The sequence below is a fragment of the Coregonus clupeaformis genome, chromosome 40 (assembly GCF_020615455.1).
Source record: "Coregonus clupeaformis isolate EN_2021a chromosome 40, ASM2061545v1, whole genome shotgun sequence".
In the NCBI taxonomy this organism is placed as follows: Eukaryota; Metazoa; Chordata; class Actinopteri; order Salmoniformes; family Salmonidae; genus Coregonus; species Coregonus clupeaformis.
The window spans coordinates 26,751,594-26,823,682 of NC_059231.1; positions in this window are offsets into that span (position 1 = coordinate 26,751,594).

Below are 72,089 nucleotides of genomic sequence, written 5' to 3' on the forward strand. Positions count from 1 at the left end.
TGTCCTGGCACCACACTGTCAGGTCTCTTACCTCCTCCCTGTAGGCTGTCTCATCGCCATTGGTGATCAGGCTGACCACCGTCTTGTCGTCAGAAAACTTGATGATGGAGTTGGAGTCATGCATGGCCACAGTCGTGGGTGAACAGGGAGTACAGGAGGGAGCTAAGCACACACCCTTGGGGGGCCCCGTGTTGAGGGTCAGCGTGGCGGAGGTGTTGTTGCCTACTCTTACCACGTGGGGTCGGCCCGTTGGGAAGAGACCCATGGGGCGGCGCGCAATTGGCCCAGCGTCGTCCAGGGTAGGGGAGGGAATGGCCGGCAGGGATGTAGCTCAGTTGATAGAGCATGGCGTTTGCAACGCCAGGGTTATGAAAAACAAATAATGTATGCACTAACTGTAAGTCGCTCTGGATAAGAGCGTCTGCTAAATGACTAAAATGTAAAATGTAAAATGTAAGTCCAGGATCCAGTTGCAGAGCGGTTGTTCAGTCCTAGGATTCCGAGTTTGGTGACGAGCTTGGAGGGCACTATGGCGTTAAACGCTGAGCTGTAGTCAATAAATAGCATCCTAACATAGGTATTGCTCTTTTCTATGTGGAAAAGGGCAAAATGGAGTGCAATTGAGATTGCGTTGTCTTTGGATCTGTTGGGGTGGTATGCAAATTGTAGTGGGTCCAGGGTGTCTGGAATGATGGAGTTGATGTGGGCCATGACCAGGCTTTCAAAGCACTTAATTATTACAGATGTGAGTGCTACAGGGCGGTAGTCATTGTGGCTGGATTAATTAGAGAGAGAGATCACCCAATCATCCGGATTAGCGGGGGCCCTTAAGCAGGGATCTGTGTTGTTTTTGTCAAAGCGTGCATAAAAAGAATTGAGTTAGTCTGGTAGAGAGGCATTGTTGGGCAGATCACGGCTAGAGCTTCCTTTGTAGTCTGTAATGTACTGTAGCCCCTGCTACGTGTTGAGCGTCGGAGCGAGTATAATAGGATTCCACCTTGTTCCGATATTGTCCTTTTGCCTGTTTGATGGCTCGGCGGAGGTCGTAGCGGGACATCTTATACGCGTTCATGTCTTCAGCCGTAGCCTCAGGGTTGGCTACGATAGCCCTGCGAGTGGTAACTCTGTCCTTTAGTTTAGCGCGCACCTCTGAGTTAATCCAAGCCTTTTGATTGGGGAAGCAGTGAACCTTCACTGCCGGAATGACGTCAGTGATGCATTTGCTGATGAAGCCGGTGACTGAGGTGGTTAGCTCGTCGATGCTATCCATCCCATATTCCAGTCTGCGCTAGCAAAGCAGTCCTGCAGCATAGCCTCTGCTTCGGCAGACCATTTTTCAATGGCGCTCGTCACGGGTAAATAAAACTGTGTGTTTGTGTGTGTGTCACTGCGTTGCACTCTAATTATCCTACTGTCAGACCATCCAAAAGGCCCTGGCAAGGCCCTGGCAAGGCCCTGGCAAGGCCCTGGCAAGGCCCTGGCCTCTCCACATGGGGAGACAGAGTGATAAATAAAATGATAACAACTGCAGGGGAAAGTTTAAAATAATGAAAATACGTATTTTTGAAGGACACACTAGGAATACAAACATGCACACACACACAAGCACGCACACACAAGCACACACAAAAACACAGTGTTCTTTCATTACTGACTGGACTGCGCATGCATATGCTTAATCTGTGCATCTTTTTCAGGAAACGGTGGCTGGGGAAAAAAGTGAAAAGAAAATAACAATGAAGAAGAGAGAATGATTACTGAGAGGTAGAGAGCAAAAAGCGAAAGGGAGAGAGAGAGAGAGAGAAGGGACAGAGAGATGACTTTGGCTCTCTTCTGAGGATAAGTCTGCATACCCTGCATGGAACCCCATTAGAAGTCAGTGATGAATCGAGTGATTATGACACACTGTGACTGCTCTGAACTCCCTGTGTTCTGTTCAGACTGTGGAGTTTTGCTCGAGTAGTTACAGAAGTAGGGCAAAATATGTCATAACTAGAGACTCATTTATTGGTATGGAACGTATTGGGTCTTTCTTACATCAAAGCCCAGACTGGAACAATGTGCAATTGCTCATATCTGGTCTCTGTATTTCAACATTATACTTATACACTGAACAAAAATAGAAACACAACATGTAAAGTGTTGGTCACATGTTTCATGAGCTGAAATAAAATAACCCAGAACATTTCCATACGCACTAAAAGCTTATTTCTCTCAAATTGTGTGTGCACATTTGTTTACATCCCTGTTAGTGAGCATTTGTCCTTTGCCAAGTTAATCCATCCTCCTGACAGGTGTGGCATATCAAGAAGCTGATTAAACAGCATGATCATTACACAGGTGCACCTTGTGCTGGGGGCAATAAAAGGCCACTAACATTTGCAGTTTAGTCACACAACACAATGCCACAGATGTCTCAAATTTTGAGAGCACGTGCAGTTGGCCTCCTGACTGCAGGAATTTCCACCAGAGCTTTTGCCAGAAAATGTAATGTTAATTTCTCTACCATAAGCCGCCTCCAACTTCATTTTAGAGAATTTGGCAGTACGTTGCTGATGTCAACGTTGTGAACAGAGTGCCCCATGGTGGTGGGGTTATGGTTAATGTTCAGCGCAAAAATATCAGCGCGCACATAGAAGCACGAGATTGAACTTCACTCAACTTTCTAGACTTTTCTCCGTTAGTTAACACTATCAATGTGTATCAACGTGTTTACTGTGGGAAATGTGATCGAATCAATGCAATATTAGCCACTTTCAATGCAACATACCGAAACAAAACGAACTATGCAAAACTTAGTATGCAAAACTAACTATACAAGAGTTTTGTTGTAGGCATAATGCATCGGAGTAAAATTATATTGCATTGATGGGCACGACTCAGGCAAGTACTCTACTAAGACCGGTGCGCCATAACCAATCAGAGATGCAGTAGGCCTATATGCAAATAGACCATTGTCATATACGGATCTGTGCCATTCACTTTGAACTGGACTGTTTTTACAGTATCAGCGGTCATGGGTAGATGTGTTTGTTTTGAGATCAAAGCGAGAGCTACATGTAGAGACGTGTGCACATTTGTACATTTATTAATATCCTTTGCTAGTTAGTGAGTTATTAGCCCAGTTATAGATCATTTGTAGTCAGCAATGGGGGAGTGATTGCTTCCTACAAGAGCACAAAACATGTGCATTTGAAAAGCGAGTCAGGTAAAGAGCTTTTTTTTGTCTTAAAGGGGCAGTGTTGTATTTTGAGACAGGGTTGAATAAGCTAAGTAGCCAATAGGCAGAGGGTAGCATAATTTGTCTGATTCTCTGTAATAACGGTATGGGAATGATGGATTATATCTTGCATCAAACAACAAAACAACATGTTCAGTCACCTCCTTGTCTGAAGGACAAGTGTATAAACAGGTTAATGTCAAGCCCTGCATGCTTTCTTTCAAAAGTCTCTATATTGAACACCACACATTGGTTACTACTGTAGCCTGAACAATAGAACAGCTATTTCCATGTTAAAATGTTATGGGTTGCATTTTCCCCATTGTTTTTTATGGTAGGCCACTTTGGTAGGCCTAAATTATGATCAAATAACCACAGTAGCCTACTTGACCACTGTTAAAATGAACTTAAAGCAGGTACAGCCTCAGTGTTCACAGTAAACGTGCGCCGGATGTTGTACAGAATTTTCACAACATTCAAGTTTGCGCTCAGCAGACCAGAAATTTGCTCAGTGATTATTTTTGTTGTTGAGGGAACATTGGTTATGGTATGGGCAGGCATAAGCTACGGACAACGAACACAATTGCATTTTATCGATGGCAATTTGAATGCACAGAGATACCATGACGAGATCCTGAGGCCCATTGTCGTGCCATTCATCCGCCGCCACCACCTCATGTTTCAGCATGATAATGCACAGCCCCTTGTCGCAAGGATATGTACACAATTCCTGGAAGCTGAAAATGTCCCAGTTCTTCCATGGCCTGCATATTCACCAGACATGTCACCCATTGAGCATGTTTGGGATGCTCTGGATCGGAGTGTACGACAACGCGTTCCAGTTCCCGCCAAAATCCAGCAACTTCGCACAGCCATTAAAGAGGAGTGGAACAACATTCCACAGGCCACAATCAACAACCTGATCAACTCTATGCAAAGGAGATGTATCGCGCTGCTTGAGGCAAATGCTGGTCACACCAGATACTGACTGGTTTTCTGATCCACGCCCGTACCTTTTTTTTTAAGGTATCTGTTACCAACATATGCATATCTGTATTCCCAGTCATGTGAAATCCATAGATTGTGGCCTAATTTATTTATTTAAATTGACTGATTTCCTTATATGAACTGTAACTCAGTAAAATCTTTGAAATTGTTGCATGTTGCATTTATATTGTCCCTTGTAGCCATGGGATGAATACACAAACAGTTGAGGATCAAACAAAGGCACGTTGTTATGCACACACAGTATATGCAAGGAGTAATCTACAGCACATACAGATCTGGGAGCAGGCTAAGATTGCTCTTTACTCACTCAAATCCATTGATGGCAGGCCAGAACCCTGGGACGTTGAGTGCATCCAGGGAGGATGTCAGCGTTCATCCACGCCGGCATGTTGATCCCTTTAGTTTGGTTCTCCATCCTCAGGATATCCAATCAGGCAGTCAGCTTTATGCCTGGATGCTTTTCAAGTCCATTTTTATGCCAAAATGAGTCAGAATACTGTTGTAAACAGACACAGGATGTACCCGTGCTAAGGACTATTCAACGCTGGTTTGACCAATCGGAATCCACGCTTCAAGATTGTTTTCATTTACATTTACATTTTAGTCATTTAGCAGACGCTCTTATCCAGAGCGACTTACAGTTAGTGAATACATCTTTTTTTATACTGCCCCCCCGTGGGAATCGAACCCACAACCCTGGCGTTGCAAACGCCATGCTCTATCAACTGAGCTACATCCCTGCCGGCCATTCCCTCCCCTACCCTGGACGACGCTAGGCCAATTGTGCGCCGCCCATGTTTTCATCACGCAGACTGGGATATAATTTAGACGAATACACTGAAACGGTGACTGAGTTTATGAGGAAGTGTACAGGTGATGTTGTGCCCACTGTGACTATTAAAACCTACCCTAACCAGAAACCGTGGATAGATGGCAGCATTCGCGCAAATCTGAAAGCGCGAACCACCGCATTCAACCATGGCAAGGCGACTGGGAATATGGCAGAATACAAACAGTGTAGCTACAAGCAAAAACTCAAACTGGAAGTACCAGTGACACGCTCCATATGGAAGTGGTCCGATGAAGTGGATGCTAAGATACAGGATTGTTTTGCTAGCACAGACTGGAATATATTCTGGGATTCATCCTTTGGCATTGAGGAGTTTTCCACATTAATCACGGATACATTAATGAGTGCATCGATGACGTCGTCCCCACAGTGACCGTACGTACATATCCCAACCAGAAGCTATGGATTACAGGCAACATCCGCACTGATCTAAAGGATAGAGCTGTGGCTTTCAAGGAGCGGGACACTAGCCCGGACGCTTATAAGAAATCCCACTACGCCCTCTGATGAACCATCAAACAGGCAAAGTGTCAATATCGGACTAAGATCAAATCCTACTACACCGGCTCTGTGGCTCGTCGGATGTGGCAGGGCTAGCAAACTATCATGGATTACAAAGGAAAACCCAGCCGCAAGCTGCCCAATGACGCAAGCCTATCAGACGAGCTAAATGTCTTCTATGCTTACCACCAGCTGTTCCGGATGACTGTGTGATCACGCTCTCTGTAGCCAATGTGATTAAGACCTTTAAACAGGTTAACATTCACAAGGCCACAGGGCCAGACGGATTACCAGGATGCGTACTCAGAGCATGCGCTGACCAGCTGGCAAGTGTCTTCACTGACATTTTAAACCTCTCCCTAACACAGTCAGTAATACCTACATATTTCAAGCAGACCACCATAGTCCCTGTGCCGAAGAACGCCAAGGTAACCTGTCTAAATGACTGTCGCCCTGTAGCACATCTGTAGTCATGATATGCTTTGAAATGCTGGTCATGGCTCACATCAACACCATCATCTCAGGTACCCAGGACCCACTCCAATTCGAATACCTCCCCAACAGATCCATAAATGACACAATCTCTCTTGCACGCCACACTGCCCTTTCCCACTTGGATAAAAGGAACACCTACGTGAGAATGACTATAGCTCGGCGTTCAACACCATAGTGCCCTCCACACTCATTACTAAGCTAAGGACCCTGGGACTGAACACCTCCCTCTGCAACTGGATCTTGGACTTCCTGATGGGACACCCCCAGGTGGTGAGGGTAGGCAACAACACATCCTCCACATTGGCCCTCAACACGGGGGCCCCTCAGGGGTGCGTGCTTAGTCCCCTCCTGTACCCCCTGTTCACCCACGACTGAGTGGCTGTGTACAACTCCAACACCATTATTAAGTTTGTTGATGACACGATAGTGGTAGGCCTGATCACCAATGATGATGAGACAGCTTATAGGGAGGAAGTCCGAGATCTGGCAGTGTGGTGCCAGTACAACAACCTCTCCCTCAACATCAGCAAGATAAAGGAGCTGATCGTGGACAACAAGAAACGGAGGGCCAAGCACACCCCGATTCACATCAACGGGGCTGTAGTCGAACATCTCATTCCAAAATCATGGGCATTAATATAGAGTTTGTCCCCCCTTTGCGCTATAACAGCCTCCTATTTTGTGAGTGGACAAACGTGCACAGGTAGCCAACAGGTTTGCCTTTTGAAGTGATTGTTTGACAATCAGATGAAAACATAATTACTGGTTGTGTTTATGCCACATTAAAAGGTGATAAAATTTAAAAGTTATATTACAAATCTTTACTAGGCCTAATAGACCCACGGAGATAATACTAAATTAATAGTGATTCTATATGTAATGCTATTAGACCCATAACATTTTTTTGTCTTGCGCGCACACACATAGTAGGTCTCGTACCACTAAGAAATTACATCTACTTTCACCCCTGTGGAGACCCAAATGTTTTAAAAAACACACACACACACACACACACACAAAGAAGGGTCTCTTTTCCTCTTCAACCCTTTGTTTGTCTCTAATCTATCTCTCTCTCTCTCCCTCATTCTCAATGAATAAACGTTAACATGTTAGCTAGCTAGCTAGCTGACTTGTTTTGTGGGATACAGGGATGAAAAACATTTAGGCTAACATTAGCTATAGCAGCTTGTCTTCAATAGTACTGTCACTCCAACAACACTGGCTATAGCCTACCTTGAACGAATACAAAGTAGATGCCAGTAGTGAAGGCCTGATAGTTTATAAAGTCTTGCTAATGTATTGTGTACTTAACTAGCTAACTTAACATACCTTACTTGCTCCTCGTTGAAAACACTATCTCATCTCTCCATCCATGATGAGGTGACAGACGATCGTTGGGACCACTCGTAAAATAATCCTTGATTAACCGGTAATTCAGAGCATACTGGCAGCTTTGCTCAAAGTAATGACAACTAACTAGCTAAATCAAACAACAAGCAACATAACTATTTATCTGAGAAGTCAGCTGTCAGCTTCAACGATGATTGATGACTGAATAGAAAAAGCCAAGACTGCGTGCCTGTGCTACTACTAGGATGACAGGATCCCAATTCGCACCCCTTCTCGCCAGTGCACTTGTTCACCCCCCCACCCTCAAAGATTAAAAGCAGTGGATTGGTGTAACTGTATTGGTAAACAATTAATCTACACCTATCTGATGCTTTTATATCTCTGTAGGGAGTGAAGGCGAGAGCCCAGGGCTAGGAAGAAACGGAATGAGGCTCAAAATGACATACAGTGCCTTCAGAAAGTACACACCCCTTGACTTTTTCCACATTTTATTGTCTTACAGCCTGAATTCCAAATGGATTAAATTGAGATTGTGTGTTACTGGCATAAACACAATACCCCATAATATGGAATTATGTTTTTAGAAATGTTTACAAATTAATTTAAAATTAAAAGCTGAAATGTCTTGAGTCAATAAGTATTCAACCCCTTTATGGCGTGTTATGCCCCTTTATTATGGCGTTTATACAGAACTCTGCAGCGCGCCAGATTTGTAACTTTCCCAAGTTCTCCTATGTCACCCCGCTCCTCTGCACACTCCACTTGCTTTCAGTCGAAGCTCGCATCCACTACAAGACAATGGTGCTTCCTACGGAGCAGCAAGAGGAACTGCCCCCCCAACCTTCAGGCTATGCTCAAACCCTACACCCCAACCCGAGCACTCCGTTCTGCGACCTCTGGTCTCTTGGCCCTCCCACCCCTTCGGTAGGGCAGCTCCCACTCATCCCAGTCCAAGCTATTTATTCTGTACATAATGTTTCTGCTACCGTCTCTTATGACCAAAAAGAGCTTCTGGATATCAGGACAGCGATTACTCACCTCGTATTGGACAAAGATTTTTCTTCAACGAGTCGGACGCGAAGGATATCCTACAGACACCCGACAAGGTCGAAATCCCCGTCATTCGCATGAGAAAGAGACAGAGATATGGTGGATGTAGGTCGGGGTGCCTTGTAAGGATCCAACGGCGAGCGAGTAAACTGCCTCTTCCATCAATCCTATTAGCCAATGTTCAATCATTTGAAAATAAATTGGACGACCTAATATTAAGGTTATCCTACCAACGGGACATTAAAAACTGTAATATCTTATGTTTCACCGAGTCGTGGCTGAACGTCGACATAGATAACATACAGCTGGCGGGATATACGCTACATCGGCAGAATAGAACGGCTGACTCCGGTAAGACAAGGGGTGGCGGTCTGTGTATATTTGTAAACAACAGCTGATGCATAAAATCTAATACTAAGGAGGTCTCTAGGTTTTGCTCGCCTGAGGTAGAGTTTCTCATGATAAGCTGTAGACCACACTATTTACCAAGAGAGTTTTCATCTATATTTTTCGTTGCTGTCTATTTACCACCACAAACCGATGCTGGCACTAAAATTGCACTCAATAAGCTGTAAAAGGCCATAAGTAAACAGTAAAACGCTCATCCAGAGGCAGCACTCCTAGTGTCCGGGGACTTTAATGCAGGGAAACTTAAATCCGTTCTACCTAATTCCTACCAGCATGTTAAATGTGCAACCAGAAAAAAAACTCTAGACCACCTTTACTCCACACACAGACATGCGTACAAAGCTCTCCCTCGCCCTCTATTTGGCAAATCTGACCATAACTCTATCCTACTGATTCCTGCTTATAAGCTAAAACTAAATCAGGAAGCACCAGTGACTCGGTTAATAAGGAAATGGTCAGATGATGCAGATGCTAAGCTACAGGGCTGTTTTGCTAGCACAGACTGGAATATGTTCCAGGATTCTTCCGATAGCATTGAGGAGTACACCACATCAGTCACTTGCTTCATCAATAAGTGCATCGATGATGTCGTCCCCACAGTGACCGTACATACATACCCCAACCAGAAGCCATGGATTACAGGCAACATCCGCACTGAGCTAAAGGGTAGAGCTGCAGATTTCAAGGATCGGGACTCTAATCCAGACGCTTATAACAAATCCCGCTATGCCTTCCGACGAATCATCAAACAGGCAAAGAGTCAATACAGATTGAATCGATTGAATCGTACTACACAGGCTCTGACGCTCGTCGGATGTGGCAGGGCTTGAAAACTATTACAGACTACAAAGGGAAACACAGCCGCGAGCTGCCCATTGACACAAGCCTACCAGACGAGCTAAATCACTTCTATGCTTGCTTCGAGGCAGGCAACACTGAACCATGCATGAGAGCATCAGCTGTTCCGGATGACTATGTGATCATGCTCTACGTAGCCAATGTGAGTAAGACTTTAAAGCAGGTCAACATTCACAAGGCCGCAGGGCCAGACGGATTACCAGGACATGTACTCCGAGCATGCGCTGACCAACTGGCAAGTGTCTTCACTGACATTTTCAACATGTCCCTGACTGAGTCTGTAATACCAACATGTTTCAAGCAGACCACCACAATCCCTGTGCCCAAGAACACTAAGATAACCTGCCTAAATGACTACTGACCCGTAGCACTCACGTCTGTAACCATGAAGTGCTTTGAAAGGCTGGTCATGGCTCACATAAATACCATTATCCCAGATACCCTAGACCCACTCCAATTTGCATACCGTCCCAACAGATCCACAGATGATGCAATCTCTATTGCACTCCACACTGCCCTTTCCCACCCGGACAAGAGGAACACCTACGTGAGAATGCTATTCATTGACTACAGCTCAGCGTTCAACACCATAGTGCCCTCAAAGCTCATCACTAAGCTAAGGACCCTGGGACTAAACACCTCCCTCTGCAACTGGATCCTGGACTTCCTGACGGGCCGTAAGGGTAAGGGTTACCAGGAGGTAAGGGTAAGGGTAGGTAACAACAGATCTGCCATGCTGATCCTCAACACGGGGGCCCCTCAGGAGTGCGTGCTCAGTCCCCTCCTGTACTCCCTGTTCACCCATGACTGCATGGCCAGGCATGACTCCAACACCATCATTAAGTTTGCCGACGACACAACAGTGGTAGGCCTGATCACAGACAACGATGAGACAGCCTATAGGGAGGAGGTCAGAGACCTGGCCGTGTGGTGCCAGGATAACAACCTCTCCCTCAACGTGATCACGACAAAGGAGATGATTGTGGACTACAGGAAAAAAAAGAGGACTGAGCACGCCCCCATTCTCATTGACGGGCTGTAGTGGAACAGGTTGAGAGCTTCAAGTTCCTTGGTGTCCACATCATCAACAAACTATCATGGTCCAAACACACCAAGACAGTCATGAAGAGGGCACGACAAAGCCTATTCCCCCTCAGCAGACTGAAAAGATTTGGCATGGGTCCTCAGATCCTCAAAAAGTTCTACAGCTGCACCATCGAGAGCATCCTGACTGGTTGCATCACCGCCTGGTCTGGTAACAGCTTCCTGCCATCCAGTACCTCTATACCAGGTGGTGTCAGAGGAAGGCCCTAAAAATTATGAACGTCTCCAGCCACCCTAGTCATAGACTGTTCTCTCTGCTACCGCACGGCAAGCGGTACCGGAGCGCCAAGTCTAGGTCCAAAAGGCTTCTTAACAGCTTCTACCCCCAAGCCATAAGACTCCTGAACAGCTAATCATGGCTACCCTGACTTTTTGCATTGTCCCCCCCCACAGTATATGGAAAAATACCCGTTTTAAAATTTCAACCAATCGAAAGAACAAACGACTCTCGGTCAACCAATATTTTTTTCTTTTATGCTGCTGCTACTCTGTTTATTATTTATGCATAGTCACTTTAACTCTACCCACATGTACATATTACCTCAATTACCTCGACTAACCGGTGCCCCCGCACATTGACTCTGTACCGGTACCCCCTGTATGTAGCCTCCCTACTGTTATCTTATTTTACTGCTGCTCTTTCATTATTTTTTATTTTTTACTTATCAATTTTTTACTTAACACTTTTTATTTTCTTAAAAACTGCATTGTTGGTTAAGGGCTTGTAAGTAAGACATTCACTGTAATGTCTACACCTGTTGTATTTGGCGTATTTTGCAAAGAATTTGATTTGAAGCTCTTCTCTGTTCTGGCACCCCAAAGGTGGAACCAGCTTCCCCCTGAAGCTAGGACAGCAGAGTCCCTGCCCACCTAAAACCCTACCTCTTCAAAGTGTATCTTAAATAATCCCCCACCTCACCTAGACCCCCTCATGACAAACAGAATGTGGTTTTTATTTCAAATCTATGAATTATTTGAGATTACTGGCTATAAACCTATCTCTGAATGCGCTAGAGTGGCGTAACCACTTTCTCCTGTTGTGCTACGATGTAGGCTAAGGATTGCATGCATGTACCTTGTCAGTGGCTGTGACATAGGGTTCAGCCAGGAGTTGATGGACAGTTGGAAGAGTGAATGAAATGGTAGAAGGGACATCCCAGCTTCAAGTGGTGTCAGATTTCACATCCTACATCACACAGTCGGAGAATATATACTAGTGTGTCCGTGACAACCAGGGCTACCACTCAATGCAAGCCATTTCTATCTACGGTGTCCACAGATTGATTTATAAGCAAAAATGTCGGTCGGAACCGGTACCAGAACCACACAGGTCCCCTAAATAGGGGACTTTACATCTAAGATGTTAAAGTCTGTAGTAAACAACAGACCATTACAGCCTATTACATCAGCTAGCATCAGCATGCACACACATACACACACACACGCGCGCACACACACACACGCATGCACGCACGCACGCTCGCACGCACACACACACACACACATACGTGGTCCTCTGTAGCTCAATTGGTAGAGCACGGCGCTTGTAACGCCAAGGTAGTGGGTTCGATCCCCGGGACCACCCATACACAAAAATGTATGCACGCATGACTGTAAGTCGCTTTGGATAAAAGCGTCTGCTAAATGGCATATTATATTATTATTTATACACATACGGGTACACACACAAAGATACACAAACGTACGCAGACACAACCCACATACACGCATCATACAGGGGAGAGCTAGATCAGAGTTGCGGTATGGAACATAAATTATATAAAGTAGATAATGTACTGTAGATTGAATAATCTTTCCTATAGCTACAGAAACACTGGGTCATGCTTTAGAAATGATATGGCCACTCAAGCTATGTTTTTGTATTTTAGCTGTTTGTAATTTAAACACATTCATAACATATTGTGAACATTACACTAAAGGTAACTCCCTCCATCCATCTATTCCTAATAATCAAGCTTATCCTATCTTCTCCCCCTGCCTCTACCTCGTGCAGTGAAACAAGTCAAACAACATCCATTTCTATTCTCCCATGGCGTTCCTCCGTTTATCTGCTTTCACACACCTCCTGCTCTCACCTTCATTGGGATTGATTGTACATGTACACACACACACAAAATGTGCCATCCCCAGGGGGGATATTCTACGCCCCACTGTAAGATATTCTAATTTACGGTGGGGGGTGAGGAGGGGGGAGGTAGGGGGAAGGAAAGGTTTCATTCAGCTGTTAAAAACATGCCGTTGGCACTGGCTGCTTGTAGGTCACCAGGATATCAGGGTAGAGACTGGAGATACATACTAAACAAACTCTCCCTGTCGGATGAATAAGGACGTGACTCCATCTTATTTTAAATGGGTGGTGTGTCTGTGTGTGTGTGAATTTTGCAACCGTCACATTAAGCGGGCTTGTAAAGTAACAGCCAGAGTTTGGATATCCAACAGTTGACATGTTTAATCACCCGCAACCTGCATTCATAATGACTGCCATGGTTACGAACAGTGTAAAGAGACTACCTAAACCATTTAAACAGGAACAACCATTTCAGTAACGGGCATTTCTGTTTTTAAATAGAAATCTATTAATTTCACTGGTACCTGTTTCTGATGACTGTCAGGCAGTGAGGCAGGTTGTTGCTGAGTGAGTGAGTGGTGGGAAGGGAGGGGGAAGGCCGGAGGGCTGTGTGTGTGTTGAAGGACCTCTGCAGGCAGCTGAGTGAGCGAGAGGAGGGCAGGGCCAGCATGCGCGCACTTCATGAAAAGTGATGTGAAAACAACAAACTAACAGCACTAGTTAGCTATATACTTCTCCCTCATGTGGCAACTCTTCTCTTGCTGCGCTTCTTTTTTTCAGGCCTTGTGGGTGGGTTTTGAGTGGTCATTTTGCTATACGTGGCAACCCTGGTTCTTCTGTAAACTCTGAAGGGAAAGGGGGATACCTAGTCAGTTGCACAACTGAATGCATTCAACCGAAATGTGTCTTCCGCATTTAACCCAACCCTTATGAATCAGAGAGGTGCCTTGATCGATGCCCAGTTGTTAACTGCCTTGCTCAAGGGTAGAACAGCAGATTTTTTGCACCTTGCTGACTCGGGATTCAAATACAGCAACCTTTTGGTTACTGGCTCAACAGTCTTAACCACTAAGCTACCTGCCGAAGGGGAAAGTAGCTGTATGTGGGACTATTGTTTCCTTAGGATTGAGTTCATTTGTATTTCTATTTCTCTGGAGAAATTCATTTTTGTTCAACATTTGTTTGTTGTTGTGAGTCCATTTTTGCTTATTTTGCCAATGTTATTATTTATCCTCCTAACCCCTGCTACCATCTCTACCATTATCTTTGTGAATAAAGTCACTATTTTTGTAACATTGATCTTGGTCGCGTTCCCCTGCTCAGACGTTGCATACATCAACCAATGGTTGCGTGCCACGTCATCGACTGTGTCATCGACTGACAGATTGCTATAACATATGAAGTGGTTAGCTCATACTTCAAATACCTATCCAGGCGTTGTAAGATCTGTCAGGCTTCCTGCCTGCAACGTTGCAATCCTGGCCTGAGCTCTTGGGGAAGATGTAAATTGCATAGGCTACTCCTTGCGTCTTCTCTCCTCTCTCATCATCTCCTTCTCAAAACCCTTTGGAGGAGGTCAGAGGGGAGGGTCCTCTGGCTTTCTCATGCAATGGGTTTTGAGAAGGAATCAAGAAGAGAGTACACGAGGAGAATACAATTGAGATTTTCCTATTGACGTTATACAGTGCCTACAGAAAGTATTCATACCCCTTGACTTATTCCACATGTTGTTGTGTTACAGCCTGAATTCTAAAAATATTTTTTTCTCACCCATCTACACACAATAGCCCATAATGAAAAAGTGATTTTTTTTAAAATTGAAAATGAAATACAGAAATATCTAATTTACAGAAGTATTCACACCCCTGAGTCAATAATTTGTAGAAGTAGTCCTCTGTAGCTCAATTGGTACAGCACGGCGCTTGTAACGCCAAGGTAGTGGGTTCGATCCCCGGGACCACTCATACGTTTAAAAAAATAATGCACGCATGACTGTAAGTCGCTTTGGATAAAAGCGTCTGCTAAATGACATATTATTAGAAGCACCTTTGGTAGCGATTACAGCTGTAAGTCTCTAGGAGCTTTCCACACCTGGATTGTGCAACATTTCCCCATTATTTTTTTCAAAATACTTCAAGCAATGTCAAATTGGTTGTTGATCATTGCTAGACAACCATTTTCAGGTCTTGCCATAGATTTTCAAGTAGATCCATTTCCCTTGTATTTTTTTTTAGCTACTATCTTTAAGCCTTTGTCTGGGGAAAAATTTATCCATAACTGTTATAGGGGTCTACCGTCCTCCCTTGGCTAACCTTTGTGCACTTGAGGAATTAACTAGTTTGTTGTCTTCTTTTACTAAATCAGAAGTTATTATCCCGAGTGACCTAAATTATGATTGGGAAATGCAGGCTTCAGACAATCTAAAAGACATGTGTAATTATCTAAACCTAACCCAGCTGGTGACTAAGCCTACATGGCCCAACTCTAAAGATCCTTCAAAGTCAACTCTGATTGATCTTATTCTAACGAATACACCAGAGAAATATGTTTCTACGGGTGTTTTCACCCAAGATTTTAGACCATTGCCCTTAGATGTGAGAATACAAAAATCTAAGCCTCATGTCATCACAAAGAGGATCTTTAAAAACCAGTGAACAGGCTTTTTTACATAATCTTTATTTTAGTGACCTCGATTGTATTTCAGCTATCCCTGAACATGATTTAGCTTTCAGCCTTTTTGCAGATGTCTTCAATACTATTGTGGATAATCATGCTCCCTTCAAAAACTAAGGGTTAAAGATAGGTCAAATGCCTGGTACACCTCAAAATTATCAGAAGTTATTCATAAAAGAGATGATGCTTGGGTCAAGGCCAGGAACACAGGCTTAGGCCCGGACTGCAAGCTTTTAAGCAACTGAGGAATCATTGTGTAAGACAAATCAGAAAAGCAAAATCTGATTATTTTGTAACCGCTCATTCAGATTGTAATGGGAGCCCGGACAAATTCTGGAAAACGATCAAATCCCTGAAGGGTTCTACTTCCTCTCTGCCACAACAAATTAATTCAGACACTTGCCTCATCACTGGAAAAAATGCCATCATTGATGCATTTAATTTCAGTGAAAGAACTTCTAAGCCTATTCACAATGATACTGGGCTGGATTCTGATAGGGGGAACATGCTGAATGATCAGATAAATGATAGTCAAAGCTTTTCTTTTAGGCGATTTACAAAAAAAGAAGTCCTGGATGCTTTGCTAGCAATAGACAACAATAAATCCACAGGGGCTGACCAATTGGATCCCGGTCTGATTAAGTGTGCAGCCCCCATCATTGTTGGCTCAATAACCCACATTTGTAAAATAACATTGTTATCAGGAAATATTCCAAAAGTATGGAAATAAGCTCTTGTGCTGCCTCCATAAGGGTGTGGATAGTAGTGATTTTAATAATTATTCCTCATTTCAAGGCTTCCTTGTCTAGCTAAGATTCTTGAATCCTTGGTGAACGTACAACTTTGCTCTTTTTTATCTGAGAAATGAATTTAGAATATAAACCAATCAGGGTTTAGGCCTGGGCATAGCACTATTACAGCAACCACTTTAGTTGTTAATGATCTTGTCAATGCTTTAGACACTAAAATGAAATGTGCTGCTTTGTTTGTGGACCCTGTAAAAGCTTTTGATACTGTTTATCATGCTATTTTATTGAATAAGTTGTCTTCAATAGGCCTGAGCTCTGACGCCTGTTCATGGTTTCATGATTATCTTAGTGACAGAACTCAGGCCATCGTGATTGATGGGGTTAAGTCTGAATTTCTTGAAGTGCATAAAGGTGAACCACGGATCGATTTTGGGACCTATTCTCTTCACTATTTATATAAACACCATTGTTCAATTTGTAAAAAAATAATAAAAAAAGGTAAACTTTATCTATATGCGGATGATACTATTATGTATGCTAATGTCCCGACTGTTGATCTGGTTGTGTCAAAACTACAGTCAGATTTTATAGCTATGCAGGAATCCTTTGCTGATTTAAAACCTGTGCTTAATACGGGAAAAACGAAATACATCTTGTAAGAATGTTTCAAATGAACTACATCTTCACTCATTAGATTGTTCTGCAATTGAACGTGTTCCTGTATGTAAATACTTAGGCATTTGGATTTATATGGATTTAACATTTAAAACACATATAGATGAGCTGGTTAAGAATCTAAGATTTAAAGTTGGCTTTTTCTACAGAAACAGATCGTGCTTTTCTCTAAGCAATAAGAAGCAGATTATTCAGTCAACTTTTTGATCTGTTCTTGATTATGGTGATATTATTTATCAAAGTGCAACTCTTAAACCTTTGGATGCCATCTACCATAGTGCCCTTTGTTTTGTTACAGGTGACAGTTTTGATACTCATCACTACATCCTGTATCAAAAGGTTGGCTGGACTATGCTAAAGTCCCATAGATCCCTACATTACTCCATTTTGTTTACATGGCCCTACTTCATAAACGTCCGTCTTATGTAACATTTCTGTTGAAATATAGGCACCTGAGTTGGCTAACCCATTTACAGGAATGGTTAACTCTTGAGGTTCCTAGGGTCTCCACTGAGCTAGGTAAATCTGCTTTTAGTTTTAAAGCGCCGTATTAATGGAACAGAATTCAAAATACATTTCATCTTAATGTTCTGGTGCTTTTCGGGCAGTTTAGAGTATTGATTGGATAATTATTTGTTGAGGAATGTAACTGTTTTTCTGGGTGATTTGTGATGTTTTACTTGTGCTTCACATGACTGTGATGTGGTATTTTAATGTATGCCTTCGGAAAGTATTCAGGACCCTTGAACTTTTCCACATTTTGTTACGTTACAGCCTTATTCTAAAATGGATTAAATAAAAAAAAATCCCCAGCAATCTACACACAATACCCCATAATGATAAAGCGAAAACAGGGTTTTAGAATTGTTTCACGGACAATTCCTGTCATCTGTCGACTGTGGGACCTTATATAGACAGGTGTGTGCCTTTCCAAATCATGTCCAATCAATTGAATTTACCACAGGTGGACTCCAATCAAGCTGTAGAAACATTTCAAGGATGATCAATGGAAACAGGATATCCTCAGCTCAATTTTCAAGTGTCATAGCAAAGGGTCTGAATACTTATGTAAATAAGGTATTTCTGTTTTTTATTTGTAATAAAGGTATTTCTGTAATAAGGTATTTCTGTTTTCGCTTTATCATTATGGGGTATTGTGTGTAGATTGATTAGGATTTTTTTGTATTTAATCAATTTTAGAATAAGGCTGTAACGTAACAAAATGTGGAAAAAGTCAAGGGGTCTGAATACTTTCCAAATGCACTGTATACAGTGACCCCGTGACTTTTTCCACATTTTGTTACATTACAGCCCTATTCTAAAATTGATTAAATTAAACATCACACAGTTGTTCTTGGAAATTGAAGAATCAAAGTAGTGAAAAATATAATTGTTAAAATAAAAAAAGGCTTATTAAGGTAAAATTCACTTAAGTCCCTGGATTCTTATATTATTCCTTTCTTTGTTTTTCAGATAATATTTTTCTGTTCTATGTGAGTGGGTTAAGAAGAGTAGGTTGAACTAAGAGATTAAACAAATAGTTGAAGTGCCATTAATCTGCCCACTAAACTACGAAAGCATCCATCTCTTAAAAAGAAGACTCATCTTTTAAATCCTGTGAATTGCAGTCATGCAGTTGATACAGTCAAATAACCACTACAGAAATGTTACTCTCAGCTCATATGAAGTGTTTGATTGTTTTATTAAGAGCCTAATTGAATTGTAAACTGCTCTACACAGTTAAATTGTAATGAAATTAAACCACATTCTGTTTAATGAGAGCAATTTGTTTTCATATTCTACAGCCAGGGTATCACACTGTGCTTGTTTATGAGGTGAGGTAATAATCAATAGAGCTCATGTTGCTGGTGAATAAATGCACTTGAAAGGCTTTGGATGGCATGGCTTACTGCTCCTGGGGCTCTTCACTCTAGTGTATTTTGTCAAGTGATGAATAGATGACTACAATTAATAACTTTACTATTGATAATGTCTTGGAATTGATAATTTGAAATGTTTTATTCTGGGATTGACGGAGAAAAGGAAAGATAAAAAGAAAGGCTAAATGAGAGGGGAGATATATATATATATATATATAGAGAGAGAGAGAGAGAGAGAGAGAGAGAGAGAGAGAGAGAGAGAGATATGAAGGGACACTAAGATAGAGAGTGCTGGCATGAGAGAGCAGTTTCTGTAGTGTGTAAATCCATAACAACACTCAGAGGGGATCCTGGCACACACACACATACACACAAACACAAACACACACAAAGACACACACACACACGCACACGCACGCACACACACACACACACACACACACACACACACACACACACACACACACACACACACACACACACACATACATACTCCATGTTTGATATTATTCCGTTAACTCAAATGGAAAATTGAATGCATAACTCTCCACACAAACGGATGGTGCATTTCAATAACCTGTGCCATCGGGTATGGCTCTCAAACCACACATCCTGACCACCCCACGCTTTTTCGAAGCCTGGATAATGACAGTCATTTTTTACACTAGCATTACCAAAGGAAAAGCCACGTGAACAACCGTTCTCTCCCTGTTGGGTGCTGCATTACATCTGCAGTTATTGCCACACAAACACACAGCTGTGACTTATTTAAGAATGAAGCTTGCGTGTGTATATGTGTGTGTGTGTGTGTGTGTGTGTGTGTGTGAGTGTGTGTGTGTGTGTGTGTGTGTGTGTGTGTGAGAGAGAGAGAGAGAGAGAGAGAGAGAGAGAGTATGAGTCCAGGGAGAGAAGTTCTGTGCAAAGCGGGGGGTTCTTTATGTAACAGTGCAGAGTAGAATAGATCACACAACAGAGCATGGCCTATTTTTAGGGATCCTGAGATACTGTATTCCTACTCCATATGCAGGTTAGCGTTTTTTGCCATGAATCTTGTTCTGGAGGCAGCTCTGCAGAGTGGTCACTTGCTGCCACAGCCACAAAGTCATAAAATCTGATTTTAACCCTAACCTTAAACCTAACCTTAACTACACTGCTAACCCTAATGCCTAACCCTAACCTTAAATTGATACCAAACAGCAAATGTTTGTTTTAATACATTTTTATAATTTGAACCATTTTAACTTTGCAGCTGGCCTATCAATGGGGGATTCGCTCAGTTCAGTCTCCAGGACCAGACTCATGACAATAAACGTCAACCTGCACTCTATACACTCCTAACCCTAACCATGATGGGTGCTTTTCAGTTCTCTGTTGGAGAGCTTTTGGGAAGAAGACATTGTGATATGGTATATTGTGTTGTAATCAGCAGGGTTCCTATATCATAGAAGTCATACTTGCCTCTTTAGGGGTAATGTTAGAAAAATCTTCACCTTGGTGTTTGTAAAAAAAAAAAGAAATGCCATGTACAATCCTATTCCCTCAGCCCCCCGCCCCCCATCCCTCCCACTTGTTCCCTTCCTTTCTCTCTCCCACTCGCTCTCCATTCTCTCTCTCTTTCTCTCTCTCTGTCTCTCTCCCATCTCTCTCCGCTCTCTCTCTCTCTCTCTCTCAATTCAATTCAATTCAGTAGACTTTATTGACATGGCAAGTTAAATTACTTACATTGTCAAAGTACACATACTGTATAACAACAATGGTGGGATCAACAGCAATAAGGCATCAATAATAATAATAGTAGTAGTAGTAGTAGTAGTAGTAGTAGTAGTAGTAGTAGTAGTAGTAGTAGTAGTAGTTGAAATGGTATTACCATTAACAGCAACTACAACAACAATATTAATGACAATAATAATAATAATTAAAGCAATAGTAGTACGCCAGTCTCAACATGACTGAAAATCCACGTGGAAAGAAAAAACAAAACAGAAAATATTATAGACGTTACATTGCACTTTTCACTGGCTGTCTCTCAGGTTGTGCCAGGAGGCTGCATATTTGGCTGTCTAAACTCATGCTCATTTTGGCTTTTCACCCAATAAATATTACATTTACAATTCTTTGTACTGAATGATAATTTTGGGAAATGAATATTCTCTTAGGTCCAAGTATTTGTCATTGTGTAATAGGAAATGCAGCTCTGTCTCTACCTCTCCCCGGGGGCAGAGTGAGCACAGCCTGTCCTCTCTGGGCAGCCAGGTTTGCCTGTGACGACCGGTCTCTATGGCCAGGCTGTGCTCACTGAGTCAGTGTTTTCCTCAGTTTTCTATCAGTCACAGTGGTCAGATAGTCTGCCACCGTGTACTGTCTGTTTACAGCCAAATAGCATTTAAGTTTACTTTGATTTTTTGTGGTGTCTTTCCAATAGGTGATATACAGTATTTTCATTTTGCTTTGTGATAATTTGGTTGGGCCAGATTTTCTGAGTGCTGTCCTGAGGCTCTATGTTTGGGGTTAGTGAACTGAGCCTCAAAACCAGCTGGCTGAGGGGACTCTTTTCTTGTTTTATCTCTCGACATTGTAGGGCTGTGATGAAATGTTTCACTGTTGCTTGTTTTTAGATGGTTGTAAAATTTGATGGCTATTTTTTCAATTTGAATAAGGAGGGGGTATTTGCCCAATTCTGCTCTGCATGCATTATTTTGAGTTTTTCTTTGCACTTGCAATACACTGTTGCAGAACTCTGCATGCAGTATTTCGATTGAATGTTTGTCCCATTTGGTAAATTAATTATTAGTGAGTGGATCCCATACTTCCTTGCCATATAGAGCAATTGGTCCTATAACTGATTGGAACATTTTGAGCCAAAATCTAATCGGAATTTTGATTTTAATGTTCCTTTTAATGGCATAGAATGCTCTTCTTGCTTTGTCTTTTAACTCGTTTACAGCCATGCGAAAGCTACCTGTGTTGCTTATATTTAGTCCTAAATACGTGTAGTTTTTGGTGTGTTCTGATAGAACTGTGTCCAAATAGAATTAGTATTTGTTATCCTGATTTCCAGACCTCTTTTGGAAGATCATTATATGTGTTGTTTTTTAGGTTAACTGTCAGAGCCCAGGTCTGACAGAAGCTGTGCAGATTATCTAGTTGCTTTTGTAACCCCTCCTTAGCGGGAGACAGCAGCACCAGGTCATCTGCGTACAGCAGACACTTGATTTCAGTGTTGTGTAGGGTGAGACCAGGTGCTGCAGATTCTTCTAATGTTTTTGCCAATTCATTAATGTAGATGTTAAATAGTGTTGGACTAATTGAGTAGCCCTACTGCACTCCCTGGGAGAAGAAGTCTGTTTGCTTGTTGCCAATTTTAATTGTTGCACATTTGTTTTTAGTGTACCTTGATGTAACATCATATATTCTCCCTCCAATACCACTTTCTATTAGTTTCAAAAAAATAACTCTGTGCCAAATTGAATCAAATGCTTTCTTAAAGTCTACAAAACATGAGTAGATTTTGTCTTTGTTTTGGTTTACTTGTTTATTAGAGTTTGAAGGGTATAAATGTGGTCTGTTGTGCGGTAATTAGGTAAAAAATCAAATTTGGCTTCTGCTCAGAACGTTGTGTTCATCAAGGAAATTAAGTAGTCTGCTATTTACGATATTGCAGAGAATTTTCCCCAAGTTGCTGGATAATGTTGAAGAGTTTGAGAATAGCCTATTTGAATTTGTGGTCTGTATATTTGATAATTTCATTTAAAATACTATCAGCACCACAGGCCTTTTTGGGTTGTAGAGTGCACAGTTTTTCCAATAAAATGTTTTTGTAATTGGGGTATCCACAGGATTCTGATAGTCTTTGACCGCTAAATCAAGGATTTGTTATTGGTATTGTAATTTTGGATAGCCAATTCATCATGATGTGGTTTGGTTATTTGTTCATTCAAATTCTCCCAGAAGTGGTTTGATTCTATGGATTCCTCAATTACATGCAGCTGATTTCTAATGTGCTGTTCCTTTCTTGTTTTTAGGGTGTGTTTGTATTGCTTCAGTGTTTCCCCATAATGTAGGCAAATATTGTTGTGGTCTGGAGCTCTGTGTTTTTGACTTAGATTTTTGCAATCATTATCAAACAGTTGTTCATTATCTATTCCTTTTGGTTTGCTCTTATGTTTTTTTAGATTAGCCAAGGAGGCTAAATTATTAAAAAAATAAAGTTAATGTTCCAAATGGCCAAATTTAAACCTTTATTACTGTAGGAGAATGTTAAGGCTAAAATGTTGTCCAGGAGTGATTATATTTTTTGGCTACTAATGGCTTTTTGGTAGATTTCTGGGTAACACTTTACTTGACACCCAGCATCATAACATGTTATGGCACGGTCATAACCATGTCATAATATGTCATAACAGCTGACATAACTTGTCATAACCTGTTATAATATGGTCATAACACTGTCATGACACATATTTAGACCTGTTTTGACATATATTATGTTATGTTATGGCTGGTTATGACACCTACGTAAGAGTGTCAAAACCCACAAAACCTACCACACAAGGCAAAACATTCCATTACACCATAGCCTACGTGTCAGCAGTATGTTACCATATTAAATTATCATTGTAATTGCGCACACATTGATGTCAGACATGCACCTACCCCAATGCTCTGTTGCTGATGACTGGGATGAATGCAGGAGCAGATTTCAGGAGCAGGACAAAGCCAGTGGCATGTCGTTAGTAAAGATTGAAAAAAGTAAGGGGCCTAGTGTTTCAATTTTGGAGAGTCTCTTATAAAATGGGTTAAAATCATGTATAGTAACCTTAAGTGTAAAATAGTAAATAATGGCTATTTCTCAGAAAGTTTTCAACTGTCAAGAGGAGTAAAACAAGGTTGTCCACTATCGGCATATCTATTTATTATGGCCATCGAAATTTTAGCTATTAAAATCAGATCCAACAATAATATCAAGGGATTAGAAACAAAGGTGACATTGTACGCTGATTATTCATGTTTTCTTTTAAATCCATAACTTGAATCCCTCCTCAGCCTCATAGAGGATCTAGATACATTTTCTAACCTCTCTGGATTACAACCAAATTATGATAAATGTACTATATTACGTATTGGATCACTAAAAAATTTTAAAATGTACATTACCGTGTAGTTTACCAATAAAATGGTCTGATGGTGATGTGGATATACTCGGTATACATATCCCAAAATAAATAAATGATCTCACTCCAATACTTTTTAATAGAAAGTTTGCGAAAATCCCATATTACCTATTTGCTTATGGTCTTGCCTACGCCTAGCAAACAGTTTTTTAAATTACATGAGAAAAAAATATTCAATTTTATTTGGAACGGCAAGCCAGACAAAATTAAACAGGTCTATTTATATAATTAATATGAATTCGGAGGACAGAAGTGATTAAATATTAAAACATTAGACCTATCACTAAAATCTTCAGTCATACAAAAGTTATACTTAAATCCAAACTGGTTCTCTAGCAAATTAGTAAGATTGTCTCACCCTATGTTCAAGAATGGCCTTTTTCCCTTTATTCAGATTACAACCTCTCACTTTCAGTTATTTAGAAAGGAAATCATCTCCCAAATATCACTATTTCTAAAACAAGCCATAGAAAGGTGGTTGGAATTTCAATTTAATCCCCCAGAAACTACAGAACAAATAATGCAACAAATATTGTGGTTAAACTCAAATATTCTAATTGATAAAAAAACATAATTTTTTGAAAAAATGTTTAAAAAAGGTATAATCTTCGTAAATGATATCATAGGTAGGACTGGTAGAGTTATGTCGCACATGCAGCTAACAAAAACATATGGAAATGTCTGCTCTAAACATATGGAAATTACAACCAAATAATAGCAGCATTACCGCAAAAATGGATGAGGAAAGTGGAAGGGGGAAAAAGTAAGGAACTTGTCTGTCGGCCCTGTATTAAAGACCATAATTGGTTAAAGACAATTGTGATAAATAAAAAAGTATACCAGTTTCATTTAAGGACCAAAGGATTGACAGCCGTCCCATATAGATTGAAAAATAGTTGGGAAGAGATTTTTGAGGTACCAATTCCATGGCACATGGTTAATGAACTGATACGCAGAGGTAGAGGAAGTTCAGGAGTAAAAACAAACAAAATAGAACTATTGTAAAAATGACTGTGTCCATAAAATGTATATAAATGAGTATGTATAAGCTGGAAGTAGAGACCTAAGCGTTATTGTTCACTAGTTTACTCCAATTAGGGGAGGGGTGATGAGGTTGGAAAGTAATAAAGGAAGATATCTTTTTTAAAAGGATATGTATACAGTGGGGGGAAGTATTTAGTCAGCCACCAATTGTGCAAGTTCTCCCACTTAAAAAGATGAGAGAGGCCTGTAATTTTCATCATAGGTACACGTCAACTATGACAGACAAATTTAGAAAAAAAAATCTAGAAAATCACATTGTAGGATTTTTAATGAATTTATTTGCAAATTATGGTGGAAAATAAGTATTTGGTCACCTACAAATAAGCAAGATTTCTGGCTCTCACAGACCTGTAACTTCTTCTTTAAGAGGCTCCTCTGTCCTCCACTCGTTACCTGTATTAATGGCACCTGTTTGAACTTGTTATCAGTATAAAAGACACCTGTCCACAACCTCAAACAGTCACACTCCAAATTTCATTATGGCCAAGACCAAAGAGCTGTCAAAGGACACCAGAAACAAAATTGAACACCTGCACCAGGCTGGGAAGACTGCATCTGCAATAGGTAAGCAGCTTGGTTTGAAGAAATCAACTGTGGGAGCAATTATTAGGAAATGGAAGACATACAAGACCACTGATAATCTCCCTCGATCTGGGGCTCCACGCAAGATCTCACCCCGTGGGGTCAAAATGATCACAAGAACGGTGAGCAAAAATCCCAGAACCACACGGGGGGACCTAGTGAATAACCTGCAGAGAGCTGGGACCAAAGTAACAAAGCCTACCATCAGTAACACACTACGCCGCCAGGGACTCAAATCCTGCAGTGCAAGACGTGTCCCCCTGCTTAAGCCAGTACATGTCCAGGCCCGTCTGAAGTTTGCTAGAGTGCATTTGGATGATCCAGAAGAGGATTGGGAGAATGTCATATGGTCAGATGAAACCAATATAGACATTTTTGATTAAAACTTAACTCGTCGTGTTTGGAAGACAAAGAATGCTGAGTTGCATCCAAAGAACACCATACCTACTGTGAAGCATGGGGGTGGAAACATCATGCTTTGGGGCTGTTTTTCTGCAAAGGGACCAGGACGACTGATCCGTGTAAAGGAAAGAATGAATGGGGCCATGTATCGTGAGATTTTGAGTGAAAACCTCCTTCCATCAGCAAGGGCATTGAAGATGAAACGTGGCTTGGTCTTTCAGCATGACAATGATCCCAAACACAGCGCCCGGGCAACGAAGGAGTGGCTTCGTAAGAAGCATTTCAAGGTCCTGGAGTGGCCTAGCCAGTCTCCAGATCTCAACCCCATAGGAAATCTTTGGAGGGAGTTGAAAGTCTGTGTTGCCCAGCGACAGCCCCAAAACATCACTGCTCTAGAGGATATCTGCATGGAGGAATGGGCCAAAATACCAGCAATAGTGTGTGAAAACCTTGTGAAGACTTACAGAAAACGTTTGACCTGTGTCATTGCCAACAAAGGGTATATAACAAAGTATTGAGAAACTTTTGTTATTGACCAAATACTTATTTTCCACCATAATTTGCAAATAAATTCATAAAAAATCAGGCCTCTCTCATCTTTTTAAGTGGGAGAACTTTCACAATTGGTGGCTGACTAAATACTTTTTTCCCCCACTGTATGTATGTACAGTGAGGGTGTCACGAGTTACAAAATCAGAACCCAGAAGCAGACCAGGACAAGGTAAGTTGAAACGAAGGTGAGTGTTTATTTACAAATTCAAGAGTGATGCTGAATAATCCAGGGAACAGAGCGGGCGGCGTTGATTAGTTGTTGGGGGTGCAGTGGTTGATCCCGTCATGGCTCGGCAGCCGCCGACCACCAGGCAGAGGTTGGATGAAGGCTCCGGACGAGTGACTGCAGATGGAACAAAACGGAGGTAAGTAAACAACAAACCAACAAGGTGCAAAAACAACAAAACTACCGCTAGAGGCTCTAAGACTGATACTCTGGTAAACCTACTGTTCATGGCTAACGATCCGGCAGGGAATGGATGTTAGGCCAGAGCCTAAGAAGGGTGATGATCAGGACCAGGTGTGCAGATTGCTGATGGGATGCAGGTGCGGAAATCAAGAGAGCTCCCCGGAGCGTTCCAGAACCCTCGGGAAACTGGAGATCACGAACAGAAAAACTAGTCCACAGACAGGACCCGACTCAGACTGCCGGGATCGTTACAGTACCCCCCCTCCGACGACGCCACCGGGCGGACTCCCGGAGCGCCAGGATGGAGGCGGTAGAAGTCACGGATGAGGTCAGCATCTAGGATCTGTCGCCGCGGAATCCAACTCCTCTCTTCCCGACCATACCCCTCCCAGTCCACGAGATACTGGAAACCCCGGCCCCGCCGTCTGGAATCCATAATGCGTCGCACCGTGTAGGCAGGACCACCTCCGATCATCCGAGGAGGAGGAGGAGGAGGCGGAGGAGGCAACAGAGGACTGAGGAAAACAGGCTTGAGGCAGGAGACATGAAAGGTGGGATGGACTCTGAGCGTCCTCGGGAGTTTGAGTCGAACTGCCACCGGATTGATCACCTTCTCCACCACAAACGGACCAATGAACTTCGGTAACAACTTCCTAGACTCAGTCCGTAAAGGAAGATCCCGTGTGGCCAACCAGACCCTATCTCCGATGGTATAGGTGGGAGCGGGGATCCGGCGACGATTCGCCTGGAGCTGATACCGGTCCGAAACTCTAAGGAGTGCCTTTCTGGCCCGATGCCAGGTCCGGTGGCAACGACGAATATGGGCCTGAACAGAAGGCACTGAGAGCTCCTTCTCCTGAGAAGGGAACAAGGGAGGTTGGTAGCCATACAGGCACTGGAAGGGAGACATCCCAGTGGCAGATGTAGGGGAGAGTATTGTGGGCATACTCAACCCAAGGCAACTGAGAGACCCAGGAGGTGGGGTTGGAAGAGGCCAGGCAGCGTAGCGTGGATTCCATCTTCTGGTTGGCTCTCTCCGCCTGACCATTAGATTGGGGGTGAAAACCAGATGTGAGACTGACTGTAGCTCCAATGGCCAAACAGAAGGACTTCCAGACAGCAGAGGTAAACTGAGGGCCACGGTCGGAAACGATATCACTGGGCAACCCGTGGACCCTGAAAACCTCCCCTAACCAGGATCTCGGACGTCTCCGAGGCAGAGGAAAGCTTGGCAATTGGCACAAAGTGGGCGAACTTGCTGAATCTGTCCACGATAGTCAGAACGACCGTGTTCCCCTCAGAAGCGGGCAACCCAGTGACAAAGTCCAGGGCCAGATGCGACCATGGTCGCCGGGGAATAGGAAGGGGGTGAAGTAGTCCAGAGCTGGGCCGATTGGTACCCTTATTCTGCGCACACACTGGACAGGCAGCAACATAACCCCGAGTATCCTCGGCCATGGCAGGCCACCAAAAGCGTCTGCGAAGAAACGCCATCGTCCGAGCCACGCCAGGGTGACAAGCCATCTTGCTGGCGTGGGACCATTTGAGGACCGCAGGACGAACCGACTCAGGCACAAACAACCGACCGGGTGGACCGTTACCGGGACCGGGCTGCGTCCGAAGAGCCGCCATCACCTCCTCCTCAATCTTCCACCTAACAGCTCCCACGACGCAGTTCCGGGGGAGAATTGTCTCGGTCTTGGACCCACTCTCCTCCGTCTTGGAGAACATCCGAGACAAGGCGTCCGCCTTGCCGTTCTTAGATCCAGGTCGGAACGTCAGGGAAAAATTGAATCGTCCGAAAAACAACGACCACCTGGCCTGACGGGAGTTGAGACGTCTAGCCGATTGCACGTAAGCAAGATTCTTGTGGTCAGTCCAGACAATAAACGGTTGCTCCGCCCCTCCAACCAGTGGCGCCACTCCTCCAAGGCAAGTTTCACCGCGAGAAGCTCCCGGTTACCCACATCGTAATTCCTCTCCGCAGGCGAAAGGCGACGAGAGTAGTAGGCGCAGGGATGGAGTTTACTGTCCGTGGAGCATCGCTGCGACAGGATGGCGCCAACTCCCACATCAGACGCGTCCACTTCAACGACGAACTGACGGGCCGTGTCCGGTTGAGAGAGAATCGGTGCGTTGGTGAATCGCCTCTTCAAATCCAGAAACGCTCGATCCGCCTCCGGATTCCACTTGAAGCTCCTGATACTGGAAGTCAAGGCAGTTAACGGAGCGGCCACACGGCTGTAATCCCGGATGAATCTGCGGTAGAAATTCGCAAACCCCAAAAATCTCTGGAGCTGCAATCTCGTACCGGGCTGGGCCCATTCCAGAACCGCTCTAACCTTCTCCTGGTCCATCCTAATCTCTCCCCTGGAGATGATGTACCCGAGAAAGGATGTCGTGTGGGCGTGAAACTCGCACTTCTCGGCCTTCACGAACAGGCGATTCTCCAACAATCGCTGCAGAACCTGCCGGACATGCTGGACGTGGTCGGAAGGTTCCTTCGAGAAGATCAGAATGTCATCCAGGTAAACAAACACAAAGAGACCGATCATATCTCTCAGGACGTCGTTCACCATACTCTGGAATACCGCTGGAGCATTGGTCAGTCCAAACGGCATCACCTGATACTCGAAGTGACCCATCGGTGTATTGAAACCCGTCAACCACTCGTCTCCCTCTCTGATCCGGACCATGTGATACGCATTGCGTAGGGTCTAGCTTGGTGAACACCGTAGCACCCTGTAAGGAGTCGAAGGCAGAACTCATCAAGGGCAGGGGATACTTGTTCTTGACCGTGATGTCATTCAACCCCCGATAATCAATACACGGTCGAAGAGAGCCATCCTTCTTACCCACAAAGAAGAATCCTGCCCCCAGGGGTGATGACGAGGGACGAACGAGACCAGCAGCTAGGGACTCCTTGATGTAGGTCTCCAAAGCCTCACGTTCAGGGCGGGAGATACTGTATAACCTTCCCTTGGGGTAGACAGCTCCAGGGAACAGGTTGATGGCACAATCATATGGTCGGTGGGGAGGGAGTGACAGAGCCTTCTGCTTACTGAACACTTCCCCCAAATCGTGATATGTCTCGGGAACCAGGGACAAATCTGGGGGTTTAGCCTCAATCACCTGACTGGGAACCGAATGGGGACAGGCAGTCTTGAGACAGTTAGCATGACAATCAAGGCTCCAACTCGTTACCTTGCCCGTCACCCAATCGAACGTGGGATTGTGTTCCTTCAGCCAGGGGTATCCAAGGACCAGAGGAACATGGGAAGACGGCAGAATGAAGAATGAAATCATCTCCGAATGATTCCCCGACAACAGCATCTTAACCGGTTCAGTCCTCATCGTGATACGTGCCAGACTACTGCCGTTCAGAGTGGTCGCTTCAATGGCTTCCGGCAATTGCTCCTTGGAAAGCCCCAGCTGTTCCACCAACTCGGCATCAAGAAAGCTTCCATCGGCACCTGAATCGATAAAAGCGTTAATCGCTAAGCTCTGATTCCTGTTCACAAGGGTAGCCGGGAAACGGGGTCTGACAGAGGTACTGAGAGGTTGAAACTGGCTCGCTAAAAGTCCTCCCAACTTTAGCGAGCCGGGCAGTTTGACGACCGCCGGGAACAAGTGGAGATGTAATGTCCCGAGCTACCACAGTAGAGGCAGCAGTTGGTCTTACGTCTATGTTGACGCTCCTCCTTGGTTAACCCGTGCCGCCCCACTTGCATGGGTTCAGAATCGGGGAGAGAGGACCTCTCCACTAATCCTTTGTGGTGGAGAATGATCGACGTGTTCTGGTCCACCACCCGACCCGACTGGGAACTGAGAAGCTGATCGACTGGACGGACCCCATTGCTTCTCCCTCCTTCGCTCTCGGACTCGATTATCCACCCGAATAGACAAGGCTACCAAGCTGTCCAGGTCACTAGGCTCCGGATAGGAGATCAGCTCATCCTTGAGCTGCTCCGACAGACCCTGGTAAAAGGCCGCTTGCAGAGACTCCTCATTCCACCCACTCTCCACAGCCAACGTCTTGAACTCGATCACGAAGTCGGCCACGCTGCGAGTTCCTTGGTGGAGCGAAAACAGGCGCCTAGCTGCGTCCCTCCCTCGGACGGAATGGTCGAAGAGCTTCCTCATCTCGGCCGTGAACCCCTGGTATGAAGCCATGCAGGGGTCTTGTCGTTCCCAAACGGCTGAAGCCCACTCCAGCGCTCGACCACGCAGCAACTCAATCACAAAGGCTATCCTAGCCTTGTCTGTGGCATAAGAGTAGGGCTGTAGATCGAACACTAACCCACACTGCATAAGGAAAGAACGGCATCTTCCCAGCTCCCCCTCATATTTATCCGGCGTCGGAACCTTGGGCTCACGGAAGGACACCGCTTCAGACGCGGCAGGCGAGATGGGTGAAACCGGTAGTGGAGCCTCCACCGGAAACTTGCGCTGGTTCTGGACCTCCGTCAGACCGGTAGAAAGGTTCCGAACTGCCAACGCGATCTCCTGTAGCTCCGTGCTATGATGGCCCAACATCTTCTCCTGATGGGTAATGGCATGGCGAACAGAGTCCAGGTCCGCTGGGTTCATTACTGGCCGGATCGTTCTGTCACGAGTTACAAAGCCAGAACCCAGAAGCAGACCAGGACAAGGTAAGTTGAAACGAAGGTGAGTGTTTATTTACAAATTCAAGAGTGATGCTGAATAATCCAGGGAACAGAGCGGGCGGCGTTGATTAGTTGTTGGGGGTGCAGTGGTTGATCCCGTCATGGCTCGGCAGCCGCCGACCACCAGGCAGAGGTTGGATGAAGGCTCCGGACGAGTGACTGCAGATGGAACAAAACGGAGGTAAGTAAACAACAAACCAACAAGGTGCAAAAACAACAAAACTACCGCTAGAGGCTCTAAGACTGATACTCTGGTAAACCTACTGTTCATGGCTAACGATCCGGCAGGGAATGGATGTTAGGCCAGAGCCTAAGAAGGGTGATGATCAGGACCAGGTGTGCAGATTGCTGATGGGATGCAGGTGCGGAAATCAAGAGAGCTCCCCGGAGCGTTCCAGAACCCTCGGGAAACTGGAGATCACGAACAGAAAAACTAGTCCACAGACAGGACCCGACTCAGACTGCCGGGATCGTTACAGAGGGGAAAAAAGTATTTGATCCCCTGCTGATTTTGTACGTTTGCCCACTGACAAAGAAATGATCAGTCTATAATTTTAATGGTAGGTTTATTTGAACAGTGAGAGACAGAATAACAACAAAAAAATCCAGAAAGACGCATGTCAAAAATGTTATAAATTGATTTGCATTTTAATGAGGGAAATAAGTATTTGACCCCTCTGCAAAACATGACTTAGTACTTGGTGGAAAAACCCTTGTTGGCAATCACAGAGGTCAGTCGTTTCTTGTAGTTGGCCACCAGGTTTGCACACATCTAAGGAGGGATTTTGTCCCACTCCTCTTTGCAGATCTTCTCCAAGTCATTAAGGTTTCGAGGCTGACGTTTGGCAACTCGAACCTTCATCTCCCTCCACAGATTTACTATGGGATTAAGGTCTGGAGACTGGCTAGGCCACTCCAGGACCTTAATGTGCTTCTTCTTGAGCCACTCCTTTGTTGCCTTGGCCGTGTGTTTTGGGTCATTGTCATGTTGGTATACCCATCCAAGACCCATTTTCAATGCCCTGGCTGAGGGAAGGAGGTTCTCACCCAAGATTTAACGGTACATGGCCCCGTCCATCGTCCCTTTGATGCGGTGAAGTTGTCCTGTCCCCTTAGCAGAAAAACATCCCCAAAGCATAATGTTTCCACCTCCATGTTTGACGGTGGGGATAGTGTTCTTGGGGTCATAGGCAGCATTCCTCCTCCTCCAAACACGGCGAGTTGAGTTGATGCCAAAGAGCTCGATTTTGGTCTCATCTGACCACAACACTTTCACCCAGTTCTCCTCTGAATCATTCAGATGTTCATTGGCAAACTTCAGATGGGCCTGTATATGTGCTTTCTTGAGCAGGGGATTTCAGTCCTTCACGGCATAGTGTGTTACCAATTGATTTCTTGGTGACTATGGTCCCAGTTGCCTTGAGATCATTAACAAGATCCTCCCGTGTAGTTCTGGGCTGATTCCTCACCGTTCTCATGATCATTGCAACTCTACGAGGTGAGATCTTGCATGGAGCCCTAGGCCGAGGGAGATTGACAGTTATTTTGTGTTTCTTCCATTTGCGAAAAATCGCACCAACTGTTGTCACCTTCTCACCAAGCTGCTTGGCGATGGTCTTGTAGCCCATTCCAGCCTTGTGTAGGTCTACAATCTTGTCCCTGACATCCTTGGAGAGCTCTTTGGTCTTGGCCATGGTGGAGAGTTTGGAATCTGATTGATTGCTTCTGTGGACAGGTGTCTTTTATACAGGTAACAAACTGAGATTAGGAGCACTCCCTTTAAGAGAATCGCAACAAATAATCTGCTCAGACCCCAACCAAGGAGCATCAAAAGTCGTGCTATAAATTCTCAGACAACACAAAAATTCCTTGATGCCCTTCCAGACTCCTTCTGCCTACCCAAGGACGTCAGAGGACAAAAATCAGTTAACCACTTAACTGAGGAACTCAATTTAACCTTGCGCAATACCCTAGATGCAGTTGCACCCCTAAAAACGAAAAACATTTGTCATAAGAAACTAGCTCCCTGGTATACAGAAAATACCCGAGCTTTGAAGCAAGCTTCCAGGAAATTGGAACGGAAATGGCGCCACACCAAACTGGAAGTCTTCCGACTAGCTTGGAAAGACAGTACCGTGCAGTACCGAAGAGCCCTCACTGCTGCTCGATCATCCTACTTTTCCAACTTAATCGAGGAAAATAAGAACAATCCAAAATTTCTTTTTGATACTGTTGCAAAGCTAACTAAAAAGCAGCATTCCCCAAGAGAGGATGGCTTTCACTTCAGCAGTAATAAATTCATGAACTTCTTTGAGGAAAAGATCATGACCATTAGAAAGCAAATTACGGACTCCTCTTTGAATCCAGGGCTTAGCTGTCCTGGATCTGCACAGCTCTGCGAGGGCCTGGGATCAGGAGAGACACTTAAGTGTTTTAATACTATATCTCTTGACACAATGATGAAAATAATCATGGCCTCTAAACCTTCAAGCTGCATACTGGATCCTATTCCTACTAAACTGCTGAAGGAGCTGCTTCCTGTGCTTGGCCCTCCTATGTTGAACATAATAAACAGCTCTCTATCCACCGGATGTGTACCAAACTCACTAAAAGTGGCAGTGATAAAGCCTCTCTTGAAAAAGCCAAACCTTGACCCGGAAAATATAAAAAACTATCGGCCTATATCGAATCTTCCATTCCTCTCAAAAATTTTAGAAAAAGCTGTTGCGCAGCAACTCACTGCCTTTCTGAAGACAAACAATGTATACGAAATGCTTCAGTCTGGTTTTAGACCCCATCATAGCACTGAGACTGCACTTGTGAAGGTGGTAAATGACCTTTTAATGGCGTCAGACCGAGGCTCTGCATCTGTCCTCGTGCTACTAGACCTTAGTGCTGCCTTTGACACCATCGATCACCACATTCTTTTGGAGAGACTGGAAACCCAAATTGGTCTACACGGACAAGTTCTGGCCTGGTTTAGATCTTACCTGTCGGAAAGATATCAGTTTGTCTCTGTGAATGGTCTGTCCTCCGACAAATCAACTGTACATTTCGGTGTTCCTCAAGGTTCCGTTTTAGGACCACTATTGTTTTCACTATATATTTTACCTCTTGGGGATGTTATTCGAAAACATAATGTTAACTTTCACTGCTATGCGGATGACACACAGCTGTACATTTCAATGAAACATGGTGAAGCCCCAAAATTGCCCTCGCTAGAAGCCTGTGTTTCAGACATAAGGAAGTGGATGGCTGAAAACTTTCTACTTTTAAACTCGGACAAAACAGAGATGCTTGTTCTAGGTCCCAAGAAACAAAGAGATCTTCTGTTAAATCTGACAATTCATCTTGATGGTTGTAAAGTCGTCTCAAATAAAACTGTGAAGGACCTCGGACGTTACTCTTGACCCTGATCTCTCTTTTGACGAACATATCAAGACTGTTTCAAGGACAGCTTTTTTCCATCTACGTAACATTGCAAAAATCAGAAATTTTCTGTCCAAAAATGATGCAGAAAAATTAATCCATGCATTTGTTACTTCTAGGTTAGACTACTGCAATGCTCTACTTTCCGGCTACCCGGATAAAGCACTAAATAAACTTCAGTTAGTGCTAAATACGGCTGCTAGAATCCTGACTAGAACCAAGAAATTTGATCATATTACTCCAGTGCTAGCTTCCCTACACTGGCTTCCTGTTAAGGCAAGGGCTGATTTCAAGGTTTTACTGTTAACCTATAAAGCGTTACATGGGCTTGCTCCTACCTATCTTTCCGAGTTGGTCCTGCCGTACATACCAATACGTACGCTACGGTCACAAGACGCAGGCCTCCTAATTGTCCCTAGAATTTCTAAGCAAACAGCGGGAGGCAGGGCTTTCTCCTATAGATCTCCATTTTTATGGAACAGTTTGCCTACCCATGTGAGAGACGCAGACTCGGTCTCAACCTTTAAGTCTTTACTGAAGACTTATCTCTTCAGTAGGTCATATGATTGAGTGTAGTCTGGCCCAGGAGTCTTCGGATGGGCCACAGTGTCTCCGGACCGCTCCTGTCTCAGCCTCCAGTATTTATGCTGCAGTAGTTTATGTGTCGGGGGGCTGGGGTTAGTTGGTTATACCTGGAGTACTTCTCCTGTCTTATCCAGTGTCCTGTGTGAATTTAAGTATGCTCTCTCTAATTCTCTCGTTCTCTCTTTCTCTCTGAGAACCTGAGCCCTAGGACCATACGTCAGGACTACCGGGCATGCTGACACCTTGCTGTCCCCAGTCCGCCTGGCCTTGCTGCTATTCCAGTTTCAACTGTTCTGCCTGCGGTTACGAAACCCCTACCTGTCCCAGACCTGCTGTTTTCAACTCTTAATGATCGGCTATGAAAAGCCAACTGAGAGACCTGAGCCCTAGGACCATACGTCGGGACTACCGGCCGTGGTGACTCCTTGCTGTCCCCAGTCCGCCTGGCCTTGCTGCTATTCCAGTTTTAACTGTTCTGCCTGCGGTTATGGAACCCCTACCTGTCCCAGACCTGCTGTTTTCAACTCTTAATGATCGGCTATGAAAAGCCAACTGAGATTTATTCCTGATTATTATTTGACCATGCTTGTCACTTATGAACATTTTTGAACATCTTGGCATGGTTCTGTTATAATCTCCACCCGGCACAGCCAGAAGAGGACTGGCCACCCCTCATAGCCTGGTTCCTCTCTAGGTTTCTTCCTAGGTTTTGGCCTTTCTAGGGAGTTTTTCCTAGCCACCGTGCTTCTACACCTGCATTGCTGGCTGTTTGGGGTTTTAGGCTGGGTGTCTGTACAGCACTTCGAGATATTAGCTAATGTATGAAGGGCTATATAAAATAAAATTGATTGAAATTGATTGATATAAAAGACACCTGGGAGCCAGAAATATTTCTGATTGAGAGGGGGTCAAATACTTATTTCCCTAATTAAAATGCGTTTTTCTGGATGTTTTTGTTGTTATTCTGTCTCTCACTATTCAAATAAACCTACCATTAAAATTATAGACTGATCATTTCTTTGTCAGTGGGCAAACATACAAAATCAGCAGGGGATCAAATACTTTTTTCCCTCACTGTATGTATGTATATGTATTTACATGTATTTATGTATGTATCTGTATATGTATGTGTATATGTATGTGTATGTGTATATGTATGTATTTATATGTGTATGTATGTACAGTTGAAGTCGAAAGTTTACATACACCTCAGCCAAATACATTTAAACTCAGTTTTTCACAATGTTTTGGATAGCCTTCCACAAGCTTCCCACAACAACTTGGGTGAATTTGCCCCCCCCGCCTTCCGCCTCTCCCTCCCTCTCTCTCTTTCTGGTCCGCAGTGGGATCATTATTGCTGTATGATGTGTAAGTGGAGGGACCAGCAGCAGAAAGGTTTATCTCTCCAGGCAGAAGGCTGGCTGGCACTCAGCCCAACTCTAACACCCCTACTGACACACACACACATATGCACTTACACACAAAGGAGGCTCACAAACACACACACACACTAGGGTTGAATATTTTCCCGGTATTTTACAAATGTTCCATCCCGAGAATAAATCACTTTTCTCCCAGGTAACCTGGTATTTCCCGAGAAAACTGGAAGTGTCATTCTAAAGCATATAAAGCATATAGAAATGTCTAGATTTTCAAGCCTGATGCTACCTGATCCTGATGAGCCATACATTAAATACTTTTTATGAGCCCTACATTAAAGACATTTTATGAGCCCAAGCCCCAAAAAATCCAAAATGATTGTGCCATTATCCAATATGCCTACAAAGCCAATAATATACAGTATAGGCTATTGCACATTACACACATATTACATCAGAAAAACATAAAAGCCCATAGATGTAGCTATGTGCGCTTGGGTAAATAAATGATACAAGCTCCAGTAGGCTAATCTTTTTGAGGGTGGAGTGTATTACTGTACTGTATTCAAATCAAATCAAATGTATTGGTCACATACACATATTTAGCAGATGTTGTTGCGGGTGTAGCGAAATGCTTGTGTTCCTAGCTCCAACAGTACAGTAGTATCTAACAATTCACAACAACACACAAATCTAAAAGTAAAACAATGGAATTAAGAAATATATAAATATTAGGACGAGCAATGTCGGAGTGGCATTGACTAAATACAGTAGAATAAAATACAGTATGAGATGAGTAAAGCAGTATGCAAACATTATTAAAGTGACTAGTGTACCATTATTAAAGTGGCCAGTGATTCCATGTCTGTGTATATAGGGCATCAGCCTCTAAGGTGCAGGGTTGAGTAACCGGGTGGTAGCCGGCTAGTGATGGCTATTTAAGAGTCTGATGGCCTTGAGATAGAAGCTGTTTTTCAGTCTCTCGGTCCCAGCTTTGATGCACCTGTACTGGATGATAATCGGGTGAACAGGCATTGGCTCGTGTGGTTGATGTCCTTGATTATCTTTTTGGCCTTCCTGTGACATCGGGTGCTGTAGGTGTCCTGGAGGGCAGGCAGTGTGCCCCCAGTGAAGCGTTGGGCAGACCGTACCACCCTCTGGAGAGCCCTCCAGGCGGGGATACAGCCCGACAGGATGCTCTCAATTGTGTATCTGTAAAAGTTTCTGAGGGTCTTAGGGGCCAAGCCGAATTTCTTCAGCCTCCTGAGATTGAAGAGGTGCTTTTGCGCCTTCTTCACCACACTGTCTGAGTGGATGGACAAATTCAGATTGTCAGTGATGTGTACGCCAAGGAACTTGAAGCTTTCCACCTTCTCCACTGCGGTCCCGTCGATGTGGATAGGGGCGTGCTCCCTCTGCTGTTTCCTGAAGTCCACGATCAGCTCCTTCGTTTTGTTGATGTTGAGGGAGAGGTTATTTTCCTGGCACCACTCTGCCAGGGCCCTCACCTCCTCCCTGTAGGCTGTCTCGTCATTGTTGGTAATCTGGCCTACTACTGTTGTGTCGTCTGCAAACTTGATGATTGAGTTGTAGGCTTGCATGGCCACACAGATATGGGTGAACAGGGAGTACAGGAGGGGGCTGAGCACACACCCTTGTGGGGCCCCTGTGTTGAGGATCAGCGAAGTGCAGGTGTTGTTTCCTACCTTCACCACCTGGGGCAGCCCGTCAGGAAGTCCAGGACCCAGTTGCACATTACAGTATATGACCGAAATTACCAACCTCGTTCAAACCATCAAGCTGGGAGAGAATATGCAAAGATGGTGCAGGACATGTGGCCTACAAAGTTACAATTATAGATAGGCTAGCAAATTTCATTTAATTTGGAAATATAATAGGCCCTATTTTACATTTTTATGATTAGTAGGCTGATGCATATGTAGGCTACCTTACATAATATTTCCCCTAATGTTGTGCGACATGCAAATTAGCTTACTTCCTTTTTGTCTCTCTACTGTTGCTGTCACTGGGTGCTGAAGGTGGGTGTGGTGCATGAATCAAGCGCAGGACGCAGAAGCTCAGTCCAAAAGACTTTAGTGCAATATTCACGTAGAAAATAAGCACAATAAGCCCGAAGGCGAAATAACGGCGCACACAGGCGTCAAACAAACGGCGCACTAACATGTGCGAAAAAACCTCTCCAAAACACTGGAGGGAAGTACGTAGCTCCAACACGAAACAGAAGAGCAATCACACACAAAGACAAACACACACAACGAGAACTAAATAGGACACTAACGAGGACTAACAAGACACAGGTGTACAACATCAAGACAAAACCAAACGAACATGAAACATAGATCGGTGGCAGCTAGTACTCCGGGGACGACGACCGCCGAAGCCTGCCCTAACCAGGAGGAGGAGCAGCCTCGGCCGAAACCGTGACAGTACCCCCCCCTTGACGCGCGGCTCCAGCCGTGCGCCGACCCCGGCCTCGGGGACGACCAGGAGGACGCGAAGCAGGGCGCGCGGGATGGTCCCGGTGGAACTCCGACAGGAGAGATGGGTCTAGGATGTCCCTCCCGCGGCACCCAGCACCGCTCCTCCGGGCCGTACCTCCCACTCCACGAGATACTGGAGACCCCCATCCGGCGTCTTGAGTCCAAGATGGACCGAACGGTGTACGCCGGAGCCCCCTCGATGTCCAGTGGGGGCGGAGGAGTCTCCCCTATCTCATTGTCCTGGAGTGGACCAGCTACCACCGGCCTGAGAAGAGACACATGGAACGAGGGGTTAATATTCTTATACTCAACAGGTAGATGTAACCTATAACACACCTCGTTCAATCTTCTCAGGACTTTAAAGGGCCCCGCAAACCACCGACCCAGCTTCCGGCAGGGCAGGCGGAGGGGTAGGTTTCTGGTAGAGAGCCAGACTCGATCTCCGGGTGCGTACACCGGCCCCTCACTGCAGTGGAGATCGGCGCTCGCCTTGTGACGAAGGACGGCCCGCTGCAGGTGGACGTGGGCAGCGTTCCACGTCTCTTCCGAGCGCCTCATCCAATCATCCACCGCAGGGGCCTCGATCTGGCTCTGCTGCCAAGGTGCCAGAACCGGCTGGTAACCTAACACACATTGGAAGGGGGTTAGGTTGGTAGAGGAGTGGCGGAGAGAGTTCTGGGCCATCTCGGCCCAGGGAATGTACCGTGCCCACTCCTCCGGCCGGCCCTGGCAATACGACCTCAGAAACCTACCCACATCCTGGTTGACACGTTCTACCTGCCCGTTACTCTCCGGGTGGTACCCTGAGGTAAGGCTAACCGAGACCCCCAAACGCTCCATGAACGCTCTCCAAACACGGGAGGTAAACTGGGGGCTTCGATCAGACACTATATCCTCGGGTACCCCGTAATGCCGGAAGACGTGGGTAAATAGGGCCTCAGCGGTCTGTAGGGCAGTAGGAAGACCCGACATAGGGAGAAGACGACAGGCCTTAGAGAACCGGTCCACAACGACCAGGATGGTGGTATTCCCCTGAGAGAGGGGAAGGTCTGTCACAAAATCCACCGAGAGGTGGGACCATGGTCGTTGTGGAACAGGCAGGGGTTGTAACTTACCCCTGGGCAGATGTCGGGGCGCCTTACACTGGGCGCACACCGAGCAGGAGGAGACATAAACCCTCACATCCCTAGCCAAAGTGGGCCACCAGTATGTAGTGCTAAGGCAATGCACTGTCCGGCCAATACCCGGATGTCCAGAGGAGGGTGACGTGTGAGCCCAGTAAATGAGTCGATCCCGAATCTCGAGCGGAACGTACTTCCGACCCTCAGGACACTGTGGAGGGCTGGGGTCAGTACGCAATGCTCGCTCGATTTTGGCATCGACCTCCCACACCACCGGTGCCACAAGGCAAGACTCCGGTAGTATGGGAGTGGGCTCAACGGACCTCTCCTCCGTGTCATACCGCCGGGACAGCGCATCTGCCTTACCATTCTGGGACCCAGGGATGTACGTGATTTTAAATACGAACCTGGTGAGAAACATACTCCATCGAGCCTGGCGAGGGTTCAGTCTCCTCGCTGCCCGGATGTACTCCAGGTTCCGATGGTCAGTCAAAATGAGGAAAGGGTGTTGAGACCCTCAAGCCAATGCCTCCACACCTTAAGGGCTTGAACTACAGCTAACAGCTCCCTGTCCCCAACGTCATAGTTACGCTCCGCCGGGTGAGCTTTTTTGAGTAAAAAGCACAGGGGCGGAGTTTAGGTGGCGTGCCGGACCGTTGAGAGAGAACGGCCCCTATACCAGCCTCAGACGCGTCTACCTCAACCTGAAAGGGTAATGCGGGATCCGGATGCGCCAGCACCGGAGCCGACGTAAACAGGTCCTTCAGTCTCCTAAAGGCCCTGTCCGCATCAGCTGACCACTGCAGGCGCACCGGACCCCCTTTCAGAAGGGACGTGATGGGAGCTGCCACCTGTCCAAAACCCCCGGATAAACCTCCGGTAGTAATTCGCAAAGCCCAAGAACTGCTGCACCTCTTTTACAGTGGTTGGAGTTTGCCAATTACGCACAGCGGACATACGATCCACCTCCATTCTCACCCCCTGACGCGGACAACCGATAACCCAAAAAGGAGACAGACTCCTGGAAAAACAGACATTTCTCTGCCTTGACATATAGGTCGTGCTCCAACAGCCTCCCTCAATACACGACGCACCAGGGTTATATGCTCGGCTCGGGTAGACGAGTACACCAGAATGTCATCAATGTACACGACCACCCCTTGTCCCTGCATATCCCGGAAAATGTCATCTACGAAGGATTGGAAGACTGATGGAGCATTCATCAACCCATATGGCATGACGAGATATTCGAAATGACCTGACGTGGTACTAAACGCTGTCTTCCATTCGTCGCCCTCCCTAATGCGCACCAAGTTATACGCGCTCCTGAGATCCAATTTTGTGAAAAACCGCGCTCCATGCAATGACTCTGTCATGGTCGCAATCAGAGGGAGTGGATAACTGTATTTCACAGTAATCTGATTGAGACCACGGTAATCAATGCACGGGCGCAACCCTCCATCTTTCTTCTTCACAAAAAAGAAACTCGAGGAGGCGGGAGAAGTGGAGGGCCGAATGTATCCCTGTCTCAAAGATTCGGCTATGTAAGTCTCCATAGCTTTTCTCTCCTCTTGAGACAAAGGATACACGTGGCTCCGTGGGAGCGCTGCTCCTGCCTGGAGATCAATCGCACAATCCCCCTGTCTATGAGGAGGCAACTGCGTCGCCCTAGTTTTACTAAACACGAGAGCTAAATCCCCATATTCAGGCGGAATGTGCAGTGCGGGCACTTGGTTTGGACTTTCCACCGAAGTCGCCCCCCACAGAAACACCCAGACATCGCCCCTCGCACTGAGCAGACCACCCATTGAGAGCCCTCTGTTGCCACGAAATAGCAGGGTTATGGGTGCTTAACCAGGAATTCCCAGCACCACTGGGTACGCAGGAGAGTCGATCAGATACAGCTGTATAGTCTCTTCATGACCCCCCTGCGCACACATCCTAAGTGGTGCTGTGATCTCCCTAATCAACCCCGACCCCAACGGGCGGCTATCTAAGGCATGAACGGGAAAAGGTTTGTCAACAGGTAGGAGAGGGATCCCTAAATCTAAACAAAACTTCCGATCAACAAAATTCCCAGCTGCGCCTGAATCTACTAGCGCCTTATGCTGGGAATGAGGTGCAACCTGTGGAAAACACACAGGTATACAAAAGTGCGCAACAGAAAGCTCTGGGTAAGTGGGACGTCTACTCACCTGGGAGGCCCCCCAGTGCGTGGCCTGTTGTCTTCTCCCCCGGAGAACCCTCCCCAGCACCTGGCCGCTGTGTGCCCTCCACGACCGCACTTGGTGCAGGAGACAGGCCCCCCTCGGGCTCCTCCTCCTCCTTTCTCTAGCGCCGGCACCCCCGAGCTCCATGGGCTCGGCTCGGAGGTGCCGGAGGGCGGAATGGACGGACCCCCCTCGGGACGTCCCCGGGTGGCCAGCAGGGTGTCCAGACGGATGGACATATCGACCAACTGGTCGAAGGTGAGATGGGTATCCCTGCAGGCCAACTCACGTTGAACGTCCTCCCATAGGCTACATCGAAAATGGTCGATGAGGGCCCGTTCATTCCACCCTGCGTCCGCCGCTAGAGTCCGGAACTCTAGAGCAAACGCCTGTGCGCTCCTCCTCCCCTGTCTCAGGTGGACTAGACGCTCCCCGCCGCTTTGCCCTCAGGTGGATGGTCGAACACGGCCTTGAAGCGGCGGGAGAACTCGGCGTAGGAGATGGTGTTGGCGTCCATCTTCCTCCACTCGGCGTTAGCCCACTCCAACGCCTTGCCCGTGAGACAGGAGATGAGGGCAGAAACGCTCTCGTGTCCCGAGGGCACCGGGTGTACAGTGGCCAGGTAGAGCTCCACCTGCAGGAGGAACCCCTGACACCCGGCAGCTGTTCCGTCATACGCCCTCGGGAGCGAGAGCCGAATCCCCCTGGGTTCCGGACCTGGGACTGGTGGACCGGCCGATGGGGTTGGCAGGGTAGGTGGAGGTGTGGGTACCCCGCTGGCCTCCCATCGGTGCAGGGTGTTGATGACGTCCTGTAGAGCGGTCCCCAGTTGTCGTATCTGGTCATCTTGGCCGCGAACATGCTCCTCGAGCGACTCAGGCGTAACTGCAGATCCTGCTGATTCCATTTTGGTGTGTGATTCTGTCACGGGGTGCTGAAGGTGGGTGTGGTGCATGAATCAAGCGCAGGACGCAGAAGCTCAGTCCAAAAGACTTTAGTGCAATATTCACGTAGAAAATAAGCACAATAAGCCCGAAGGCGAAATAACGGCGCACACAGGCGTCAAACAAACGGCGCACTAACATGTGCGAAAAACCTCTCCAAAACACTGGAGGGAAGTACATAGCTCCAACACGAAACAGAAGAGCAATCACACACAAAGACAAACACCCACAACGAGAACTAAATAGGACACTAACGAGGACTAACAAGACACAGGTGTACAACATCAAGACAAAACCAAACGAACATGAAACATAGATCGGTGGCAGCTAGTACTCCGGGGACGACGACCGCCGAAGCCTGCCCGAACCAGGAGGAGGAGCAGCCTCGGCCGAAACCGTGACAGTTGCTTCATTCCTTCCTCGCTTTCAACAGTTATATGAAATACGTTTTGTTGTCCTTATCTTCATCATTGTAATGACATGCTTGAATAATTTAGTATACAGACAGCTTTCACTTCTCTTCACGAAGATTAAATGCTTATGGGTGACAGGTCTAAATAAATAACTGATATAGCCTACCGCCATCAGGCATTCTCTCTTCTCCCCGTGTGTTCTATTGGCTGCTGTATTTAACATTCAGCAAACAAGAGCTTGCATCCCTCTTCGAATAGTCTATTAGTAGGCTTTAAGAAATGCACACAAAGAAAGTTCTGCATGCTATTCTAGTCTAGCTTTTCATTGGACTCTAAGAGCTAAGGAGAGTTTTTTAAAGGCCACCGATGCACAGGTGCATATTGCCCAAGAGAGAGAGGCTATACACTTATGCATCACCCATAATTAATTAGATATATGGCTAATAATGTACTATATGGCTAATTCGAGTGATAGACCAAAATAAATAAGGTGACCCCCGAAAGACAGAAGAAGATGTGTAAATTAGACGCGCATTTAGTCCTTATATTACAGTAGCATAGGCAATGCTGCAGCAAATGTAGGCCTACCTGTCACAAGAAAGAAAGTTACCATGATGAGATTATACATGCATTGTGAACTGAGCTCCTACTGAGATGCACTGTCTGTCCCCACCCTGAGCGTTGATGATTGATCATGCAGATAGCAGAGCAAAGGCCATAGAGAAGACAGATTTAAACATCTCATATAATTTAACAGTTCCATTTCACGTCATGCTGTTCATATAAATAATTTATTATAATTTACCGGTTTCTCACAGTTATTTATCCCGGAAAAAGGGAGTGAGTTTGGGCGGTAAATCTCGGTAAATCTCGGTAACCCGTTTCCCGGTATTGAACCCTAACACACACACACTGCTTTCCCTTTAAGTACCTGGCCAAGCACTGGGCTAGACCTGGTCAAAACCTGCTGTAGCGAAGACAACTTGACAAGAAAATATGTGTGCGTGTCAGTGTGTTTGTATGTGCATGAGTGTGTTGCATCATCTATCAGTGATTGCTAGGGACAGACAAACACTGTAAACGTGTCCTAGTTTCAGTAGCTTTTAGGAAGTCATCTCTTTTTCATCGTGTTGTTTTATGTTTTATCTTTGGAGTGAATTCCCCTGGCAAAAGCTCTCCACAAATGACATCATCCAGCTATTTAGGTGGGAGAGAGTTAGCTTGCGTCTTTGCTCATTGTTCCCAAAAATAACTTGTTAGAGAATACTTTGCTCCTCAATTCTACTCTCCCTCTCTCACACTGTCTCCTTCTCTACCCTCCCTCTCTTCGCCCAGATCTTTATTTTTCTCTTCATCTCTCTCTACCTCCCTCCCTCCCTCTCTCACCCCCCTTTGAGCCCCCCTCTCTCTCCCTCTTCCTCAGTCTCTCTCTGTCTCAGTGTTATGTAAGCAGCATGGTGTAAAGGGGCTGGTTGTGTGTGGGCTGTTTGAGAAGAGAGTGTACAGTAGGACCGCTTTACCAGTTATCTGAACTCTCATTCACCATGGAGCTTCCCAAGGTCACAGCACAGCCTTCTAGTGTCAGAACAGCATGCTATTTCAGAACACTCCTCCGCTCTGTAGAACGCAGCTCAGTTCTGGAGCTCATCCATTACAGAATGTTTCCTGCCTGCCTGTCTTTCTTTGTGTGTGTGTGTGTGTGTGTGTGTGTGTGTGTGTGTGTGTGTGTGTGTTCAAGTTTTATTGTCACATACCCAACAGTGCAGTAATTAATATCAAAATAGTATAACTAATAAATAAATAACGAATATATATATATATTCACTACCAGTCAAAAGTTTGGACACACCTACTCATTCAAGGGTTTTTCTTTATTTTTACTATTTTCTACATTGTAGAATAATAGTGAAGACATCAAAACTATGAAAAAACACCTATTGAAACATGTAGTAGACAAAAAAGTGTTAAACAAATCAAAATATATTTTATATTTGAGATTCTTCAAATAGCCACCCTTTGGCTTGATGACAGCTTTGCACACTCTTGGCATTCTCTAAACCAGCTTCATGAGGTAGTCACCTGGAATGCATTTCAATTAACAGGTGTGCCTTCTTAAAAGTGTGTGTGGGGGGGAGATAGGCCTATTTGGTAAAAGACCAAGTCCATATTATGGCAAGAACAGCTCAAATAAGCAAAGAGAAAAGACAGTCCATCATTACTTTAAGACATGAAGGTCAGTCAATACGGAAAATGTCAAGAACTTTGAAAGCTTCTTCTAGTGCAGTCACAAAAACCATCTAGCTATGATGAAACTGGCTCTCAAGAGGACCCAGAGTTAACTCTGCTACAGAGGATACGTTCATTAGAGTTACCAGCCTCAGAAATTGCTTCACAGAGTTAAAGTCACAGACACATCTCAACATCAACTGTTCAGAGGGGACTGTGTGAATCAGGCCTTCATGATCGAATTGCTGCAAAGAAAATACTAAAGGACACCAATAAGAAGAAGAGACCTGCTTGGGCCAAGAAACACGAGAAATTGACATTAGACCGGTGGAATTTGTCCTTTGGTCTGGAGTCCAAATTGGAGATTTTTGGTTCCAACCACTGTGTCTTCGTGAGATGTGGTGTGAGTGAACAGATGATTTCCACATGTGAGGTCTTGGCTGATTTATTTTGATTTTCCCATGATGTCAAGCAAAAAGGCACTGCGTTTGAAGGTAGGCCTTGAAATACATCCACAGGTACACCTCCAATTGACTCAAATGATGTCAATTAGCCTATCAGAAGCTTCTAAAGCCATGACATCATTTTCTGGAATTTTCCAAACTGTTTAAAGGCACAGTCAACTTAGTGTATGTAACCTTCTGACCCACAGGAATTGTGATACAGTGAATTATAAGTAAAATAATCTGTCTGTAAACAATTGTTGGAAAAATTACTTGTCTCATGCACAAAGTAGATGTCCTAACCGAATTGCCAAAACTATAGTTTGTTGACAAGAAATATATGGAATGGTTGAAAAACGAGTTTTAATGATTCCAACCTAAGTGTATGTAAACTTCCGACTTCAACTGTATATATATATACCAGTAGCATGATAAAATAGTACTAATGGTAATGGCAATAAATAATCAATGAACAGTAGCATAGTGGTAGCAATACATTTAATTAATAGTAATATTAGCAGCAGCTTAGGTGTGAGGGGGAGCAGTAGTTAGCGATTTAAATGTCTTATGTCCAAGGAATAGACGCTGTTTAGGAGTCTGTTGGGCTAAGCCTTAATGCACCTGTACCGTCTGCCAGATGGGAGCATGGAGAACAGTCCATGTCTCGGGTGGCTGGAGTCTTTGGACATTTTTCAAGCCTTTCTCAGACACCGCCTCGCATGTACGTCCTGGATAGCTGGGAGCTCACCCCCAGTGATGCGCTTGGCCGTCCGCACCCAGTGTGTGTGTCGGTGTGGGTGTGCACATGGATAAACTCTGCTGTACCCTAAAATAGCAGTGGTGCATAACTAATATATCAATGTGAAACATTGTCAGGTTTTTCTCTGTTCCGGTTTAATTTCCATCAGTGTTGATTTTGTGACAGTAGGCAGGTCGGGGGAAGACAGAGTGTCACTTAATAACCTGGATGAATGTGATGAGTATCAGCACTTAACAAATGAGGAACATTCTTCATACTAATCTAACCCTGTCACTGAGAGAGAAGCAAGGGAGAATCACCACAGACGCTCTACACTCACTGCTCCCACACACACACACACACACACTCGCACACTCCAGATTGGCTCACCGTTAATGACCCAATATAATGGAACATGATTGGCCAAAACAAATAGAGAATGTAACTGTGTGTGTGTGAGTGTGTGTGTGTGTGTGTGTGTGTGTGTGTGTGTGTGTGTGTGTGTGTGTGTGTGTGTGTGTGTGTGTGTGTGTGTGTGTGTGTGTGTGTGTGTGTGTGTGTGTGTGTGTGTGTGTGTGTGTGTGTGCGTGTGTGCGTGTGTGTGCGTGTGTGCAGTGTTTCCCCTATATGCATTTAGGGGATCATGGCCACCACTGCAAATAAAAATATAATGTAGATTTATAGATATATACCCCCCCCATGAAGACCCCCACCTCCTCCCCCACTAACTCTGCCACTGCTGCCACTGTAGGCTACTGCTGTGCCCTAGCTCAGCTCATGTGTCCTATACACACGTGCGCACATACGGACGGACACAAACACGCACACATACACACAAATGCACTCACGTATACATGCATGCCCGCCGAAATACACATGCACACACATGCGTATGCAGAAACACGCGTGCACAGAAACAAACACACACACACATTTCTTAATCTGTTCTGTATGATTGTTTTTCTCTGTAGACAGGAGAGCTCCATTTAAATATGAACTGAATAGATTTGTGTGTATTTTGAGTGACAGTGTTTCAGATCAGGGTTTAATTGTGTGTACTAACATCAAGGAAGTATCTCATGACAGTGTTGCCACAGCTAAGCAGACAAATACACACACACACACACACACACACACAGCAGAGCTGTATTCAGGAGGTAAACAGCACATTAGTATCCTCTCTAAGGCGCTGATTGCATTTTTTTAGGCTACTCAGATCATTCATTGTGTTGAATACGGAAGGCTAAATTGGAAATTATTAATTTAAACCATCTCTTTGCAATGTTATTAACAGTTTTGACAAACACATGTGTGGTTTTCCATTTACACAAAAACAATAAGTGGCAAGTATTTAGAATAGATAAGGTCTCTCTTTCTCTCTCTCTCTCACACACACACACACACACACACACACACACACATACATAGACTGCCATGGGCTCAGAGAGTGTGCCAAGAGGACATATCACAGGCAGATGTTTGAGCAGCTGGCTTTACATGGTCGCACAGTTAGAGAGAGGGATGGAGAGAGAGAGAGAGAGAGAGAGAGAGAGAGAGAGAGAGAGAGAGAGAGAGAGATGCAGACAGATGCAGACAGATGCAGAGCGATGCAGAGAGATACAGTATACAGTCCATGTTTGGCTCTCTAACCACACTCTCAAGCACATTTTGCGATGCCAGAAAGCTTGTTTGAATTCATATCATTGTAGTGTTTAATAAAAAGTGAATACTGACTCGACACTAATTAAAGCACACTCTCTGGTAAGGTGAGAAGGATGTTGCTTCGTCTTACACCAGAGACCTCCATGTACAGGCTTTGACTACATAAGTAAACAAAAAAACAGGAGGATCATGCGTTCCAATAGTCCAAAGCAGCCTCCTTTCCTCATCTCCTCTCCTCCATCTGCACTGATCTGAAAACACAGGATAGGTGAAAGCAAAATAGTGGATACCTGTCCTTCTTTCACCTGCCCAGCTCTTTCACATCAGTGCAGGTAAAGGAGATCAGAAAAGGATGTCACTTCCGCCTTCAAAGTATTGAGATGCATTGCCAGTCTCATACGATGGAGGTCACTAGGGGTTAAAGGTGACTGGGAGGTCAAGTGAAGCCATTTTTTGACCTGAGCCACACACCAGGGGTTCACACCACAACAAAGTGGGATAATGCTTGGCTGGGTTGTCCTGAGTAATAAGTCATACATTCAGCTGTCCTATGTTTGTTCCTCCCTGATCCCCTCCGGCTTGCCGTAGAGGACTTAATGCATTTCTACTGTTCCTCCTCCCTGGTACACCACTCTCTCCTGTCCTGTGGGACACATAGAACATGAGTCTTCCAATTCTACCTATTCAACAGACAACAGGACAGGTGCATGTCACTGGCAGTAAGACTGGGGCAGCCAAAATAAAAGCCCAATTGAGAGCTTAGAATAATTAATAAATCATTTGCAGTCTGTACAGCACTTTAAAATGCAGGCCTTTTGTCCTCTTGCCCTATTCCACCACTCACTGATTGCTATGCTGGGTTGACCTAGCAGCTGGGTCTTTTTGAATGTAATCCTTAGGTTATTTCCAGGAGGTGTGGCTTATTAGGGGCATGGCTTTCAGCTAGAGCTTATTGGCCACCCATGACAGTAAATGTCATTCCTGTACATCATGTTAAGTTTACATACTTCAAATTCTAATTTTCCCAAGTATTATTTTTTTTTTTTACAATTTTCTATAAAATTAAGATAATATATTATAAATGGTGTAACATATTATTGTATCCCAACAATGGGATTTACATACACTTTTAGTGACTCTTCTGTAAGCACTGTTGAAACTAGACAAATGTAAATGTTTGACATTAATATGTGATAACTATGCAACAGAACATTTGAACATGAATGACATTACTCTCATGGGTGGCTAAAAATAACTATCTGAAAGCCACACCCCTACTAAACTACGCCTCCAGTCTTCTGATCTGACCTGCTGGGTCATATCTCAATAACCCAGCACCAATAACATAGCACCCAGCATCAATAACCTAGCAGTTTATAAAGAAAATAACCTAACTAAGTGACCCAACGCCTGCAACACAGCAGGTAGGTCAACCAAACAATCAAGCATTTTGTTTAGTGTACTACCTATATCTCTGAGTAAGGCGGATATATAACATTTGGCAAAAAAAAGCATTATTAGTTGTCTCTCTGAAATGAACTATCAAGTGATAGATTTTAAACAAATACTGTGCATGTCTGTCATTGAACAACCCCATGCCATAATTTCTTCAAACAATAACAGCGAATTTACCAACATTTCTGAAAATGGATACAGTGTACTGTATATAGTGTTTTGGAATGAAACTCTTAAAATTGAAGATAATTGGGTATTTTTGAGTATCCAGTCCCAGGTATTTTAGCCTGCTAGTTTAGAGAGTCATTGACAGCCTACTGATCAGAGCCAATTGCGGTACAGAAGCGTGAGATCTCTGTGACATAACAAAGTTATGAGGGGTATAGAGACTGAGATGGTCTGCCCTTTTAAAAGGCCCTCAATGTCAGTAGTTACTGTATAGTAAATGTCAGGTAAACTGTTGTATTTCTTCACATTCATGTGTTAATTGCTTAGGATAAGGCTATATGTTACATTAATTAATATTCTGTATCCACAGTAGACACTAGAGATAAGGGTCAGAGAGAGAGAGAGAGAGAGAGAGAGAGAGAGAGAGAGAGAGAGAGAGAGAGAGAGAGAGAGAGAGAGAGAGAGAGAGAGAGAGAGAGAGAGAGAGAGAGAGAGAGAGAGAGAGAGAGAGAGAGAGAGAGAGAGAGAGAGAGAGAGAGAGAAACTGGGCGGCGGGAACTACGGACAGTATGACTAGGATACTGGGACTAAGGATGGTGTGAGAGACAGAAACAGGGTGGAAACAGACAGACAGACCCAGCTTCTGGTCTCTTCTCTGAGTCCTGCGTGGCCTGGCAACAAAGGGACTGGGCTGTAAGGAAAGTGTAAGAGACAGAGACAACATTGAGAAACCATTGAGACAATGTTGCAGACAGTACTACCGCTCCTGGTCTCCTTCCAGTGCCCTGTATAATGGCATGTAATTGTTTTACACACCGCAACGCGCCAGCCGTCAAGCCGACTTCCTGCAGGCTTCTCTGGGAATGAGATGGATTTTCCGTTCTCATTCCGTTCTTGGTGGATGAGCCTGGGCTAGCGTGGGCTACTAATAAGCGAATCCGCCACACTTTTAGGACAGGTTTAATTACTGCTTCTTGGCTGACCTTGCTGTCTAAACTTTGCTTTAGAGCATCAATTATGGCTCGTCAATTTATATGTTAATGAGGACTGGAGGCGACGGACGGGACACAGAGGGATGGGATGGGGAGCGACGGGGTAAAGAGACTTGTATTGGGACAAAGTTTTAGAACTGCTATACCAGCTTCTGAATGATTTGGTGGCTGAGCAGTGAGGAACCTGTTTCCTGTGTTTGTCTTACAGTGTGTGTCTCTCTGGGATCCTGATATACAGTGGATTCGGCTATGTCAGTGACACACGTTGCTGACAGGTGTACAAAATCGAGCACTCAGCCATGCAATCTCCATAGACAAACATTGGCAATAGAATGGCCTTACTGAAGAGCTCAGGGACTTTCAACGTGGCACCGTCATAGGATGCCACCTTTCCAAGAAGTCAGTTTGTCAAATTTCTACCCTGCTAGAGCTGCCCCGTTCAATTTTAAGTGCTGTTATTGTGAAGTGGAAACGTCTAGGAGCAACAACGGCTCAGCCGCGAAGTGGTACGCCACACAAGCTCACAGAACGGGACCGCCGAGTGCTGAAGCGCGTAATGCATAAAAATCGTCTGTCCTTGGTTGCAACACTCACTACTGAGTTCCAAACTGCCTTTGGAAGCAACGTCAGCACAAGAACTGTATGTCTGGCGCCTCATGAAATCTTGCCACCATTGGACTCTGGAGCAGTGGAAACGCGTTCTCTGGAGTGATGAATCACGCTTCACCATCTGGCAGTCCGACGGACATCTGGGTTTGGCAGATGCCAGGAGAATGCTACCTGCCCCAATGCATAGTGCCAACTGTAAAGTTTGGTGGAGGAGGAATAATGGTCTGGGGCATTTTCATGGTTCGGGCTAGGCCTCTTAGTTCCAGTGAAGGGAAATCTTAACGCTACAGCATACAATGACATTCTAGATGATTCTGTGCTTCCAACTTTGTGGCAACAGTTTGGGGAAGGCCCTTTCCTGTTTCAGCATGACAATGCCCCCGTGCACAAAGCGAGGTCCATACAGAAATGGTTTGTGGAGATTGGTGTGGAAGAACTTGACTGGCCTGCACAGAGCCCTGACCTCAACCACATCAAACACCTTTGGGATGAATTGGAACACCGACTGCGAGCCAGGCATAATCGCCCAACATCAGTACCCGACCTCACTAACGCTCTTATGGCTGAATGGAAGCAAGTCCCCGCAGCAATGTTCCAACATCTAGTGGAAAGCCTTCCCAGAAGAGTGGAGGCTGTTATAGTAGCAAAGGGGGGACCATCTCCATATTAATGCCCATGATTTTGGAATGAGATGTTCGACGAATATGTATATGTATGTGTATGTATAGTGTATATCTTTATTACTCTCCATAGGCGGGCGATTTGCGTTGCTTTTTTCCTGATAAGCAATGATATGACATAGGCATACTATGAAGGTTAAAGTAAAGCAAGGTAAAGACTTGGAGTAGTATCCTTTCATTATACATCTTATGCACTTGGGCCTTACATTCTACTATCCCCCCGCCTCTCTCTCTCTCTCTCTCTCTCTCTCTCTCTCTCTCTCTCTCATCCCCCGACTGTCATATCCCTCATCTGTATTCTCTCTACACGCGTGATGCAGGTATGGAACATGTATGAAGTCTCTTACATCACTGCACCAGTGGGACTCCTCCTTTCTCTCTCTCTGTCTCTCTATCTCTTTCTTTCTCTTGCTCTCTCCCACTCTCTTTCTTTCTCTCTCTCTCTCTCTCTCTCTCTCACCCTCTCTTCCATCCATCCCTTTGGACCCTGCAGCATTGATCCTTCTCCGTTCTCCTGATTAAAGGGATCGGCGCGCCGTTCCTACCGGGAATCGTCAGGAACTTTCCCATGACAGCTCGGAACGCAGCCTTTTCATTGGCTGCTTGATGTATAATTCAGGTTGGATGTCAGACCTTAATAAGACTGGCTAATGATGTTGACTAGCGCCTCCACATTCACTCCATATAAACACACACAAACAAGCAAGAGAAAACACTCATATACACACAAAGGCACACACGCACATACACATATGTTTCTTCGTAGCAGTTTCAGCTATATTTCCAGCCATTCCATTCCACCCCCCTCCCCCTTTGTATCTTGATTGAGTATGGAAGTCTTCAGTAGGTTCCCGTAGGGCACGGTGATTTTATTTGGCACCCCAAGTTTTCTGAGCAAAATAGAAAATTATATTTATTTTTATTGTTGGAAATAAAAGACTGAAAAACACCAGCAAATCAGCTCCAAGTGATTTTAATTTTGGAAATCTGTTCCCAAGTATTCCCACACATAATAGAGAGATGTGATCATACAGTGCATTTTGAAAGTATTCAGTCCACTTGACTTATTCCACATTTTGTTACATTACAGCCTTATTCTAAAATTGACTACATTGTTTTTTTTCCTCCTCATTTAACTACACACAATACCCCATAATGACAAAGCAAAAACAGGTTTTTAGAAATGTTTGCAAATGTATAATAAATAAAAAAAATGGAAATATCACATTTACATAAGTATTCAGACCGTTTACTCAGTGTTTTGTTGAAGCACCTTTGGCAGCAATTATAGCCTCAAGTCTTCTTGGGTATGACGCTACAAGCGTGGCACACCTGTATTTGGGGAGTTTCTCCCATTCTTCTCTGCAGATCCTCTCAAGCTCTGTCAGGTTGGATGGGGAGTGTCGCTGCACAGCTATTTTCAGGTCTCTCCAGAGATGTTCGATCGGGTTCAAGTCCGGGCTCTGGCTGGGCCACTCAAGGACATTCAGAAACTTGTCCCGAAGCCACTCCTGCGTTGTCTTGACTGTGTACTTAGGATCGTTGTCCTGCTGGAAGGTGAACCTTCACCCCAGTATGAGGTACTGAACGCTCTGGAGCAGGTTTTTATCAAGGATCTCTTTGTACTTTGCTTCCTTAATCTTTCCCTCAATCCTGACTAGTCTCCCAGTCCCTGCCGCTGAAAAACATCCCCACAGCATGATGCTGCCACCACCATGCTTCACCGTAGGGATGGTGCCAGGTTTCCTTCAGACGTGACTCTTGGCATTCAGGCCAAAGCGTTCAATCTTGGTTTCGTCAGACCAGAGAATCTTGTATCTCATGGTCTGAGAGTCCTTTAGGTGCCTTTTGGCAACTACAAGCGGGCTGTCATGTGCCTTTTACTGAGGAGTGGCTTCCGTCTGGCCACTCTACCATAATGGCCTGATTGGTGGAGTGCTGCAGAGATGGTTGTCATTCTGGAAGGTTCTCCCATCTCCACAGAGGAACTCTGTAGCTCTGTCAGAGTGACCATTGTGTTCTTGGTCACCTCTCTGACCAAGGCCCTTCTCCCCCAATTGCTCAGTTTGGCCGGGCGGCCAGCTCTAGGAAGAGTCTTGGTGGTTCCAAACTTCTTCCATTTAAGAATGATGGAGACCACTGTGTTCTTGGAGACCTTCAATGCTGCAGACATTTTCTGGTACCCTTCCCCAGATCTGTACCTCGACACAATCCTGTCTCGGAGCTCTACGGACAATTCCTTCAACCTCATGGCTTGGTTTTTGCTCTGACATGCACTGTCAACTGTTGGTCCTTATATAGACAGGTGTGTGCCTTTCCAAATCATGTCCAATCAATTTAATTTACTACAGGTGGACTCCAATCAAGTTATAGAAACAGCTCAAGGATGATCAATGGAAACAGGATGCACCTGAGCTCAATTTTGATTCTCATAGCAAAGAGTTTGAATACTTATCTAAGTGAGATATTTCCTGTTTTCGCTTTGTCATTATGGGGTATTGTGTGTAGATTGATGAGGATTTTTATTATTGAATCAATTTTAGAATAAGGCTGTAACGTAACAAAATGTGGAAAAGTCAAGGGAATACTTTCCGAATGTACAAATGTAAGCACGGTTTGAAATGATTAAGTCAAATATTATATTTGTTTGGGCTTCTTGAGGTCAATTTGCAGTAAATAATAGCCTTGGGGTCCTGTAGAGTGCCTAAGAAGTTGTAAACAGATGTATTCTGGGCACCATCAGACTATTCAGATGTTTTGAGAGGAACCGAATGGCCATGCACAAACATAGGTGTTACTGTAATTATTGGTTATGTACATAGACGTACTTATATATCTTGCAAAATCATTTCATACGTCTATGATAATAGTATTATTCATACACATTAATGTTTCTGAAGTTAAGTTGATTTATTTTGTTTATTTTTTAGGTGTTACATTTGACCCCACCTACTGTTACAATTTCCCCTTGCACAGGGGCAAATGTAACGTCCAGACTTTTTGGATTAAAATCAATATTGTGATCCGACCGCCATATGTATAGACATATAAATGTTATGAATGATTAGGAGACAGATGTAAGTTTCTTATTTCAAGAAATGACTGCCCTAGTTCGAGTGGTCTCTGAGCAATAGAGTAAAATACCAAAACTGTTACAATTGCCCCTGTCTCCTACTTGAGGGAAACAGTTTTGACCCATACTGAGTCAAATGATGTGTGTGGACACAGGGTGTCATATTTACTTTTCCATTGAGTGTGTTTTCAGACACACTCCTCTGTGCCCCTGCTCTGGTCATGATGAAACAGTGGGATGTCATTATGGGCCATCCACTTCTCCTCTCCTATTCTTCATCCCCCTTTCCACCCTCCTCTCTTCTCTCTTTCTCTCTGCCCCCTCTGTCTTGACCTCCTCTCTATCCCCCTGTCCATTCTCCTCTCTTCTCTCCTCCTTACTATCCCCCTCTCCAACCTTCCTCTCTTCTCTCCTCGTCTCCATCCCCTCTCTCTTGAGCTCCTCTCCATCCCCCTCTCCTCCTTTTATATCTCTAGAGGAAAGTGTGATGCCCCAGTTAGCGCTCTATGAGCAAAGCTGTGATTGGCTGCAGTGTCTGACATATCGACAAACTTTATTCTCAGAGACACGGATAGGACCTGCATTTTTGTCCAGAGCATCTACAGATGATTTTGGAGCTATGGAACTGGAGTACTCGCTTTTGAGTGTTTTCACATCTACTTCAGATTTTGAACTGACGTAGGTATAGGGCTATAAGTTGCTGAAACATTGTTGTTATACACAAGCCAGTCCTTTCCCTGCTGTTATTGATTTACCTGATTGTATTGGCTAAATGTTCTTGGTCAGCACAGATGTGGCTAACAGATGAGGAAATGATATCATCTGTGTAATTACAAAGAGTTCACGATCTGCTGTCACGTCTACTGCTTGGCAACCCTTTGGAACCCGCTTGGGAACCACTTGGCAGGGGAGGGGGCATGTATCAGCCTGCACTCTCTGTTGAACATCTGCCTGTGTGTGTGTGTGTGTGTGTGTGTGTGTGTGTGTGTGTGTGTGTGTGTGTGTGTGTGTGTGTGTGTGTGTGTGTGTGTGTGTGTGTGTGTGTGTGTGTGTGTGTGTGTGTGTGGAAGGGGGAGACTGTAATATTGATGTAGTAGGTATAGGAGATATAGGAGATATAGAAGGTAGGGGGTATAGGAGGTATAGGAGGTAGGAGGTATAGGAGGTATAGGAGGTAGGAGGTATAGGAGGTAGGGGGTATAGGAGGTATAGGAGGTAGGAGCTATAGGAGGTATAGGATGTAGGAGGTATAGGAGGTATAGGAGGTAGGAGGTATAGGAGGTATAGGAGGTAGGAGGTAGGAGGTATAGGAGGTATAGGAGGTAGGAGGTATAGGGGATATAGGAGGTAGGGGGTATAGAAGGTATAGGAGGTAGGAGGTATAGGAGGTAAGAGATATAGGAGGTAGAATGTATAGGGGGTAGGAGATATAGGAGGTAGGAGGTATATAGAGGTAGGAGGTATAGGAGGTAGGAAGTATAGGAGGTATAGGAATTAGGAGGTATAGGAGGTACGAGATATAGAAGGTAGAATGTATAGGCGGTAGGAGATATAGGAGGTAGACGGTATTGGAGGTATAGGAAGTATAGGGGGTATAGGAGGCAGGAGTGTAGGAGGTATAGGAGGTATATGAGGTATAGGAGGTAAGAGGTAGGAGGTATAGGAGGTAGAAGGTATAGGAGGTAAGAGGTAAGAGATATAGGAGTTAGGAGGTATGGGAGGTAGGAGGTATAGGAGGTAGGAAGTATAGGAGGTAAGAGGTAGGAGGTGTAAGAGGTAGGAGGTGTAGGAGGTAGGAGGTATAGGAGGTAGGAGGTATAGGTAGGAGGTATAGGTAGGAGGTATAGGAGGTATAGGAGGTAAGAGGTATAGGAGGTATAGGAAGTATAGGGGGTATAGGAGGCAGGAGTATAGGAGGTATAGGAGGTATAGGAGGTATAGGAGGGACGAGCTCTGTGTGTGTGTGTGTGTGTGTGTGTGTGTGTGTGTGTGTGTGTGTGTGTGTGTGTGTGTGTGTGTGTGTGTGTGTGTGTGTGTGTGTGTGTGTGTGTGTGTGTGTGTGTGTGTGTGTGTGTGTGTGTGTGTGTGTGCACGCGTTAACGTGCGTGTGAGAGAGAGAGAGCGAGAGAGCGAGATAGAAAGAGAGAAAGGTGGAGACTGTAATATTGTTTTAGGTGGTAGGACGTATATAAGGAGGTAGGAGGTATAGGAGGTAGGAGGTATAGGAGGTAAGAGGTAGGAGGTATAGGAGTTATAGGAGGTATAGGAGATAGGTAGGTATAGAAGGTAGGAGGTATAGGAGGTATAGGAAGTATAGGAGGTAGGAGGTATAGAAGGTATAAGAGGTATAGAAGGTAAAAGAGGTATAGGAGGTATAGGAAGGACGAGCTCTCTCTGTGTGTGTGTGTGTGTGTGTGTGTGCGGTATAGTAGGTAGGAGGTATAGGAGGTAGGAGATTTAGGAGGTAGGAGGTAGGAGGTATAGGGGGTATAGGAGGTATAGGAGGGACGAGCTCTGTGTGTTTGTGTGTGTGTGTGTGTGTGTGTGTGTGTGTGCGTGTGTGTGTGCGTGTGTTTGCGTGCATCCATGCACGCGTGAACGTGCGTGTGAGAGAGAGAGAGCGAGAGCGAGAGCGAGAGAGAGAGAGATAGAGAGAGAGAAAGGGGGAGACTGTAATATTGTTTTAGGAGGTAGGCCGTATAGGAGGTAGGAGGTATAGGAGGTAGGAGGTATAGGAGGTAAGAGGTGGGAGGTATAGGAAGTATAGGAGGTAAGAAGTAGGAGGTAGGAGGTATAGGAGGTAGGAGGCAGCTGCTAGTGGTGAGTGAGTAGTATCTAGTACTTGAGGCTTTCTGAGCGTCAGCTTGACACACACACGAGAGAGAGAGAAAATAGACAGGCTGTGAGCAGCACTGTGAAGTGAATAGTTTCATCATGAAGTGAAGAGGAGGAAGCCCATACTGTATCGATCTATGATGAATGCCTATAGGCCCAGTAAGGTACCTACCAAACTCCAAAAGGAACAACTGTGGAGGTGAAGTTTTCTGCTGTGAGCATGAGCCCGAGGCTATAGATCCTTTACACAAGTCAACCTTTTACCTTAGAACTCACTGGAGAGGTGGGCATGTTAACATTTTACTGGATGGTATTGTTGTAAGCACTTTTCCAATTTCAGCTAGATTGTGCGTGTGTGGGTGCATGTGTGTGTGTGTGTGTGTGTGTGTGTGTGTGTGTGTGTGTGTGTGTGTGTGTGTGTGTGTGTGTGTGTGTGTGTGTGTGTGTGTGTGTGTGTGTGTGTGTGTGTGTGTGTGTGTGTGTGTGTGTGTGTGTGTGTGTGTGTGTGTGTGTGTGTGTCCATGTGTGTGTGTGGAGGACTCCTCTATAGTAGCCTTTCTTCACCTCTAAGCCCCCTCATCAATATTCGACTCACAGACTGTGATTCAACCACTGCCTTGACAGGGCAAAGTCCTGAGGAAACACACACACAGACACACACAACACTTGGCACACTGTATTTACCACTGTATGATGGAATTGCCTTTAGATTCCACAGCAGTACTGTTAACCATGCTGATAAATTGGTGTAATAGGCCAAACTAGACAAGAAGTGGCAGGAAATACTTTTATACTTTTGTGTGACTACAGCACAAAGCATGCCTTACATAACCTTCAATGTTTTATTCTGAACCATTAAGCAAGACATGCCAATGCCATTCATAGATGTTTGTTGACAATGACATTTTCCCATTCCAAAAGGTCATATTAATTGAAAAACTCAGACTATAGGCTAGTATGAATAGTTATAGACTTTTATAGTTTGGCTAGCATCCATTTAATTTACTGGCCATGGAGCGAGAGCAAGGGATGTAGGCGCGCGCCAAACTCCTTTCTACTGCATCCGTGTGATGGCAAGCTGCCCTCTTTCCCATCGTGCTCCTCGCGCACAGAGAGAGGTCTGGTGGCGGGCAGAAGGAAGGAACTCGCGCCTCTAGTAAAATAGTATCTCTCTCTCTCTCCCGATCTCACTCTCTCTCTCCCCGCAGGTGGATGGCACACCACATGGCCCTCTTGCGCTATCGAGTGTAATTATAACACATTCGCTTTGAGCTTTAAAATTACAAGCCTGCCCACGGATTGTTTCATCCTCTTCTTAAAATCATTTACCCCTTCAAATCGGTTAGTAGGCCTTAAGTTGAGACAGAATGCAGGTGTTTCCGAGGCGCTTGTTGAACGTGGCGGCGCACGGTTCGTAGAAGGCACTAGGACCGAGGAGAGTTCCCTCTCAGGAGCGCAGGCTATGAGCATCGCATCCACATAGCGGGGCTGTGGAGGAAACCCCCCCATCAGATCTGGCAATACAGGATACTTGCGATTATATCCATACATTTACTTTCCAGTCTGCGGCGTGGTGCGGCTTAGCGGAGTGCGCAGTGGTGCGTTTGGGATGGTCGGGCACCCTCGGGAGAATTCCTGATCGAACCTCTTGGCGCAAAGCGAGCAGGCAGATTTAGGGGGGAGTTCAGTAGGCTACGCGCTTCCATTGCCCCCCGTTCGTTTTGTATATGTCATATTTTTAGCCTTTTATTTTGTAATTGGTCATAATAATGTCGTTTTTTTTCTATAGATTTTTTCTATAAATTCATTTATGTTTATTGGGGGAGCTTGGCACTTTTTCGTCCTTCTGAGAACAGAAACAAGATCCACGTATTTCTCTTTGGATTAAACTGCCGTTTATACCACCGCGGCTATCGCCTGCATGGGTGATCTGGTTGAAATACAGTTATTCAGTGGCACCCTGACACTCCATGGAAACATGTTCTCTCTGGCTGGTCCATCGCTGTGATGTCCAAAGCTTTCCCCACTGACTAACGAACGCTACTGGACCATTTTGTAAAGCGATTTGAAGGTAAGCCAATTTCCCATCTGCTCTCTGTCTCTTGTCGCAGGCAGCCTATACCGCTCCTGGCCGTTTGATAAAGTTGGTTGGCCCTTAATTACATTGCTACTTTGTTTGATTGCTGCAACACATTGATCGGGTCTGTCATTGAGTCTGGTTTCTGATGGATGGTGGAATTATATATGAAGTTGCAGCAGTTATTCTGATTCTGAAACAATTTCAGTAAATCACAGTGTATGGGGCGTACTATTTATCCATATGGACGCACACGGCTGGTCTGGGACGGTCGTGACTGTGACAGACCGGGGAATGGCTGTGTGAAGTTGAGCATCTGCCGCTGTTGCAGCACAGACTCCGTAATTAGCAGGCTACACGGGGAAATGGGGCGAACTGGGTCGTTCAGAACAAACAGACAGACTGTGGAATAGGCTACTGCTTTTTTTTGGTGGCTAATGTGATTTCCCGTTTGTTGTTTTCTTAGAAATGCCATTGTACAGTGCATGCCATCATGTATGTGACTGGTGTAGGTTGCTATGGCTTATAGAAAGGACAGCTCCAGTGTGGGGATGGTAGAGGACCTATAGAGATCCACTGCAGTGCAGTCTCACATATTGGCCCGCCGGCTTAGTGAAGCTCAGTGAGAGGATTTAGATAAAGGTGTAAACGAAGCGGCAGCTTTTCCGCTGTAGGTAAAACCATATGCTGAATCCTGGCTTTGGGTACTGGATACAAACGGGGGACGTTTCAGGCGATTACAAGCTTTTGTTTGTGTGTTTGTTTCACAAGAGCAATAACAACTTTTTTTGTCAGTGGCATTTAGTCTCTCTCTCGACCTCTAGCTCTCTATCTCTCTCTACCTCTCTCTTTCTATCTCTGTGTGAGCTTGTGTCTGTGTCCGTGTGTGTACCCGCGCGTGCATGCTCGGTATTTGTGAGTCCGTGTAAACGTGTGTGTGCGTGTATGTGTGCGAGAGAGAGGGACTGCACAATTGCATCGCCGTTTACTGGCAATAAAAACGCATGGGCTAAGCTACTTACGCATTTTAATTGGATGGCAATATGCATTTTACCGGGTGAATAGGCTATCAAGTATTCAAATTGGATATTTTGATGATATCCAACTGGGCACAGACGTCAATTCAACTTCTATTCCACGTTGGTTAAACGTAATTTCATTGAAATGACGTGGAAACTATGCTGATTCAACCAGTGTGTGCCCAGTGGTATGACACACAACGCTAAAGTTCCCAATGGAGACTTGTTCATGGCCGGTGTGGGGGTGATTCTATGGTCGAGAATTTTTAAGATTGGGTCAGTTTTCTGCTCTCTGCCGCTTTATAAAAGCCTAGATGGTGGTTGTGTACAGTAGGCCTACATGCAGAGAGGTCTGTGAACACGCCGCTCTGTTGTTTCCCAACCTGCTTCCTACAGCGAGTCTCACCGTGGGTAATCGCCGTGTGGTTAAACTTGTCCCTGGGGGAAAAACTGCGCAACCCCGGTGGTAACCGTGTGGACAGGAGACGTATGACGCAGGGATTAGGGTGGTTGATTGACGACTATCCTATTTCGGGAACTGCGTCTCAATTAGAATGAATAGTGAGCCTCATGACTGAATACCCAATGAATACACTGTAAAACCAAGTGTTTAGGATTTCAACACATAACTAAACACTTTTCTGTAACACCGTTTAAATGCATCAAGACATTTAGAATTTCAATGAAAAAGTGTCACAGTGTTTAGATTGTAAACACCAGAACATGTTTATTAGCTGTAACACTTTTTAAACACATGACCACATTTATTCAGTGTATCACTGTAACAAAGTGCTGTAAATGGACAGCAAAACTTTAACAGTTAGCTACTGTAATTCTATATTACAGTTCAGTCAAAGATTTTTATAACTAAACCAAGATAGACCGCAGCCTGTCATTTCAAATGGGAACAAATGAGTCATAGTTGGCAGAACAAGCATGGAGGTGGGCAGAGCCAAGCACGAGCTAGCGAGATCCTATTGGTGGGTTCTAGCATGCATGCGCATATTTCCGTTAGGGAACGCCTACTCTGTGAAGTGGGCCTGTGCAATAACTCAATTTGCCTTTGCAATCGATCTAAACAACACAATTAAAAAAAAACTTTGGCAAAGAGTAAAGTGTACAAAACTTAGTCAACTCTGTTCGCAACATATTCTAGTTTTGGGAACAGAAAATTGTATTGAGATCAAATGTTTCATCGATGAGAAAATTAGCAGAATGTCGGCCAAAATCCATCTCGTTCCATCTTCTCCCACTGCCGGCAAATGGGCTTCCTCTCACTACCATATTTGGTAGAAAGTGGAAACGCCAAGCGGATGCTTCACATTTATACATCCTGTGAAACATCTGTCTCATTGTTCTATCTGTGGTTCAGTACTGTAAAGAGCAATGCATTATGGGGGCTCAATAGCATTTAGCTACACAGTAAAGTACTGTATTACCTGTTTTGCTGTATATTTACAGCAGCAAACGGTGAGTTATGGTGCATTATGGGAAAAGGTTGTGGGCAGTGAAATAATCTCTGGCTCATTAACATATTTTGAGGTGTGCCTTGTAAGACGTTATATTTGTTGCACCCATTAGTGAGAATGCTGCACCCCACAGAATACAGTACTATACTGTATTTAAAAAAAATATGTCCTGTAAATCTACAGTAATTTACTGACTACTGTGCTGCCAGTAATTTATCGTAATTCAGTACCATAGTGTTTTTTAGGACTCTAAAAACCTTTTCCTATAAATCTACAGTCATTTACTGTAATTCAGTGCCATCCCCACAAAATACAGTACCATACTGTAATTTTGGAGCACCAAAAACCTTTTGTGGGTACATGGGATTGTTGTGGCTCATTAACACATTTTGCTGTGTGCCTTGTTAGTGGCTATATTTGTTGCACCTGTTAGTGAAAATGCTGGACCAATTTAACTGATATGAGGTAGTAGTGCCCTAGCAATTTTATGTATGTAGGGAACAGATCAGAGTGACAGTGGGTCTTAAACCTTTAATGGGTGAATATTAAGCCATGTCCTTTTAATGGGTTTTGGTCTGTACTCACAGCCAGTTTGGAAGCCTTTGTTTAGGCCTCTAGAAGTGCAAGTGATATAAAACACTTAATATTAATAAATATACTGTAATATACAAATACCTACCTGCTTGCACTAATCCCATGTAATTACTGTAAAATACCAACATGTTGACATTAGCAAATACTTAAAATATAGTATGCTAATTTTACAGTATTGTAACGTATCATTGCTCAGCATTTTCCAGTAATTTACAGGAAGCTGGTGGCAAGTTACTGTGAATATTACAGTAACGTACATTGCACTAGCCAGAGCTGGGCAAAGATACATCCAAATGGTATCTTGTTACAAAAACAGGATAGTTTGAAGACCAATGTATCCTTAACTACAACAACATTCCCAGTAATGGTTATAGACACGTTTTACTTGCTATGACTGTGATGTTTTTTTATATCTGGTAATCACACAGTGCTTTTTATTGCTGACCACCAGATGTCACTAATGTGCATTGTGAACAGATAATGAATCTCAGAGTAATGAACAATTTTTGGGCACAATTTGGTGAAAGCCTTGAAGCCTTCAGAAAGCCTTGGTTCCCCATCACTACTCATGGGTCACATCAGACCTGCAAGTCACAATATGGTGGTTTTGAAGTGATTAGTAATTCCTATCGGAAACCAGCCAGAGAGAGGATATCCAAGAAAGTGAATATTTTGTCACCCACAACCTGCACTCAGAATGACTGCAACAGTAAATAACTTAACAAAAAAAGACTACCTAAACCATCTAAACTGGAACAACTAATCCAACCCCTTACAGATTGGATTAGTTTAGAAAATGGTCAGTTATTTATCTTTGTGAAGTATAAGAGAAAATATACATATTAAAACTGTCACGATCGTTAGAGTGAGTGGACCAAGGCGCAGCGTTGAAGGCAAACATATTTATTTAAAGAGAGTAAACACTCGAACAAAACAACAAACGATACGTGCAGTCCTACGGTACAGACCAAAAGGAACAAACCAACTGGAACAAGATCCCACAACTATTGTTAGAAAACAGCATCTATAAATATGGCTCCCAATCAGAGACAACCAGCAACAGCTGACACTCGTTGCCTCTGATTGGGAACCACTCTGACCAACACAGAAATACAATAAATAGAATAAACACACCCTGGCTTCAACATATAGAGTCCCAGAGCCAGGGTGTGACAGTACCCCCCCCCCTAATGGCGCGGACTGCGACCGCGCCTGAACATAAACAAACCAGGGGAGGGCTGGGTGGGCATTCCTCCTCGGAGGCGGTTCCGGCTCCGGGCTAGACCACCACCCTCCAATAATCCCCCCGTAGCGCCCCTGGTCCGGTCTGGCCCCGCTGGCTGGAGCTGAACTGGACATCGTAGGAGCGGATAGCTTCAGCTCCGGTGTGGAGCAGCTGACCGGTACCTGACCAGGCACCGGTGACCCAGGCACGGGTTGTGCCGGACTGACGACGCACACCCCTGGCTTGGTGCGTGGAGCAGGAACGGGCCGGACCGGGCTGACGATGCGCACCCCTGGCTTGGTGCGTGGAGCATGAACGGGCCGGACCGGGCTGACGATGCGCACCCCTGGCTTGGTGCGTGGAGCAGGAAAGGGCCGGACCGGGCTGACGATGCGCACCCCTGGCTTGGTGCGTGGAGCAGGAACGGGCCGGACCGGGCTGACGATGCGCACCCCTGGCTTGGTGCGTGGAGCAGGAACGGGCCGGACCGGGCTGACGACTCGCACCCCTGGCTTGGTGCGTGGAGCAGGAACGGGCCGGACCGGGCTGACGATGCGCACCCCTGGCTTGGTGCGTGGAGCCGGAACGGGCCGGACCGGGCTGACGATGCGTACCCCTGGCTTGGTGCGTGGAGCAGGAACGGGCCGGACCGGGATGGCGACGCGCACCGTAGGCTTGGTGCGAGGAGCAGGAACAGGCCGGGCAGGGCTGGCGACGCACACCGTAGGCTTGGTGCGAAGGGCAGGAACAGGCCGGGCCGGGCTGGCGATGCGCACCGTAGGCTTGGTGCGAGTGGCAGGAACAGGCCGGGCCGGGCTGGCGACGCACACCGTAGGCTTGGTGCGTGGAGCAGGAACGGGCCGGACCGGGCTGACGACTCGCACCCCTGGCTTGGTGCGTGGAGCAGGAACGGGCCGGACCGGGCTGGCGACGCACACCGTAGGCTTGGTGCGAGTGGCAGGAACAGGCCGGGCCGGGCTGGCGACGCACACCGTAGGCTTGGTGCGAGTGGCAGGAACAGGCCGGGCCGGGCTGGCGACGCACACCGTAGGCTTGGTGCGAAGGGCAGGAACAGGCCGGGCCGGGCTGGTGACGCGCACCGTAGGCTTGGTGCGTGGGGCAGGAACAGGCCGGGCCGGGCTGGCGACGCACACCGTAGGCTTGGTGCGAGTGGCAGGAACGGGCCGGGCCGGGCTGGCGACGCGCACCGTAGGCTTGGTGCGAGTGGCAGGAACGGGCCTTACCGGGCTGACGACTCGCACCGTAGGCTTGGTGCGAGGGGCAGGAACAGGCCGGGCCGAGCTGGCGACGCGAACCGTAGGCTTGGTGCGAGGAACAGGAACAGGCCGGACCGTACTGGGAACACACACCACTGGCCTTAAACGGGGATCAGGAACGGGCCGGACCGGACTGGCAATACACCTCAGTACTTCTCGCCGTGCCTCTACAACTTCCTTCCCTCCTCTCACCAATGGCTCCCGTAACCCGGTGGCCTTCTCTCTTCGTCTCCCATTTCGCCCTGTGGCAGCCTCCTGCTGCCCAGTCGCCCATGCCGTGTGCCCCCCCCTAAAAAATTTCTGGGGTTGCCTCTCGTCCGTCCGACGACGACACTGTTGACGCCGTTGCTCCTCTCTCGCCAGGGCCTTAATCTTAGCCCATGGCCCTTTGCCCCCGAGCATGTCCTCCCAGGACCACGATTTGCCCACCTGGGCCATCGCCAACCTCTCCAGCTCCTTTCCCGGCGCTTCCTCCCATGTCCAGGCCGCCTGCTCCTGGACACGCTGCTTGGTCCTGGTATGGTGGGATCTTCTGTCACGATCGTTAGAGTGAGTGGACCAAGGCGCAGCGTTGAAGGCAAACATATTTATTTAAAGAGAGTAAACACTCGAACAAAACAACAAACGATACGTGCAGTCCTACGGTACAGACCAAAAGGAACAAACCAACTGGAACAAGATCCCACAACTATTGTGGGAAAACAGCCTCTATAAATATGGCTCCCAATCAGAGACAACCAGCAACAGCTGACACTCGTTGCCTCTGATTGGGAACCACTCTGACCAACACAGAAATACAATACATAGAATAAACACACCCTGGCTTCAACATATAGAGTCCCAGAGCCAGGGTGTGACAAAAACAAATAAGTCAAAAAATCAACCTGCAATAAAGCATGCTGGGAAATATGATAATGAGGCTCCTGGTGCTAGGTACGGCAGACACAGCACCAGGATAAAGTGACTAAGGGGGCAGTTGGAATCGGTGAGGGGGCACAATTGTGGGGGGTTCTTGCATTGGAATTATATTGATTTCTGCTTATATCACGCTATACCACAATTAACATAAAGTTCAAATGCAGAGACTCCGAGACCATTGATTAAGTTATTTTGAAGTGACAGGTTGGCGCGACATCTCAGCTGCGCAGTATCAGCACAATAGACAGCGCCCTACACACTAAAGCGAGGCCGTTTTGGTAATGAATTTAGGCTACAAGATAGATAGGGCAATTCACCTATTACAAACAGCCTATGTGAATGCAGCCGTACGCACAGCTGTCTTACCAAAATAATGCTGAAAGTAGTAACTTTGTTATTTATTTATGCAAACAAAAATAGTGAATAGCAGTTTGGCTTAGAATACCGACACAACTGCGAATGCAAATGAATGAATGCGAACAGAACAAAACAGCGGTACCAAGTATGCCTAGTAGACTAAATATCATGACACAATCTATATTTAGGCTAGTTACATTAACAGTAAACAAACACAGTAAACAAAAGGTGAATGGGGATCCAAATAACCAAAATATAGCCTGCAGCCTACTACAGTGAGATGTAGCCATGCACAGCTGTCTTGCCAAACAAATAGGCCTATAGGCCCGCTTCAAACATGGAAAACCATGCTGCTGATGAGTACAGCAACACATTGTGATATGGCACAATACACTTCTGTGGATCAAGTTCAATCCACGTAATCAATTAATCAATGCCAGCCTACCATAAACATGTTTCCAATACGTAATGTTCCATTATCAACCACGAAAACCAATAGGCTACCAAGAAAACCATAATAGAATGTATCTATTTCTATGATGAAACATATCTATATGAAGCTATACCCAGCTATACATTTGGGTTCTTGCGTTGGAATAATATTGAATTCTGCAGTAACCGAGTATCCCAGCCACTCTCTTCCTATGAACCAGTTGCTATTAAATTAATGTTTTTGGACAGAAAACCTGCAGCTAGGGTAGGCTAACCTGGGCTTGCTCCTCTGTTCCAAGATCGTCAGGAACAGTTGGCGGTGGAGGGGGCTGTGGAGCCATTATCCTGGCGGCGCTTGAGCAATGGTGGGTAGGCTCTGCATGCAGAGCTAGCTGGAGCTTGGCAGCATCATCGCTGCTGGGCTTCAAATCAAATCAAATCAAATTGTATTTGCCACATGCGCCGAATACAACAGGTGTAGACATTACAGTGAAATGCTTACTTACAAGCCCTTAACCAACAATGCGGTTTTTAAAGAAAAATGTAAAATAAAAATGTGTTAATTAAGAAAATAAATAAATAAAAGCAAATAGCTAAAGAGCAGCAGTAAAATAAAATAGCAGTAGGGAGGCTATATACAGGGGGGTACCGGGTACAGAGTCAATGTACATGTGGGTAGAATTAAAATGACTATGCATAAATAGTAAACAGAGTAGCAGCAGCGTAAAAGAGGGGGATGGGGTGGGGGGGCAGTGCAAATAGTCTGGGTAGCCATGATTAGCTGTTCAGGAGTCTTATGGTTTGGGGGTAGAAGCTGTTGAGAAGCCTTTTGGACCTATATTTGGCGCTCCGGTACCGCTTGCCGTGCGGTAGCAGAAAGAAAAGTCTATGACTAGGGTGGCTTGAGTCTTTGAGAATTTTTAGGGCCTTCCTCTGACACCGCCTGGTATAGAGCTCCTGGATGGCAGGAAGCTTGACCCCAGTGATGTACTGGGCCGAACGCACTACCCTCTGTAGTGCCTTGCGGTCGGAGGCCGAGCAGTTGCCATACCAGGCGGTGATGCAACCAGTTAGGATGCTCTCGATGGTGCAGCTGTATAACTTTTTGAGGATCTGAGGACCCATGCCAAATCTTTTCAGTCTCCTGAGGGGGAATAGGTTTTGTTGTGCCCTCTTCACGACTGTCTTGGTGTGTTTGGACCGTGATACTTTGTTGGTGATGTGGACACCAAGGAACTTGAAGCTCTCAACCTGTTCCACTACAGCCCCGTCGATGAGAATGGGGGCGTGCTCAGTCCTCTTTTTTTTTCTGTAGTCCACAATCATCTCCTTTGTCTTGATCACGTTGAGGGAGAGGTTGTTATCCTGGCACCACACGGCCAGGTCTCTGACCTCCTTCCTATAGGCTGTTTCATCATTGTCGGTGACAGGCCTACCACTGTTGTGTCATCGGCAAACTTAATGATGGTGTTGGAGTCGTGCCTGGCCATGCAGTCATGGGTGAACAGGGAGTACAGGAGGGGACTGAGCACGCATCCCTGAGGGGCCCCCTTGTTGAGGATCAGCGTGGCAGACATGTTGTTACCTACCCTTACCACCTGGGGGCGGCCCTTCAGGAAGTCCAGGATCCAGTTGCAGAGGGAGGTGTTTAGTCCCAGGATCATTAGCTTAGTGATGAGCTTTGAGGGCACTATGGTGTTGAACGCTGAGCTGTAGTCAATGAAAAGCATTCTCACGTAGGTGTTCCTCTTGTCCAGGTGGGAAAGGGCAGTGTGGAGTGCAATAGAGATTGCATAATCTGTGGATCTGTTGGGGCTGTATGCAAATTGGACTGGGTCTAGGGTTTCTGGGATAATGGTGTTGATGTGAGCCATGACCAGCCTTTCAAAGCACTTCATGACTACAGATGTGAGTGCTACAGGTTGGTAGTCATTTAGGCAGGTTATCTTAGTGTCCTTGGGCACAGGGACTATGGTGATCTGCTTGAAACATGTTGGTATTACAGACTCAGTCAGGGACATGTTGAAAATGTCAGTGAAGACACTTGCCAGTTGGTCAGCACATGTTCGGAGTACACGTCCTGGTAATCCGTCTGGCCCTGCGTCCTTGTGAATGTTGACCTGCTTAAAAGTCTTACTCACATCGGCTACGGAGAGCGTGATCACATAGTCAATCAGAAGAGCTGATGCTCTCACGCATGCTTCAGTGTTGCTTGCCTCGAAGCGAGCATAGAAGTGATTTAGCTCGTCTGGTAGGCTTGTGTCACCGGGCAGTTCGCGGCTGTGCTTCCCTTTGTAGTCTGTAATAGTTTTCAAGCCCTGCCACATCCGACGAGTGTCAGAGCCGGTGTAGTACAATTCAATCTTAGTCCTGTATTGACTCTTTGCCTGTTTGATGGTTCGTCGGAGGGCATAGCGGGATTTCTTATAAGCTTCCGGGTTAGAGTCCCGCCTCCTTGAAAGCGGCAGCTCTACCCTTTAGCTCTGTGCGGATGTTGCCTGTAATCCATGACTTCTGGTTGGGGTATGTACGTACGGTCACTGTGAGGACGACGTCATCGATACACTTATTGATGAAGCCAGTGACTAATGTGGTGTACTCCTCAATGCTATCTGAAGAATCCCGGAACATATTCCAGTCTGTGCTAGCAAAACAGTCCTGTAGCTTAGCATCTGCGTCATCTGACCACTTTTTTATTAACCGAGTCACTGGTGCTTCCTGCTTTAGTTTTAGCTTATAAGCAGGAATCAGGAGGATATAGTTATGGTCAGATTTGCCAAATGGAGGGTGAGGGAGAGCTTTGTATGCGTCTCTGTGTGTGGAGTAAAGGTGGTCTAGTGTCACGCCCTGACTCAGGGAACGGTTATTTGTTGAGTCAGGGTGTGTATATTTCGTGTTGTGTTTATTTCTATGTTTAGTTTCTAGATCGTTTAGATCTATGTTGGCCAGGGTGGTTCCAATCAGAGGCAGCTGTAGCTCGTTGTCTCTGATTGGGGACCATACTTAGGCAGCCTTTTGGCACCAGTCTGTGTGGGATCTTGTTCCGTAAAGGTATGTTATTTGTCTACCTTGGACTTCACGTTTCGTTTTGTTCTTTTGTCGTGTGTTCAGTACGGAAATAAATATGAATGCATATCACGCTGCGCCTTGGTCCTTCTCGTTAATGAACGATCGTGACAGAAGATCCCACCAATCCTGGATCAAGCAGCGTGACGAGGAGAGAGGATGGACTTGGGAGGAGATGAGCGAGAGTCTAGCAAGAGGGATGGAGGCCATGAGCACGGGGGAGAGACAAGCCCAAAACATTTTTAGGGGGGGGGCTCACGCCGTGGACGACGAGGCAGCAGGAGGCCGCGATAGAGCGGTTCAGCCGTTTAGCAGAGGAGGCCGCCAGATTAAGGGGGTCGTTGGTGCAGAGGGAGCAGAAGGAAAGTGTAGCGAGAGGAGCTGGTTAGGCAGCAGAAGGAGCGGGGGTTAATGAAGGAACCCAGTCCCGCTCCTCACACCAATCAAGTGGTGC